The following is a 71,098-nucleotide window of genomic DNA, read 5'->3' on the forward strand; positions in this document are numbered from 1 at the left end:
AGCTTATTATTTTGCTAACAAACTGAAGCTAATGGTTGTAAATTTGCTTAACTAAAATACTTAGTAATACGGAGTATCATCTTTTTATATTAAAAAAAATATACTTTCTATATTTTTTTTGAGGCAAATTATAATCTTATTTATTAAAAATAATTTTAGTATTATTGAAATAAATATCTAAAAGACCAATTATCTGTGACAAACTGGTCTTTTTGATTGAAAAAACATTATCTACCATGAAAAAGTTAAAAGTAGCACTTAACACCAACCTAAAACTCTCTAGTAACTCCGCAAAAATTTCCCACTTCCACCTTTCATTATGATCTCACAACTCCTCAACCATAGCTCCATTTATACTTTCGAGTATCTTTGCAGTAGCTTGTTCACGCAAAGGGGTAGAGGTAACCCAATTATGGTCCCAAAAAAGGGTGGATGTCCCATTGTTTAAAGCAACTCGTGCACCTTGAGTGATAAATTTCGCATTTTCATAAATTACTTTCCAAACATTCAACATATTTGATTTTCCCTTAAACATGTTCAAGTCACAGCGACTCTTACAATATTTTGCAGGTAAGACTCTTGACTATAGGGCATTGGGTTTAACAACACCCTAATTTAGTCAAGAAAACAACATTCGTTTGCCTTGAATTTCGGATGCCAAGGCCTCCTTGCTCTTTTGGTAGTTGAAGGAAGTCCCAAGATAAGAGGTGAATTCTTCTCTGTTCTTCATTGCCACCCCATATGAACCTTCGAGTTCTTTTGTCAATGTCATTGTAAATTCTTGGAAGTCTTGCAGTCTGCATAGCATACAACTCATTGTAGTGAGTGTTGATTTCGCTAGAGTTATTCGACCAACAAGTGATAAGTGCTTAGTTTTCCACCTTGCCAGCCTTCTATCTATTTTATCACAAAGTTATGCGAAAGTATTTCTCGTTACTCTGCTCGTCAAGGTTGGCATCTCTAGGTAGGTACCTGGGTCGTCTGTAGCAGCAATATTCAGAGCTTGGCTAATGCTATGCGTGGCATTATCCCTCATGATGTTTGAGAAATACACACGTGATTTAGGGTAGCTAACTTTCTGCCCTGATGCGCCACAAAATTTATCTAGGCAACTTTTAATAATGATGACTTGCTCAACACTTGCTTCCGCAAATAAGATGATATCATCAGCTAAACATAGATTGGAGAGCTTTGGCCCATTCATGCTTGCATAAATTGGTTTCCATTGGTTACAATTGGGCATAAATAGCGAATTACTACCCTAATGTGCCACAAAAATTTTAATTAGCTGTAATGGGCCAAGGCCTATAAACTAATAGATGCCTTTAAATATATATGTACCTTAATGGTAAATTCAATAATATACATTTAAGGGGCGTTTGATTCACATAATTAAGGTTAAGGTACGAGTTTAGAATGATTTAAACCCATATCTTATGTTTGTTTTATGATTTTAAGAGTTTCAAACCTTCTCAAACCCCCAGGGTATGGGATTTAGAAACCTTGAAAGAGAGATGGATTTGAGTCATTCTCATACTTTTAGGTATTAAATAAAAGAAAAAAAAAATTACATTTCATAAGCATACCAAACATATGGTATTAAAAATTAACTTCCAAACCCATACCACTATTATTTCATTTCTGATTCCAATCACATACTAGTTTTGCGAACCGAACGCCCCATTAAAGGTATTTATAGCCTTTATAGGCCTAGGCTCATTACAGCTAATTGAAATTTTTTTAGATAAGGAAAATCAAAGTCGGTTAAGAAAAATAAAAACAGAAACCCGCCGCGTCATTGATCGGAAACCATAACCACAACCGTAACCTCAACCTCAACGTCGCTTTCTCTCTCCTCAATCCTCTACTTTAACCGGAAAATTTAACGATTCATTGTTTCATCCAATTAGCCGACAATGGCGACTGCTTCAGGTATGATTTTGACAAAATTATCGAATTCAATTTTATTCTAGGGTTTGATTTCTTATGCTTTAGGTTAGATTCGATGAATTAATTGTTTTTTTTTCTAATTAAATTTATTTTAAACGGTTATAATGATTGTTGAGGTTATATGATTTGTTAATTTTGATTTATTGACGATATTATGAAGTTGAGTGATTCTTTGAATTAATTGATTAAACTCGAGTTGTTTGTGAATTGAATTTGGGGAAATTTTTAATTGATTAAACTGGAGTTGTTTGTGAATTGAATTTGGGGAAATTTTTGCAGTGGCGTTTAAGTCTAGGGAAGATCATAGGAAGCAGCTAGAATTAGAGGAAGCTCGTAAAGCTGGGCTTGCACCAGCAGAGGTTGATGAAGATGGAAAAGAAATTAATCCTCATATTCCGCAGTATATGTCTTCTGCTCCTTGGTATCTCAATTCGAATAAGCCGGTACGTTTCGATATTTTTGTTAATTAGGGTTTCTTTTTGTTGATTGCATTTGATGGTGTTGTATAGAAGATTCAGGGACTAATATTTTATAATTTTGGTGGGTTTGCAGAGTTTGAAGCATCAAAGGAAGTGGAAATCGGATCCGAATTACACGAAATCGTGGTATAACAGAGGTGAAAAGGGTTTCCAAGCTAATAAGTTTCGCAAGGGTTCCTGTGCCAAGTAAGTTGAGCCTGAATACTTAATTTTTTAGATGCATGTGTGTACGCACGTTTACTTTTCTGTTTTATATTTGTAGCTAATCATATGTACTTGAACCTGAGGATTTCTACTATTCTAGTGTGTTTTGAAACTTGTTATTGATGACAAATCAAGTGAAAGTTTTAAAATAAGAAGTTAGTTTGGAACTTGGAATTAATGAGGACAATTTAGTGGAAGTGTGGAATTGAATGGATTTTTCAATGTTCTATACAATCTTAATTTTTGGTAACCATCTTAAATAATCCAGAGTTGGCAGAGTGTTTTTTAGAATTTCTCGAGAAAACTATGCACATTCTATGCGGAATTTCTTTATTTCTAACTCATCTAGAGCTCTATCCAACATGCTTTCCAAAACCTGGGATTGGTTCATATTATGCTGAGTACACATACAATTTCTTGGAAGGGACTTTTCCGTATAAATTCTTTCATGCTGAGTATTTAGTATCTATTGTATTTCTTACAAAAGTTTTTCTTGGTGTACTTTCCTCTATTGGTCTCTTAATTGTTAAAAAAAAATTAATGTTTTTCCATGCGATTAAAGTTTACCGTGTTCTCTGCAGTTGTGGCGCCATGACCCATGATGCAAAGTCTTGCATGGACAGACCTCGAAGAGTTGGTGCAAAGTGGACAGGGAAACACATTGCACCTGATGAAATAATAGAGGAGTTTGAGCTGGATTTCGATGGGAAACGTGACAGATGGAATGGTTTTGATCCTGCAAGTTATGCCTATGTTGTTCATAGATATGAGGCAAAGGAGGAAGCAAGAAAAAAATACCTGAAGGAACAACAGTTGAAAAAGCTCGAGGAGAAAAATAAAACTGGTGAAGAGGGTGAGGCTGATGAAGATGAAGATGATGAAGATGATGATGAAGATGCTTTGAAGGTTGATGAGGCCAAGGTTGATGAGAGTAAACAAATGGATTTTGCAAAGGTTGAAAAACGTGTACGTACCACTGGTGGAGGAAGTACTGGAACTGTAAGGTAAGATTTGTGATCACCTTATTCAGTTGAAATAACTCTGGTTAAGTTATATTGGATAGATATTGATGTAACTTTTCCCAAACATATCAAAATTGGATATGTAGCTAATATTTCCAGATGGAGATTAATAAAAATGGCAATCATATGAAATTGACTAATTAAATGTTCAAGCTTATAAATTTTAACCACCAAGACATGTAAGTGTGTAGTACCTGCTTGCCATTTCGCCCTTGGCATGTGCTCATATAGCTCTGTTAGGGGCTTCTCTACTGTTCAAAATTAGGTGGTCTCACTTATAATCATCCACTAGCATGAAATCTTGCTAGTCTGCATAGCCACTGACCTGAAGATAAATTAGAAGCCCTACCTCAGTAGTCTGTAATTACTTTTGCTGTCAGAAGTCGTTGCTTAGAACTTGTTGCTAACTTGGGATGTTTTTTGTATGATTAAGAAACTTGCGTATCCGAGAAGATACAGCAAAATATTTATTGAATCTTGATGTCGATTCGGCCTACTATGATCCTAAAACCCGGTCCATGCGTGAGGATCCTCTTCCTGATGCTGATCCAAATGAGAAGTTTTATGCTGTAAGTGCTTTGAAGAATTTTGTTTAAACTTGTAAAATCCTCTCAAGTTTAGCCGTGTCTAATCATATCCTTTGCCCTGGTTTAATTTTTATTATTGTAATCTTTGTGTAGGGTGATAATCAAAATCGCCTCAGTGGTCAAGCTTTGGAGTTCAAGCAGCTCAATTTACATGCTTTTGAGGCATTTGACAAGGGACAGGATGTGCATATGCAAGCAGCTCCTTCCCAAGCTGAGTTACTTTACAAGAACTTTAAGGTCAATAAAGAGAAGTTGAAAACCCAGGTGAAGGATACCATAATGGAGAAGTATGGCAATGCTGCAACAGAAGAGGAGATTCCACGGGAACTTCTACTTGGTCAGAGTGATAGACAAGTTGAATACGATCGTGCTGGTCGTATAATCAAGGGGCAGGTATTATATTCTACATTGCTGATGGGTGAAGCTAATTTAAATCATACTTGGTTTGTTGTCTGTTAGCTTATTACATGTCTTATCTTTGTTGTGCCATTGATAGGAGATGGCAGTTCCGAAGAGTAAATATGAAGAAGACGTGTATGCTAATAATCACACAACTGTTTGGGGGTCATGGTGGAGTGATTTCCAATGGGGCTACAAATGCTGCAAGCAGACAATTCGAAACAGCTATTGTACAGGTGCTGCAGGGATTGAGGCTGCAGAAGCATCAGGAGAGCTGATGAAAGCTAACATTGCCCGCAAAGAAACTTCTGAAGGTTTGCTATATGTGGCCATATTTCATCTTTTTTAATCTTTTTGTCAGGAAGTGTCTAGGACTCTGGATCTCCCCTTTCCCTCTATCTGTTTGCTGATTTGTTCCTTGTAAAGTATCTGGTCATGAAAATAGTAATGTCTTTTCACATAATGATTGATGATACTATATTGTTGCACTATTTGACTTATTCTTCTCTATTACATGCTGATTTGTGTATTTGGCCATGATAACAGAAAAACCGGAGTCTACTGAAGAGAAAAGGCTGGCTACTTGGGGTACAGAGGTGCCTGAAGATTTGGTTCTGGATGAGAAGAAACTTGCAGAAGCTATTAAAAAGGTACTTCATAATTTCTGAAATTTTATGATTTTCTCAATTGGATTTGGGAATGATAGAGAATTACACTTAAATCACATGCAGCTGTCTCTTGGCAGAACTTTTGTGCCTTTTGATTACATTGGATTTATGAGTCCCGTCTCAACCTCTGATCTACCCAACATGCTTTGGTTTTTCTTTTTGAAAAGACCTAAAGCTTCCTACATATACAGGGAGTGAACTGAAAATCCACTCCCATAGTTAGGGAGGGATTCTAAAGCAATAATTGTTCCTGTCTAATAGGGCAATAACGAATTCATGTTGGTTCTACTTTTAAATCTCATGTTGGTACAATATTTTTCAAACAGGAAGTTTATAAGGTACCAACAAGGATTTGTTATAGTCGTATAAGATGAGAACAGTTGACTGGCAAAGACTTTCCCAGTCTTGCTTAGCACTCTCAAAAGTCTAGATTTTGTGATGTAATGTGTATATGTTTTCACTTGTCCTTTAATGTCTTGCACAGGAAAATGCCAAGAAGAAAGAAGAGAAAGATGAGCGGAAACGAAAGTACAACATTAAATATGACAATGATGTGACACCAGAAGAGATGGAAGCTTTCAGAATGAAGAGGATCCACCACGATGATCCTATGAAGGATTTCCTGTGAGGCTGTGCTCTTGTAGTCCTATAGAATATAGATGACATTTGTATCAGTAGAATTAAGAGCTTCCTTTCTAGTACTCACACTGTTTGTATATACTAAACAAAGTATTTGACGTTGCTTTTCAATGTCATTTGGGAGGTTTTTGTTGTTGCAATAAAATTTGCAGAATTATGTGTATTATTGTTCCCTCTGTTGTTTGTACACTATCTCATGGCATCATGCAGTATGATTTATATTATCTGACCTACAAATTTCGCTTTCACTGCTGTGTTGGTTGCTATGTGCTTATGTTCCCTTTTCTTTTGTGTGATTAGCAGCGTCATTCACTGCTGTGTTGGTTGCTATGTGCTTATGTTCCCTTTTCTTTTGTGTGATTAGCAGCGTCATTCACTGCTGTGTTGGTTGCTATGTGCTTATGTTCCCTTTTCTTTTGTGTGATGAGCAGCGTCATTCATTTATCGATGATTTCATCGGTTAATATACCATAGAATTCTACAAATAATTTTGTTCATTTTCTTCTTATGGCGTAACTGTCATAAGGCCTGTAACTCCATAATCTGCTCTAATTAAAAAAACAAAAAGACAAAACAACATTGTAAATGCTCTCGTTGAGAGTCGAACTCAAGACCTCCCGCTTACTAAACGGGTGCTCTAACCAACTGAGCTACGAGAGCTTGTTGAGATTTACTTGGGACATTCAATTCTAGTTATCATAATAAATAATAATCTACTTAAATTAGTAGTAGTACCAATTGAATGACTTACACCACCATGAAGCTAAGTTACATGTTCCTAAAACTCTTATTTAACTCAGCTCGAAAACTAGCAATGAATTCTTCAGCTCTCGCATCGATCCCCAACACTGATGTCGTCGATCCATGAGATGTACCACCAACATAATTGTTCTCATGAACGTTGTCAATCTTGTCACGAACTTGCATGGTTAATTTCGATGATGAAGAGGAAGGATAAGAAGTTTTGAAGAGATTATCTATGTATATAGGAGACTCTACGGGAGAAAACTTGTATTTTTTGTACAACTTCCTTCTTTTGAGGGCGGAACGCCTAGGAGATAAATATAGAGGACTTTTGATATTAGTCTTCCTAGGCTTATTTATCACTATAAGCTTCTTTGATCCATTTGTGATTAACTTGTGTAATAGTTTGGTGCTCTTTGTAAGCTTTTTCCACACCACCTTGCTCATTGCTTGGAGCTGAATCCGCCCTTTTATAAGTCTTGAACAAGACATGATCGAGATAGATCAATTATGTAACAATGACAATTTAGTATGGAATGTACTCTGTAATATTTAAGGTCGAGATTTGAAGAGGTTCAGATATATGTAATCTTGCTATCGACAAGGAGAGATATAGATGTTATATCTGCTTGGGGTTTGGCTAGTTTGTAGATATAGAGATAAAGAGTGAGACATTCCTAGGAGTATAAATGGATAAGTAAGTAGGCTAATGGGAGACTATTGCCTAATTCTAACGCTAAATGTGAGGTTGATGTCCACGTAACTAGGAATATATTTTTCAAAAGGGAGTTTTTTTTAATAGTTATACATTACTAGAATGTTCCAAGTGGACACAAATTGTGTATCAAAATGTTCTTCAATAGCTTGAAAATGAAGCAGCAAGTTGCATAAGATCACTTACCAATTTTATCATATTTTTTATGGTTGAAAAAACAATGTGAGACTCAAAAGTGCCATAGTGGGCAACTAACTACTTACAATATTGATATAGTTTAAGACGAATGTAATACGAGCTTGTGACATCATATGCAATAATTGAGCCAATAATATTGGTTAAGGTAGCAAACACATGATGGCGAGGGTTGCAAATTCATGGGTCAAGGAATGAATGAGATGGTTCCAGAGCCAATAATAAGTCTTCCAGGATCTCTTGGAAAGCACCTCAATCACCGGAAACTAGATTGATTATGCAACGCGCAACGCAAGGCTTAGGAGCTAGTTAGGAAGGCAAGGCAAGCAAAGCCAATCCATGGCATCACAACGCACCTAAAGGCAACATAAGACATGATTTTATAGGGTCAAGGCATGAATGAGATGGTTCTGACCACATAGTAGGCCTCCTTAAATCCTTTTAGTACCTTAGGGTTAACCTTAATGCATAATGTTATTGGATTTAAAAATGTTTGCAGGAAGATAAATTTGAAGGCTATTTAATAATGCACGAAATCAAACAAATTTCTATGATAGGTTTTGAGACCCCATGTTGAATTTTTTTGGGGATGTAAGGATGCATATCGGGGTCAAATATTCTTATTTGGAATCACATACGGCCATTATCTGGTCATATAAAGGCTCATGGTAGCCTTGAGTCAATGAGAGGAGTCATATAAACAAATGATTAAATTGATAGATAGTTTAAAGACAAAGTGGATGGTTCTAAGTATCCAAATGGCCTCCTAAGGTGTCACGTGTCTATGTGCAGCAACGTGATCTATTTCCCTTATGGATCTGAAGAAGTAAGAAATTGTTCAAAATCGAAGGCAATACAAGAAATCAGATCAATATATATAAAAGGAATTGGGACCCAATGTTGAATACTGACCCTAGGCGGCATGATTGTGTAAGGGATTCATCCCAAGATTTTACAATACTGCTTGGATGTCAAATACTAATTGGTCATATAAAGTCCCTTGTGGCCAACTAGCCATGATTTAATGAAAAGGGTGTAAGTTATAAACGGGTAAACTAACTAGTTTTAAGAAAAAAAGAACAATTCCAACCACTCAAATGCACTCTCAAGGTGTTTTGGAGTCCATGGAAAACACCTCGCGCGATCTATCTGTTTATTTTTTAAATCTTAAAAAACTCTAAAATGTCAAAAATTGAAGGTTATAATCCATGTTTTTGGACAAATTTAAGAGGTTTAGGGGGTCGGTGTTGAAAATTCTCGGTATAGTAATGGATGCATCTCGATGTCATATAATATTTTTAAGAATAATATTACCATTAATTGATCACATAAAGGCTAGTGATGGAATTGAATAATCAATGAAAGAAGGTGTGTACATAAACGGGTGAATTGAGAGTTTAAAGACAAAGTGGAGGGTTCTAAGTTCTAACCACCTTAATGGACTCATGGGGTGTTTTGCGGTCCATAAAAGCATCTCAACTTGTTTCTTTTCTAGGTCCAAAATTGTCAAAAAAATGAAGGTTATAATACACAAAATCGAACCAATTTAGATGGTTTTGTGTTTCGATGTCTAAAACTCTCGGTATTGTAGCAGATATATCTCAAAATTAAAAATATTGTTTAGAAGCACATACCACCACACTATTTGAAAAAAAGGACTCGTGGTGACCTTGAGTTAATGAAGGGAGGCATATGTTATAGATGAGTAAATTGACCGTTTAAAAACAAAGTGGACAATTCCAACCGCCCAAATGGTCTCTCGAAGGTTATGGGTCCATAGAAAGCACCCCAATCTATTTCTTTCTCCGGTCTGAAAAAGTCAAAAATTATTCAAATGTTATAATCCACAAAAACAGAAATCAAATAATTTTCGGAGATCATAAACAATTATTAGGAAATGTATATTTCCATCAGTCAAAAACAAAAAGGCGCATGGTGGCCTGAGTGAATAATAGAATACGGTTCTATAATCACCTAAATTTATAATATGAAACCAAGAAAATAGTTCAATTCCAATCGTATTTGACCAGGCCACGTAAATCGAGTGACCATCTAATTTGCCTGCAACCCTACCAACCCACCAGCTTCATCGGTGATAGCTAGTAAGATAGCAAATTTTGTAAACTCTAAATCATCCTAATTTAATTAATAACATAGTAACATAAGCTACTTCATAAATCATTATATACGGTCGAACTATTATGTCAAATAACAAAATCCATGTTACAATAATAAAACAACGAAGTACCATTACCCTAATACGTGTGACACTTCATTCATTACCATTTACCAAACCTAGGACAAAAACATAATAATAAACACATTTCAAAACAACTCTACATTAAACTTAAGGCACCTTGCATGTTTCATTTGGAATGTTGTGTTAAACTTATGCTAGCTTCAATCAAACCTCAAGCCAAATGTACGATAACAAACATAACCATGCATTTTGACACCTCTTTGGCTCCATATTTTCATGCAACACCCACGTTGATGCACCACCTTACTAACACAACTACATAATTTCTGCACACCTAAATACTATGTGGCAAAAATGAACCGTTTTTCATGGTTATAAAAGCAACTTTTACACTCACTCTTTTATAACATGACATATAATTTCCTCTCTACTCTTCAAATTATTTCTAAGTAGTGTTTTTAACTATGGGTGGTACTAAGATACTTGTAGCACTTTCGCTTTGCCTCATGGTGTCTTCCGCCTTGGGGCAAGGCTCGCACAAGAAGCTGAGCTACCAAGCTCAGCAATGCCGGATTAACCGGTTGACGTCGAGTGAGCCTAACCAAAGGATTGAGTGTGAAGGAGGGTTGATTGAGTTGTGGGATGAGACTGAGGAGCAATTCCAATGTAGTGGTATTCATGCTATGAGGGTCACTGTCGAACAAAATTCCCTCTCCCTCCCTAACTTCCACCCTTTCCCCCGCCTCGTCTACATCGAACGAGGTATTTAATTGTTCACCTTAACCTTCTATATACTGTTTCATACGTCCATCTCAAATTAATTGCTCCATTTTTTGTAACAAAAAAGCGCAACGTTTGAACCTAATACAATTTATATTTTAATAAATATAACATATATATGTAGTATATACTTTGAAAGCACACATTATTATATATGTAAAAATAACACACTCGTTATAACAAATTTAATTATACTATATGGTATGGATTATTAATACAAGTATGTTATATGTATCTTATATCATAGCGATAAAATGTAATTAGAGCTTATTAATAATCCATTATTCATTAATTTGAGACAAAGAGAGTATTTATAACACATGCACGTGTGTTTATCATGAATGCAGGTGAAGGAATCTTGGGAGTGACCTTCCCTGGATGCCCAGACATACGACTCATCAGGAAGACAAGAAGAAGGGATCCGAGGCGATGAACAAAGAGAATTTGGCCAGCAGAAAGACCTCCACCAGAAGGTTCATCGCTTCACACGTGGTGACATCATTGCGATCCCTCCCGGTGCCGTTCACTGGTGTTACAATGACGGAAACGAAGAGGTCGTTACCGTCATTGTCAATGATCTCAACAACCCATCCAACCAACTTGACCAAACCTTCAGGGTACACTTCTATAACTATTACCTTTTATTAAAAATACTGCTTTCGTCACTTTACTCTCACAATTACTATAATTATTAGTCTGGTTCCACCTATTTTTTTTAAGGGTGGAGGGCGGGACAAAAACGTATTATTTTTAATTAAAGTATATTAGTTTTTATTTATTATTATTAATAAAAAATGTTGTTGTGTATATAGTCATTCTACTTGGCTGGCGGACTAGAAAAGTCATCCGAGCAAAGAGGCAGGATCAACAACATCTTTAGGCCCTTCGCCCCCGAGCTATTGTCCGAGGCATTTGACGTGCCAGAGGACTTGATAAGGAAGATGCAGCAAACCGAGAACCGAGGTCTCATCATAAGGGTGGACAAAGGTGAGATGAGAATCCTCAGCCCTGGAAGCGAGCAGGGTTACGACGATGAGAGGCGAAGGAAGTACGTAGGACTTGATGTTAATGGTTTGGAAGAGACTATTTGCACCATGAGGTTGCGCCACAATCTTGACAACCGTAGAGAGGCCGACGTTTACTCCCGCCACGGTGGAAGACTCAACATCGTCAACGAGCACAAACTCCCCATCCTCCGACACTTGGACATGAGTGTAGAGAAAGGAAACATGTTCCCGGTAAAATTGCTTAACTAATTGCTAATATACATTCAAACTTAATTACACGCGACTAGTCGATAAACAAAAAAGTTATCAAGTGGCAATTTTGTAAATAAATCAACAAAAAAATTCCAATAATGTAACATGCACTTTTTGTAAATAAATCAACAAATTAAACCTGGGGCTCCCTCCACTTGAGGTCGTGTAATTTTGGGTAGAGTTCGGGTTTTGTTGTAGCCATTGTATAGTCTTCTTATATACTTATTATTTGATATGTGACGCAGAACACAATCTACTCCCCACACTGGGCAGTGAACAGCCACAGCGTCGTATACGTGACACGAGGCGAGGCACACATCCAGGTAGTCGGAAACAACGGGGAGAGCGTGATGGACGACAGAGTAAACGAAGGGGAGATGTTTGTGATCCCACAATACTTCACAGTATCAGTTAAGGCAGGAAGCAACGGGTTCGAGTACGTGTCCTTTAAGACAACAAGCAGCCCAATGAAGAGTCCTATGGTAGGATATACCTCAGTTTTAAGGGCAATGCCAGTCCAAGTTCTAACAAACGCGTACCAAATCTCGCCCTCGGAAGCACATCAACTTAAGTACAACCGCGAACATCAGACTTTCTTTCTCCCTTCAAGAGGAGGAAAGAGCAGGAGGTTTTAAGCCAAGAAATAATGGATATATGCTACTTTCGAGCTCGATGATGTATGGTAGCATTTTCATGTTAGTTCTTAGTGCAGTACTACTACCTTTGGTTCAATGTACTTAGAGGAAAGGGTAATGGAAGAGTAGAGAGACAAAGAGAGCTTCTTTTTGTTGTGTGAAAAGAGGCTTCTTGTACAATGGCAATGACATGCTTTAGAATAATAATGGTTTGTAATAAAAATGAGGTTTCTCACTTTTTTAATGCAAAGTTAATAAACTTTGGTTTTTGGTTTCCTCTTTACATTATTTATCAAAAAATCTCTTTTCAGTATAATAATTCTTCCTCTAGACCCAAATTTATAAAATTGACCATAAATTGTATACTATTCTTAGTACTTTCTCCGTTATTTTATTATTGCACCACTTGTCTTTTTAAGAAGTTTCACAAATATTACACCATTTCCTCTTTAAGAAAAAAATTATTTGTGTTCACACTATAAATACCCAACATACCCTTCCTTTTTCACACTTACTTTTTAGTTTATCAATATGTCACATGGGCAGTTTTGCATTTTTACCTTTCTCTCTCTTACTTTTTTCCACTATCAAAATATTTGTACCCAGCCCGTATGGTGCAATAATAAAAAAAAAACAGAGGAAGTTTAAAATAATAGTCAACCTTCATCCTTAGTGACTAAAAAAGTCAAGTTTTGGAAAGTGCTCCTTAGCATGTGAATAATAAAATTGGTGAACTTAGGCCATTGGGTTACACAAAAGACGTGTTAGTGAAACATAAAACCAACACAATGAACCTGTAATAACCAGTTACACATACACAAAAGGATCTTATCATTTTAGTATTTGCATCATACTTTTAGGCTCCCACATTACCTCATTGCCTAGCCTGACCTTATAACATGAAATTCACTTCATTCATTTTGTACTAGCTATAGTTTACAAACTAGAAAGTGTCATTCAACAAGTTCACCAACCCTTGTACTCGAGGCAAAGCGTACAAGACATACAGTTTTCACTTTGAGACGAAAGGAGTACTATCGACTACTACTAGTCTACCTGAAGTAGTAAAATTAGCCTTAATTAGCCTAATTACAAGCTTCATTAGCCTTCTTAAGTATTTGGGCCTGTTGGGCTGCATCATTCTCAGAGAAAAGGCCCTGTAAAAGAAGAGTTTTAACCTCCCAAGCCTTGTAAGGGTAGCCCAATCTAGCATAGGAGTTCAACAAGGCTGCACTTGACTGCTTCAATAGTCTTGCATAGGCATTCTCAACGTCGTCGTTTCGTGTTGCCGCTTCCAACATTGTCATATCAGATCTGAACCGTTCGATTGCCCTTGATCCAAACACCTTTGACACCGTTGATCTTTGTGGGACCATCTTTGGCCATTCTTCCCTCCTTGTGCTCCAGTACCTACACCCCCCACATAAACGAGTTACCGAGTTGACTCAGGATGATTTGTCTTAGTTAACCGAGTCGACTCGAGTTACTCCCTTTGTCTCATTTTAATCTTTACGCTTTGATCAATTTTTTCCTCTCGTACAAAGACTAAAATATTAAGACATATCAAAACCTGACCCGATTGACCTAACCCGAAAAATAACCGATTGGATTTCAACTCAAGTTTAAAATAGACCGGACCCAACTTGACTTTACCAAACCCGACCGAACACTCGAATTGACGATTCTGATTCAGGGTATTTATTAAAATCAGTATAAAATTAATCTAGGGAGATTTAATCAAAAAGCATTGTTCAAACCAACATACAAACTCGGACGATTCATCCGACTTGACTCAGTATTGAAATGTAGAAAGAGAGAGAAAGAGAGAAGAAGACTTACTGAGGAGTGCATCTTCCTCTGTGTCTAGTGAAGAGGAAGCCAGGCCTAGCAGCAGCCACTGAAGAAGATGATAAGCAGCAGCACAGCAGCAGTAGCATCAAGAACAGAGCGAGTTGACTCAGTGAATGAGAAGAGTTCACCATTTTATTATTAGTCTTTTCTTTTTAAAGGTCTAAGCTTTTCATCAGTAATTTGCAGAAAATAGTGAGATATTATCCTCAAGTATTGTATTTGAAGAGAATTTTGAAAAGGAGGTTTCTTTTTTTTGTACAGTACAAGTGAGTGACTGTTTTGTTTGTCTCAATGTCTCCTCACATTTTTAAATGCGGAGTAACTCAACGGTAAGCGTCCCGTGATTTTTAAATTTTTCATAGGTAATAAAATCAGAATGAAACCTAAACTACAAATAAACCAATTTTACAATCGGTTGTAGTTAATGATATTCCTATATACAACCGGTTATATGGTACATGAATTGGAAAAAAATTGTATGAATAGTAAACGTAACAAACTAACAAAAGGATGAATGCTGCAATTTTTAATTTTGACAAAATTTCATTTACGACTAATACGAGTAATAGTATGAATAACACCCTAACAATAAATCTAGCAAAAAGTAAAGATCAGAAAGGGATAAAGAGTACTTCGGACATAATAAGCCAAATTTTATCCCTTATGAAAAAATAAAATAAAGGCAGAAAAGGGTTATTAGCTAAATATTGGGGATCACTGAGATATAAAACGGCTCCCAGTTCCATCAAGAAAACGATCTGTATGCCATCCTTGACTCTGCAGTTCAGATAGAAATTGGGGGAAAACGCTCTCCATTTTCTCGTAAGCCTCAAGCAATACACTGGGGCTAAGACCATCGTAATAAGATTGCTCGATATTTGAAGCATATGCAGCAACTAACCACCCTCTTATAGCATCTTCTCCAGTCGCATTTTGCTCTAGCACCATGTCGGTCCATTTGTTTCCTTGGCTTAAAACAAACTTTTCTTCCGGAAATATTTCTTTCCATTTTAGGAATGCTGATGGTTTGGTAGCCTTGTGCAGAGCTCTTCCAACTAAAACATTTCCGGCATCTTCTATGAGACGCCCTGGAAATAGTAGGTCTTCCTTGTATCTGAGGTTAGCAGGAGTTGATATCTTACCCATCTGAAAACAAAAATGAAATGATTCAAATAACGTGCCACTTAAATGTCACTTGGAAGTTTATGAATGATGATAAATCATGAGCATAAAACCAACCTTTAGGAAATCAGCCACTAGCAAAGCGGTTCTTTGAGGATTTAATGTGTTGACAGGAACAGCTTTCATTTCTTCTACAACACTATATACATGCAAAACTGAAAGAAGGGGTGCAGCAATAACCTGAACAACAATCTTATATGATTAGACCACTGAACATCACAGATGAATGTAACGAAAGAAGGCTTCTATAATAATTAATAATTACAGACTTCTCACTTGTACAAAAGTAAGCTTATCTTTGACTTTAAGTAATCAAACCACACTTGTAAATGAACAATCATATGCTATAGGTTCACACATTAGAAATCAATCATTTACCTAGAGATTCAGATTATCATTTCATGATGAAGAACTAACTCAATCACAGAGTTCCAACTAAATTTTGGTTAGACTATACAGTTTATAATATGAGCATATAATTTCTACAAAAACCATTTTTGGCACAAGGGACTCACTCCCACAATTCCACGTCATTAATCTGTGGGAAGGGCTGGGTTGAAGTCAAATGTGACCAAGAGATATACTTCTCACATATTTTAGATATTTTTTCCCATTTACTGATACTTGGATAGCAAATTTGGAATTGGGAATGACACCTTTTTTTTTCTCACTCCCCACATTTTCCCTCATACCCTCACAAAATGATTTTCACATATCAGGTCATAAATGTATCATATTTTGATGGAGTTACAAAAGTTTTTTAGAATCTAACAAGCAATAAATATGGTGAATTTTACCTTTCCTTGAATGGATGAGCACACAGTGGATGCTAGTGTGATTCCTGCCCCCATTCCAATTACATTGAAGAGCGTCGATAAGGCCTCCCCTTTAGCAACAAGATCACTGAGGTTTCCTTCTTTTGCAAATGAAGAATATAGTGGCAATCTCGTGGCTCTAGCAGCAACAGTAGCCATTCCCTATCATGCAAAATGAGATAAAATTCCACCGTTAGTATGTAATGTGAGAAGAAGATTCAAATGGCTCAAAACAAACTTTTGACATTATATAAAATATCCCCCAGCAGCAAACAAATAAGAAAAAGAAAACCTCAACAACTCGAATGGCTTGGATGCTTTTACATAGAAGATATAAGCACTCTTACAAGTTACAACTGAAAAAAGAAATAATACCCAGAGATGCTAACAGCTTGTTAAACAAATTCTGTTTCACTTACCAAATTAGCTTTACTATTCCGGATACTTGAAGTTCATTCATACGTGGAAATAGAATAAATAAATAAAATACCTTTGCAAAATTTCCAAGGCCGGCCATTTCAAGAAAAAGATGTGGGCATATTGGAGACAAAACTTCCAAGCCAGTGCCAAAGTCATACAGAACATCAGCTGAAAGATGTGGAGCCAAAAAAATATGCATCAAACAGAAAGCATAGAATAAGCTTAAAAATTAAATTACCAGATATGCTTTAAACTAAGGTGCAAAACTATATCAATTCATTAAAAGATGTAGCGACTTGTTGTGAGGATGTGAGCTAACCAAAAATTCTCCACCGCTTTGGTTCTGAATCCATCCTAGCACCAAGATTGCTGCAAATAAGCTTCCCAACGTGCTCCATACCATCTTTCAGTACCTATAGGCAATTTACATTATAAAAGTTATAAGAAATAGAACTTAAATTGCTTCTACAATAAAAACAGGGATTCTAAAAGATAGTAGCTCACCCAGCTAACTACAGTTGCTTGTGCAGGTGTTGGCCGTAAGCCTGCAGCAAATAGCAGGGACTGCAGAAGAGTAAGAATTTGATCATAGAAACATGCATCAGGGTGCTCATCTAATATTAAGAACATTACAGTACACTGAAACACAATTGCCTTGACACCCAACCAAAAATAAGGTTTTTCAAATCAACTGTACATAGATGTGGCAAAAGTCAACCCCACCCACCCCCCAAAATAAATACAACAATTGATCTTTTTTGTTGTTATTGTGTGTGTGTGTTGGGGGAAGGGGGGGGGGGGGGGCAGGGGGGATCAAGATTGGAGCGTTATGGATTCCCCTAGAATTACCCATATCACATAGTTATTCCTCGAACAGCATCTTGAAAAATAAATAGTTAAACACTACAATTATAGGCTTCAAGGCAAAAAAAACATGCAAGGGTGAGTCTGGTTCAGAATATTCCAGTTTACATATAAAATTAAAACAAGATTATAAATTTTAAGAGAAGTGGAATGGATTTTAAGCCATTCTATAATTTATTTTTCCACTATGATATAATTTATAAATTGTTTGGTTCACTTTTTCGTCCACTATGATATATGTGCTCTTGCTTACTTTTTCAAACATTCTTTTTTCTCTCTCGTTGTGTCTCACTCACACACACATAGTTCATCTTTCTCTCCTAATCTCCTGTTGTTTCATTTTCTATCAAACATTAAATTTCTGCAGAAGAAGAAACCTCATTTTCTATCTTATCTTTAATATTTGACAGTTGCTTTGATTTCTACCAAAATTCCGTCTCTCTCAAGAAGGGGATCTAAAAGCTAAGGGGAGTGGCAGGGTTTACTTCAATGGGCAGTCAGGCTTATAGAAAAAGAAATATTTACTTTTAACCAAAAATCAGAGGGATATAAACTTTTTCCAAATCACAAAATAAGGTATGAAAATTCCTTGACAAACTAATGGAAATCGGAGAGCCTCACACCTGATGAAAAACATGCCCCACTTAGTTCAGTTAACATATCATGGTCTATCTATCAGTTTCAAGCCATAATCATAGTTATACAATAACAGGTTTTCCTTCTACACATCGGAATTCCACTGAAAACAAACCTATTTTGACATTTACGGAGACGATAGGCTTAACAGAGAAAACAGTGAGATGTTTGTCAAGGATTAAAAAGAGATGACCTGAGTCGAGAGAACAGACAATGCTGCACTGGTAAAATGTTGTAGAGCTCGAAATTGCGTATATCTACCATAACCCTCATTCACACTGCACCATAAAAAACATCAACCATACTTTCAAGTCAATAATTCTTGCCTTTTTAGTGAAACAAATAAAAAAACCAAATCAATTTCATCCCACCTATATGGATATCCAGAGGGAAAGAATGTATTGAGGAAGGATTCAGTCACCCTTTTAACCACAGGTCTTGAATCCTCAAGCATTTTTACCTTCAAAAACCCCAATATAATTGCAACTTAGCATTAGCATTATAGAAACAAAGCAATGAAGAACCCTAATTCAGAAAATCAAGAGACTGAAATCAAATTACACATTTTACAAGCCCACCTTTGAATCAAAATTTCCCAATTTTCAGCTCAAATTAACACAATCCATAATTCTAAATTACCCATATCTTCAAAATTCCAAAACCCAAAAAACTAAATTCTTCAAATTTCCAACACACCCACTATTCTTCATGAATATATCAAAAAAATAGAATCAAAATTAGCAGAAATATGACTCTCAAATACCTTTATTTTTTTACAGCAATTTAGAAAGAGCAAATTTTGAATGTGAAAACCAAGAATAGAAAGAGACTAACAGAGAAACGACCATCTGGATCGAATTGAAAATGGCGGGAGATATTCTCGGAGGTTTCAACCCACCAAATAGGACCCACTTCTTCAACCTTCTGCAACTTCTGGGGTTCTTTCCTCTGCATTGTTGGTAATTTTTCCTAAACCCAAAATCAAAAAGTTAAGAATTAAACTAAATAATCAAAGCTTAATTGAAAAGGGGTTGAATTGAAAACTTCCATTGATGAGCACATAACTACATACCAGCAAGTTCATTTTCAACAGCTAAAAGTTCCCAAGAGAAGAAGTGAGAGAGAAAACAGATAAATGTGGACTTTGACCACTTTGTATTGTTATGGGCAACTCTTTAATTTGGATTTGGCCCGATTTGATAATTTGGTCAAATAACTAACGGGAGAAACCAAAACACAAATCGTTGTGTTTTGTCACTAATTTGCCCTTTTTTTGTGAAAATTAATTTGCCCTTTTTAGGTTAACAAAATTTTCCAACACCCCTATATATATTCATAACATCTAAAATATTCATTAGGATAAAGTAAATTATGCTAGGAGATACATTTATAAAAGTTCCGTGTTAAATTTGATACTCTGAGTATAAATATCTTTGATTGAGACAAATTAATTTAGACCCAATATGTATTTTATATATTAATAGTATTTTAAAAGATTTTTTCAAATAGTGTAATGATTTCAAATGGAAAAATTATTATGAAATGAAGAGGGAAATCGAAATCAACATATATTATGTGCTTATTAATTAGCAAGCTTTGTTAGTTAAACTTGATAAAAAAAATAATCACTATTAGCCAAATACAATAAAATCTTTAATCAATTATTTACCACAAGTCATCTACCAACCCATACTTAAAAGGCTAATGTATTTTAGAATTTCAAAAGGTTAGTGTTAAAGTTGGACTTTATAAGAACTTCACAGGTTTTAAGTTTTTTCCTCTCAATTTTTTCCACTTAATTAATAGCATAATTAGACTCCCATATAATACAACAAACAATACTCTCGGACAGTCGGACCTTCTCTTTGTTCTTTAAACACCCTTAGCCTTAAGTCAATAACTTTCAAGGGAGTTTGTTAAATTCGTCTATAAATCCAAGTTCAGCTGATATTAGGCACATTTAGGAAACTATGATCCATTGTAATTGAGCAACAAAACAGGGAATCAAGTTTAGTTTGTTTGGCCTCACTGCTCTCTACACAGCTTTACCCCATGCTTAAGTTAGATTAGAAACCGTTCGCTTGTACTCCGACTAAACCAGACCAAAAACTAAGATCTCAAACTTTCTTTACCACGAAAATTACTTCAATTCCTCTGATTTACATGTACATCAGAGACTGTACTCCCCCATCCCCACCAAAAAAAAAACTTGCAGTATACATTGGCTGCTGTATTCAGATGGATCAGTGATACATAGGTCCTTGTATACGCTTCTCTATCATATCATCTGCTTTAGCATTACGCTAGAAAGTGTATGAAAACATCAGCTAGTAGATCTTTCTTGTAGTAGAGTAGTAGTAAACCGCTACATTTCAGCATCATCATCATAATCGAAATCCTGATCATTATGTTTGATTCTTTTTCCTTCTCTAGCTCCTCTGCCTTTCTTCGGTTTGCCCCTGTAATTTGAACAGATAAACCTCTGCATTATTTTAATAAGATGTAGCATATATTGACTGTATAAATGTAAGTTGCAGTATTGTAAAGATCATGAAGTTGCAATGAATGTAAATCATCTAATTCTAACTTCTATAAAAGACACATGACACGAACATTGCAAACAAAACATAATATGTAGATGTGATTTGTGAATAGCAATACAACCCAAGAATATACCACATAAATTTATACCAGCTATTCCTATTCATGATAAAAGTAGCACTTACTGTCCATTTCCGACCACACCCATTCCCCTGTATCGACCTGGACCAGATTCCAATCTTCCATCTACCAATATACGCAGCAAGCATCAGAATATGATTTAAGAAATTCTGATGGGAAGAAAATTTCTCATATGACAGATGAAAAGCACACCTTCTCTTCCATATGCTTGTTCTTCTGCCTACAGTGGAACCAGCAAATAAACACAACAAGATGATTAGTGCGACCATCAAAATAGAACATATATAAAAAAAAATCCTATATATGGGTCTGAGAGACGAATATAATTCCTGAACAAAGGCTGCATGAAGGAGAAATTGTCATTCTATCTGACATTATGATAAATAAATGAAACACACAATCTGGAATCATTTTTATTCTTCTGCATGACTTCAAAAGATCACATACAGAAGTTCTTGAATTAATTCTTATTGCTGATGATAAACTTGATAAATTTGGGCTGAATAACATAACTAATGATCATGACGATGTAACACAGCTAATTATCACCACAATGCTAAAATAATTGACTAGATCATCAGAGTTACATGGTAAAACCTACTCTGTATCATTTCTAGCTCATGCTAACATCTGAAAAAACAATAATCTGTATTACTCAAACAAAAAACTTATATACTTTGTAGAATTTTTATATTTTTCTTAAATGCTAACAATACATCCATCATAGTTCCCACTAGTGATTGGCTAATGCAATAGTTCTAGTAACTGAATTCCATTCAGTATTTCATCAGATTACTTTGGAGGAAAATATTTCACACGCGAGATATCTTGTATCAAGGTCCAGCCAAACAGATGGGAAATAGCTAGGTCTCTCTAGTCATATCTCAGCACTTCATCAACAAGAGACATTCAAAACAAACAAAAAAGCATGCTACCATATGTAAGATGCAAAATACATACTGCTGGTGAGGTAATTGAAGATAAAGAAAATAGCCTGTCTTCCGGCTGAAACTTCCTGGACCTCTTCAGCCTAAACATAGAACCAGGAAACATTATATACACTGATACACATCTACTATTAGTGAAAAGATCTCCATCAATGACCAAATTAATGAAGTTTCCTATACATTGATTTCAACATGAATAATTACAAAAAGCAAAAGGAACTATAACAAACCACATACTGCCACAAAAAACTTCATATTTAAACCTATGCTGATATTTCAGAAAATTGTTAAAGCTTCACTCTTTAAGAGTCAAGAAATTCGACTTAAAGCAACCATTCAATGATAACAAATCAGATTTCGAACTCTTGTGTTATATGCAACAAAAAATAAAGTGTCATTTGCATAAGCATATTGTAATAACATCAGTCATTATTTATATAAAGGTAAAGAAGGAGCTGAAGATGAAAGATAATGGGAAAGAGTTCGGGGATATACAGTGTGGTGCTCTTTGATGTAGATAAGAACCCATCATAACCTTTCAATACATTTCCACATTGGCTAGGGTCCTGTAAATAAGTCGTCTCCATGTCAAAGACCTGCACTTGCAACAATACAATTGTCACAGTCAGAACCCCAATGGATGATGAGAACAAAGAAAGAGGTATGATTTTATAATTATATACCAATTAAAGTAGCTTAACAATCTAAAATTTCTTTGTTTCGTAAAACATCCTTTCCACAGTGTTGCCATATCATTAGAAACTAACTCGGGTATGATTATATTATCATATACCAAATACCAATCAAAGCAGCTTGGCTTAAGCATTCCAATCTATGATCACATGGTACAAAACTTTCTTGAAGTCTAATCTATTGAAAGTGTTGGCAAGGCCACACTTTGATGGGTGGGTGAGGATTTAAAGCCTTTTCTTTCTTATAAAATCCAATGCCAACAACTAAAAATTCAAAGTTGGCAAATGCATAAACAAGCAGTTACAATATTTCACAATGTAAGAGCTCTAACAAAAGCACTTCCTACACCGCGATTACATAGCCAATAAACCCAATACAGAAAGATAAGATTCAAATTCCAAGGATACACTATTGAGTCTTGACAGTGGACACAACAATCCCACAAATTTGAAGGCACAAAGCACCTTCAATGACAATGAAGTACCTCATTGATCATAAAAAAATAAATAAATAAATAAATAAATAAATAAATAAAAACTAAGTCATTTGACAACCCAAATAGCCAAAATTAGTTACAGAAGAATTTAGTGGCAACGTTTTTCCAATACAGAATCTTAAAACAACAAAGAAAAAAAAGCACAAAATATATAATAGATACAAATTCTTAATCAAATGAATCCAACCACTGGCTGATCAATATAATGTAAATCAAACCTATTGGATTGGTTCATGTCAGACAATTGATCCTGGCAATTTAACTAAAATCAATCAAAAAAAAATCCCCAGAAACACCCATAATTTCACTGATTCAATCAACTTGAACAAACAACAAAACAATCAACACAAACCCCAGAAATCATACAATGTGGGATTTGGGGAAATCACCTGTTTCTCAATGTTTCTGAGTTCTTCATGAATCTTAGCTCTTTTAGTTAAAAGAGAAGCCAAAACTGCAGATGGATTTGTAGGATTTCGGTGCCCTAACAAGACAATAACACCTATTTAAATCTAGAATTACAGAAAAATTAAGAAAATAAAAGAGTAGAGAAATAGGGTTCATCGAGTTTGATCTTACCCTCTGACTCCATAAAGGGTACTTTTTAGCGGGGAAAATTTGAAAAACAGGTAGAAGATCAGAGCTTTCCCAAAGGTTGTTTTTTGTTTCGTAGTACCATGTAAATTTATGATCGATATCAACTTGCTAGGGCACTCTAAACCGGTTTCGAAACGCCTTTCAAAAGTAGAATTACTCCTAATTTCTTGGGTTACAGACTATAGCCCAACTCAACTTGATGGTCGTAATGTGTGGCCGTGTGGGTGTGTTACGCTGGCCGTTTTAGAGATGGTATATAAAACGTGTTTGTTTGGTATCATTTAATAAACAATGAGATTTGACATGATGTTTATAAAGTAATTTATATTGTATATATGAAAAAATTAGTGAAATTTATTGTAAGAGAGATAATGTATATGGAGAGAAGGTAAATTTATTGCATGAGATACATGGTGTTTACTTGTGTTATAGCTTAATTGAGTTTAGAATTTTTCTTGAAAGTGTAAAAAATGTTGGGGGATTTTAAGTCATGGAACTTTTCTTTCTCATTCCTCAAAAAAAAAAAAAAAGTTTTCCTTTCTCACATTGATGATAGAAATATAGTTAAGGAGTTATTTTGTAACCTTTAGAGAATTAAAGAGGATGTAAGTTGCTAAATGCCTTCCTTGCGTCAGTATTATGCGATTAAGCTTCTAATCTATTGAGATTTACACCATGAAATCGGAATAGTTATACATACATGAGGCTTTACCTTCATTTAATTAGTGACACCTTCAAATTGACTCATTATTAGCTAAAATACAATTGTATGGACTATGGTGTAGTATAGAACCACTACTACCTCACTTTATAACAATTGATATCATAAAAAAATAAGTCATTTTTTTTTCTATGAAAAAAAAAGTTCGATTTAATTGTCCTAAATCACACAATAGTTACTCTTTATAAAAATCTAAATATTTGATGAACATCGAGAAAGACAAAGTACATAAAATTACAAATATTTCGTGAAATAGAATTACAAAACCCAACAAAAAAAATAAAAAAATAAAAAAAAAAAAAAAAAAAAACCTTATAACAAAAAAGATGTTGCTAATGAACGCCCCCGGAACGATGGATAAGCATTTACAATATTACCTAAAGTAGTATTAATTTGGAAAAGTATGACAAGATCACGCGTCGATCGGTGTAGTTAATGTTAATTTTTAATTTAATCTTTTTATTTTTTAGCTAGCTTATCCAACGCTTCTGGTGCATTCGTTAGCTTTTGCCTAACAAAAAATAATTAAAAATTTAGATTTTATTTTTTTAAAGGGTAAAGGACGGTGGGGGGACTTCACCAATAATAATTTGTTGGGTAGCAAGCATCCATTTGCAAATTGCAAAACTAGATCATTATTTTCTGGTCCTATGGCCATGTTACCTACTCGTATACCTCATACTATAGCGTTATTCCAACGCACCGCCCTCTTTTTTTTCAAGTCAATTCTAAATTTCATAATAACATTTTAATAATATCAATCACCCACTAAGGTCAAATGTAGCTTGGCAGCATCTTTTAAGAATTACATCAGCAATTACGAATTACTATTATTGTACCCTCGATTGATTAATTAAATCTTCATCTAATCTACTCTCCCTTGTTAACACTTACCAATAAAGTCAAATTGTATCATATATACTAGTAACATAATCCTCTCAAAATGTATATAATTTGAGATTAGTCCTAAGAAAGGAGGACCACAAATTAAGAGTTTAACTTTTTAAATTCCTCGACTACATCACTCGATAGTAATCTTTGAGTAGTAGGACGGAGTGTCTATGAGATTGTATAGCTTTAATTTCTTATAGGTTAAACAAAACATAATTGGAGAAAGATTAGATTATATAGAATTATTATTAGAGTACGCATATGTGATATATTGTGTTATTTCACGTCAATGAAGGTTGAAAATTAGACTTATTGTTTGATGTGATTTCTCAGTTATCTATTTAATAAAAATTTATATACGTGGTAGTACTTCTTTCATCTTATTACATTAACTACTCAAATGGCGTGCCTTAACATAAGAGTAAAATTATTTGCAAAATTCTTTAGGAAAAAAAAATAATGAATAAAGATACTTCTTTTTTTTTGGAAAGAATGAATAACAATACTTCTTACCAACTTTCATTGTGAATAAATTGGTCAAGACATCCTATTATCCTAGACTAGTTCAACAAAAACAAGTCATATAATTGTTCTTTTCCTCTCAACTTTGCCAACTCTAATCTATGAGTCTACGATCATATTCTCTTCACATAATATTTACTACACTTAAGTTATTTCATTCGGCTAAACTAGTTTTATTTGTAATAAAATTAAAAATAATTTTTCTGATCAAAATTTATTTTATTGATTTAATATTACATTTATTCATTAAATAACCAATTATATTAATTTTTTTTTTTATAAGGTAAACTAAACAAGACCTAATCAATTATAAATACCGTTAATGGGGTAAGTTGATAACCCTAAAATAAGACATCCCATTTTCTCAAAAAAATAAAAAAATACTCCGGGTAAAAAATAAAAATAAGACATCCCATTTTCTCAAAAAAATAAAAAAATAAAAAATAAAAAAAAGACATCCCATTGATAATAATTCTTCACTAGAAAGAAAGAAGAGAACAAAAAGAAAGAACCTTTTTCAGTCAGTTTTTGGACACTCCACGACACCATAAAATTCTCAATTTATTTTGTTTTCTTTCAACAACCAATTTCCCTCCAGTTTATCACCAATCCTTTAAACCCCATTTCTCTCTCTAAAAATTCTAACTTTCGTGCGATTTTGGTGTTTCCCTTCAATCTAAGCAACTTCATCAACCATGTCTTTCAAAAGGGTATTTACTTTTTTATATGCTGAATCTTTAATTCTTTGCTTTTACTTTCATGGGTAATCTTTGTTTTTGCCTCCGATTAAGTATAATTTCCATGATTTTGAGTTGATTATTCTCAATTTTATTTGGTTTTTGGTCTGATTAATCATGATTTTGATAATTTTATGTGAAAAAATTTAGGCTTTGATTTATTATTAATTTTTTTATTTATTTAATGTCAAAATTTAATTGATATACTTCAATTTCAACCATTGACCATTTTGCAAGTATTCCAATTTCTTGTGATGTTCATTCTTGCAGAAAGATGATTTTTTTTGGGGGGGCCATCGATGTTTGTTATGCGAGTAATTTGCGTAAAAATAAATTTTACAAAAAGCGAAATTTTGGTTTGACTTTTTTACCATTCAGTTGAAAATTTTGCCCAGATTACCAATTAATTTGTTTTTGATTGAATTTGAGATCTCTGTGAACTTTGGCTGTGATTTACTGTGAATTTTGAGCGATTTAATTGACAAGTTTTTCTTTGGTAGTTAATTACACAATTTAATTTTGATTATGCTTAGAATATCAAAGTGTTCAGTGTTCTCCATTTTCGCCTCAAAAAAAATAAAAATAAAAATAAAAATAAAAGGTGTCATATTCTTTTACATCGTATTACAGAACAATGACATTCGAGTTGATTTCGAAAGCTGAAATTGGGACTTTTCAAGTTTTAATAAGAATTCTTACAATTTGTATTGTGAAGTTTGTATTTTGATGGGGTATGTGCTTTGTGTATGTTCATCATGAGGTTTTAACTCTGCTGCCATATGAAAAATTGATTACTACGGGTGATGATTGACATTGCTATCCTGTGATTTCGAGGGCAGCCTTGCTGAGTTAATCAATTTTAGACAGTGTTTACGCGATTATTGTCACCCGAGGCTGAATTTAATTTAGCATACTCTTGAGTGATTATGTCTAGCCCATTTTATGTTTCAATGTTGTTAGATTTTGATAGCAATTGGTCTATTGTTCGCCCATTTTATGTTTCAATGTTGTTGGAATTTGATAGCAATTGGTCTATTGTTCTTATGGAATCATCTAAGGTTCAGAAAGTCTGATCATAGTTTTGTTTTTTAACAGTCTAACTCTCTGTCTGGATTGTCTATCGCGGACCATAGCAAAGATGCATTCCTAGAACTAAAGAGGAAGAAAGATCATCGCTATGTTGTATTCAAGATTGATGAGAAGAAGAAAGAAGTTGTAGTTGAGAAGACTGGCAATCCAGCCGAAAGCTATGATGATTTTTTGGCTGCCTTACCGGAAAATGACTGTCGATATGCAGTCTTTGATTATGATTTTGTGACATCTGACAATTGCCAAAAGAGCAAGATTTTCTTCTTTGCATGGTTAGCTCTTTGCCTGATTTCTTTTCTTCAGTTGCATGTTCATTCCCTCCAATTATTTGATTATTGAATCTGCATCTTTGAATCAATTTTGTGAAATATATATTGACTTTTGATTGGTCAAATTATGATGATACTATGATAAATGCCCTGGTGATGCTGATTCTGTTTCATACTTCGGATGTTAAGTATATATGTTGCTGCTATTATATGTATATAGTCTATATACATGAACTCTGGAACTGGATTGATTTATGAATGTCTGATTTATTACTGCTAGCAATTTCCTGGAGTGTGGTTTTAAGCCTTAAACAAGAAATGAGTAGAGATTAGTGGTTGAACCCCCTGGCTTCCATCAGTTCACAATTTAGGTCGTCCTGGGTTCAAGGCTCCTTTCCCCCTTCCCCTGAACATAATTCCCCACTAGCCACCTTCTACAGGCCACCTTTAGATAGGGATTCGGTGAGGGTGTAATTGTGCACCTGACCTGGAAAAATAGTGTTAGTCTATCTCTGTCAGATAGTCAGATACTGCATAGTTTGTTTAAGTGTGCTGATCTTGCATATGATTGATTTGGCCCAGAAAAACTATGTTTGTACCCAGCAGCTTCATTAGAATCATGACCTCTAATCTACTGTTTTTGAAGTTCTATGCTCAAGCTTTGTTATGACATAAATTGCCATTTCTTCTAGAAATTCTCTATTTGCCAAACTAGTTAGGCAACTAATAAGGATAAACTACGTAAATATTTGTTGCCTGACTATTAAACAATTAGATCAGCTTATTTTTTTTATTGATTGTCGAGCAGCAGAAGTGCAGATCTTCTGATTCTGACTTTCAGAAGAAATTTTGTAGCATGATCGTTTACATGTTTTATCTACTTGTAGGGCTCCTTCAACCTCTCGTATACGTGCCAAGATGCTGTACGCCACATCAAAGGAGAACTTTAAGCATGAGCTTGATGGTGTACATTATGAAATTCAGGCTACTGACCCCTCGGAAATGGATCTTGAAGTGCTCAAAGATCGTGCACATTAATCAATTAGAATTTATAAAGCTATAATTCTTTCTGACGAAGGAAAAACTCGAAAACAGGTCTGACGCTTGAAGCTTATAGGCTGTTGCTGTTGTGACATATATACTGTTGTTAGCCTGTATTGCTTGTAAGACAAGGGCAAGTTTACTGACTTGTAAACTATTGATGATCTAACTCTTGGAAGTTATAAATGTTGTTATTCCGGTAATCCAGTTTTTTATGCATAGATCCGGGCATCAACTAGGGTGGCAAAATATTAAGAAGTTTATAGCCCTTTACCTAGGGAAGAGCTGATTATCATCAGCTCAACCCAACTCGAGTCAGATCAGACTAACTTTAAGGTGGTGTTGGGCTCGAGTAGACTTTCTATTTTTCTGTCTCATCTGTAAGACTGTTTTGGTCAGGTATGGTTTTCCCGGTATTCGACTGACAGCTTTCAGCCTTATCCCTCGTATGAAACTGGCCAACTTTTTCTGTCTCGAATCATAGGTGATTGACGAGATATTAGGTTCTATATCAATGCCATCCCCTTGGCTAACTTAGAGCTTCAAATACTTCTTTCTTGGCAAACTTAGAGGAAACCTAGTAGAAACATGTCTCTGAAGTATCACTATGAGGTTCTTAAGATTGTTTTCTTGGTTTACAATTGACAATTTATATGAAGTAATTCTTATTTTATTAAGGGCTCGGAATGTTTCTACACATTAGAAATTAATTGCTGACGGAATAAACATGATTTTTAGCAAGAACATAGCCTGATATCAGATACTCCTGCCTTCGTCACCAATAATTGAAAGCAGGTAACAAATGTTTTACCACTTGATTTTGTATTTCATTCTTCTTGCTATTTTTAAGTCATTAAGAGATTTCCTTGACTTTTCTTTACAAATAAACATCTAAACCTTGAAGTTCTGAACTGAAAAAAACAGCAGACCTGATAGCGAAACTCGTCTTTTTTAAAAAAAAAAAAAAAGTATCAGCGCATTGAACCTGTATCTGTAAGTTGCAATGGCTGATGTTATAAAATAAACAATGCAATGATTTTCAGCCCCTGTTCCAACAAACCAAACACGATAGATTCCTTCACAACCTACTTATACACTCATCACAATTTATGCAACAATGTAGCACACCCAACACAACTAATATCATAGAGAACTAGTACCTGAGAAATAAGAAAGAAACATTGATCACACTACAGTAGACATTGGAAAACTGATCTTAAACTACACTAGAAATCCCGAACAAACTCAAACTATGGATGGTTCTTCTTCCTGATCATCTTCATTTTCCCGTGAGATTTCTTCTAAAGATTTCCCCTTCGCCTCAGGCACCAAGAAGGTAAAGAACAGCCCTAGTAAGTTGATCACACCTAGAACAATGAGAGAGTTTTTCACTCCAATGCCTGGAGGGTAACCTTGGTCTGTCTTTGTTGGGTCAGTATTCTGAGCCAAGTATAAGAACCCAAACGCGCCAACTATGGCACCTGCCTTCCCAGCGGCAGCTGATATCCCATGACAAGTAGATCTTAGCCGCGCAGGGAAGATCTCTGCAGGGACCACAAATGTGGTAGCATTGGGACCAAAGTTGGCAAAGAAGAAGGTTAAGGCATACATCATGACAAACCCAATCCTGTTCTCCGGGTGAGTCCAATGGTTGTAAGGAATTGCAAGGGCAAACATGAACACTGTCATCATGGCAAACCCCAAAATTTGGATAACAAACCGCCCAATCCTATCAATGAGGAAGACAGTGAACCAGTATCCAGGAACAGTACTACATAATGCGATCAAAGTCTGAGCTCGAGCAATCTTATACACCTCTTGGATCGCATTCATTGATTTAGCAGCAGGGATCCACCCCACAGCACTAAAGATATCCTTCTGAAACAGATTCTGACTGTAAAACGCAATGTCAAGTAAGAACCAGGTACTAGCAGTTCCTAGTAAGTGCAAACCATGACGTCGAGCAAACTCCTTGGAGAACAAACCCCAAACGGTCTTTGTCCCCAACTTCTCCACCCCTTGAGGCTGCTCCTCTTCGATCTCCTGATTCAATACCTTCCCCATATCAGCAGCCGCCTGCTTAGTATTCTTTGCTACCAGCGCGGTATACCTTGCTGTCTCAGGCATCTTCATTCGCCAGTAGTATGTCATAAGTGCTGGTAATGCTCCAACCATAAGTATGATCCTCCAGACAAAGTCTGCTTGTGGAATTGTGGACTTAATTGGATCTTCTTCATACGATGGAGCTGGAAACCTATGACATATATAACAACCATTTTCAAGTCAGATTGATTAGATACTTCGTTATCTAACATACTTTCTTACAAGTTTATCAGCAATTTTTTTTCATGAACATTATTGTTTATCAGCAGACTGATGTTAATGTGTACAAGAATACGTACCTAGCATCGAATGCAGCAGAGATCAAAATAGCGAATATACCACCAGAAAGGATCCCGAACCCCTGCATAGCAAACACGGCTGCTATGAACGCACCACGAGTCTTCTTATTAGCATACTCGGACATGATGGTGGCAGATAAGGGGTAATCCCCACCAATTCCAAACCCAAGCCAAAACCGAAAGAAGCAAAGGGTGACCATCACAGTATTCGGGTTACTCCCAAAGGAGAGACCCGAGGCCACGGAACAAAGACACATGAGCATTAGTGTTAGTCCATAGACCTTTTTTCGGCCCAGCTTGTCACCGAGCCAGCCAAAGAAGAGTTGCCCGGCTAGAGTCCCTACTAAGGCTACTCCATTGATAGCCGAGGAGTATCTAGGGGGTAACGTGCCCGGCTTAGAGGAGCCGGGCACGTGAAAATAAACCCGTCCTAGGAGTTTTGTCACTAAGGATATACAGAACAAATCGTAGGCGTCTGTAAAGAAGCCCATCCCTGCTATGACAATCGCCGTAAAATGGTACCATTGTGTCTTGGCTACATCTAACGCATTTAGGACATGTAATTGATCCTTAGCCATGACACTTTAATCTTCCTCTGTTGTTTTCCCCTGAAAAAAAATCCAACGAGTAATTTTAGTTACAGAATACAGGCATGTGTATATATAATGAATACTTGTTACATACATTGTACACAGACGAATAGTTAAATTCATTTCACACGACATAATATGAAGCAAACAACTCCTAGTCTCCTATACACTTATACGAGTACACACTATACACTCCAATGTAACATAAAACCGTTAATTAACAACTTTGAAAAGTAGAGTATATATTATTGTTTTTAGTGTTCTAGAAAAGGTTGGGTATTTACTTTTCATATATCATAAGCATAAAATTCATAAAGTGTAAGCAAGTACTCGTGAAAATATCAAAACCTGGCCTACTACACTTTACTTATTCGTGTGCTCCCACATGGAACAAAATAGCCAAATACGAACAAATTCTATGAGGCATAAATTTGATAATTTGTTACGTATAGAATATAAATCTAACCTGTACAAGCACGACACTAAAATCCATAGTTATTAGCGCGATTCCATGATCAATAGGTGAGATTATGGATGAACAAGTATAAATCTTTAATTTTATCGTCATTCCATGATCAATAGGTGAGATTATGCATGCATATTTAATACTTCAGTCAAAAGACTCCAAACTCGAAACACCCTCATATAACCAAAGCTATGAATAACTAATTAAGATAGATCGTACAGATCTAGTTTGTGAATCAAATCATAATGTTAAAAGAAATTATCAATAAGTATTATTCAATCCTGAACGATGAAATATCTTAATCTTCATTCTCCCAAATATTTGGAAACTTCAAATATTTGTATTTAACACATCATTCATTTGTCACATCACAAATATACATGTAACGACAAATCAAAGATCTCATTTTTTAACAATATATATTAACACATCATCATATTAAACAATTCAATATAATACAATATAAATATAATAAATCAAGAAGTAACTCTACAAATTATTAAGAATTTTAAATATTAAAAATTTAAAATAATACAAACCTGAAATGAATTTGTTAGTCTAAGGTTGCTGACGTACAGTTCCAAATAGGCTGACAAAAATAAGTGAAGAAAAACAACAAAAGAAAGGGTTAGATCTTAAAATAATGTGTTTTTTTTTTTTAAAAAAAGGTTTAGTTTAAAACAATTTTGCTTGATTTATGTGATGGGGAAAAGAGATGGGAGAAGAGGACAACGCAGAGATGTATATTTATATGATAGTTGCCAAATTTCAGGGCTTAATTAACAACTTCAAATGGTATCTTCCACTTAGAGTTTAAAGGATATTCCCTTCTTTCTCGTTCTAATTAGTCAACCTAATTAAGTTACCACCTAATGCTACGCAATCTCTCTTTCCTTTTCACTCATGTACTTATTTTTCCACTTTTTGGTTATATGTTATGATCGACTGATCAAGTGACAGATTGTTTATATCGTACGGATAAGTTCTATTTAGTTTTTAAAAAAAAAACAATTTTAGAGTATATCATTTGGTACACGTTCTTATGTTGTTTATGTTATAATGTTAGTATGCGCACCTATATTGACATCATACTTATTAGTATTATTATGTGAAATTTATGTGAATCACATATTTTATCAGAATTATAACAGACGTACATATATACAAGACTTAATAGATGGAGTACATGTAGGTCCATAAATATGGTCAAGTTCCTAAGTGAAATTAATGCTTTTATTATCATGGTGATTTTGTACCGTCTTTAGTGGCAGGAAAGAGATTATTTTGCTAGATAATGTGAAGTTTGTTGCAAAGTTAGGAAATAGGGATAAAATAATGAATGCTGGAGCATCTGAAAGGAATAAACTCCTCCAGTTTGCTTATTGCTGTAATTTCTTTAATTGCATTAGTAATGTGAGGGGGAGATTGAGAGGGTAAAAGAGAGGCTATCAATGTGACATGTCACACCATTTTTTTTTTTTTTTTTTTTTTTAAGGGATCGGAAGAAAAGAAAAATAGTTACCATGTCACGTTAAGGAGCAAAAACATCACTTAATTTTCTAACTTTCACCAAATTTTTATATTAATAATAGAAAATTTTGCAAAATAACACCACAAAAAAGCCACGATTTTGATTTTGTGGTGTTATTTTGCAAAATTTCCTTAATAGTAAGAATACTCAAAGTTATTTCTCCTTTTACAAAAATCTATTCAAAAATTATATTTTTTTTAAAAAAAAATTAATAAAGATTGATTTATAATTAGAATGTCATATATACGACACTAACAAAGAAATTTAAATCTAATTAATATATGACGATGGAATCAAATAAAACATCCTTTCAGCAAAGCTACGATCGTTGTGGCAAATCGTACATTCTTCATACCCTCTTTTATATATCGATATAATTTACAGTCTTTTTCGACGAGGGGATCTATCAATTTGTTGTAGTCATGAAGAAAATTTTTGTCTGATCCATTTAATTGTAATCGAAGGACTGACCTCTGTTTCGATCTCGCACAATTAAATTCAAAAAACAAAATCGAAACAAAACCCACCATAGTCCATAGGGGCACTTACTAGTTACTGCACTCAAATCCAATATAGGAGTGGTGATGTGTTTTATACATCTTTTTTTTTTTTTTTTAAATAAATCAATTCATTTATAAAAAGTCATTTGGCATCTACAAATGAAATCTACATTAACAAATACATAAAATTGAATCAAATTACGGTTTCCTTCATCAAAGCTACGATCATTGAAAAAATCTTGCACTGTAGGTACATCTCTCGCACATATCGCTGGAATATACAACTTTTTCGGAGAGATGGTCTAACGATTTTTTGTTGTAGCCGTAAGGATGATTTTCATTTGATTCGCTTAGACGCATTTGAAAACTTGACAACCGTTGCGATCCCGAATAAATCTTTACCAAAGAACTGACAATAGGGCAAAAGATGATTACCTTTTTGATAAACCCTAACACACAAACAAACCCTAAACATAAACAAACAACTAAACTAACAAAAACTAACAACTCAGCCATAGGGAGACGGACGTATCTACACTTACTCGTGTAGATTTATTGAGACCTAAATTGCAAAACTAAAGAAAATTTTGGGAAAAGGGTCGGAAATAGACTAATTTCCGAAGAAGTTAGACTATTTCCGACCTAAACTACCAAGATTTTGGAGAAAACCTAGAAGAGAGGAGGAGAGAAGAGGAGAGGAGAGGCGAGAGATTGCTTTTGGGTTATGTGTTTTATACATCTGGTTTTACTTCGATGAACTTATTTTATCTTATTCGAATTTATCTGAACTTATTAGACCTTATTAATACTTATTTTAGTTTTACTTAATTTATACATAATTGAATAACCCTTATCAGAACTTATTTTTCTTGAATTAAAATTATCTGAACTTATTATACCTGAAATAAGTGAAAATGAGGTGAACTGAACAGACCTAGAACTACCTTCAAAGAGTAGTTTTATTGAATTCAATAACAAAATTATAAAGAAACTAAAGTCATTGGCCATACTTATTACATACTCCTTCTGTCCCTATTTTTTTGCCCCATTGTAAAAAATGGGGTCAAACTTCAAAAACCTTGATTATAAATTCTCATTAATCGATAAGAGGTAATATAGTCATAATGTAGGATCTTATTGGATGGATTTGTCTCATTGTATATTTTATTAATATCAAGTTTTTTTTAATTTTTACGCGTATAGAAATTAAATAAAGTTATTTACGTTACAAGATGCGTTTTAGAGACCGTGCAAAGTTTAATGGGGCAAAAAAACAGGGAAAAAAGATCAAAGGGAATACTTTACCTCACAAGATCCTTCTATTACATACTTCGTATTATGAGTAAAGAACGTACTACCTTCAAAGAGTGCACATAAAGAATGGACTAAAGAAACTAAGGCCATTGGCCATACTTTACCCTCTTTGTTGGTAGGCCTGGGCCATACTTTACCTCATAAAATCCTGGATCTGCCACTAAGTATAGCTTAAGTGGTTAGAGTGTCCCTCTCAATTCCACTAGATCCTGGAATCGATTCTCAATTTCCCACCACTTGCCCTTGTGACTCTCTAAACCCAAACAAATACATATAGATAGTATGTACAAGACTTAACATTATTGCATACTTCCCTTTCATCATATTACTAAGTATCTGTATCTCTCTCCATGTAGAAAAGTTCAATTTGAATCCATGTGCCTGCCATAAGTTTTGTTGTTGACTACTCCAATGTATCATTAGGCATTAGCCCCAAACTCAAGGGCCAAAACCAAATAGTTAAAAGTTGAGGTTCCTAGATTAATCTACATGTAATGTAAAATAAAAGAGAAAACAATTTGCTCTTATGTTTTAGTATTATTTTAACCTATTAAGAGCCTGTTCACATTTACTTAATTTCAGTTCAGTTTAGTTTAGCTTCAATCAGTTCAGTTCAGTTCAGTTCAGTTCCAATCAGTTCAGTTCAGTTCAGTTCGGTTCAGTTCAGCTCTTAATTTCCCTCTCACATAAAATATTCATTTCAGCTCAATTCAGTTCAGTTAAGTTCCAATCAGTTCAGTTCAGTTCAGTTCAGCTCCAATCAGTTCAGTTCAGCTCAGTTCAGTAAATATGAACAGGCCCTAAGTACTCCCTTTGTTTCAATTTGTTAGTCTCATATACTATTTTGGGTGTTTTAAAAATATCTACTCATATTAAATGTATTCCACTTTTAACTTAGTTTTTATTTCCTATTTTTATACATATTAAATTCTGATTGGTTAGATTAATTTATTGTGAATTGATGATATGACTCTAAATAAAGAAATTACTACCTTAATTTATGCAATTATGGCTAATATTTTCCTAAAAAAATCAAAAAATTTAAATTAGGCAAAACTATTTATGAATTGTTTATTACTTTAATGTTAGATTCCAAATATTTCTTCTTTTCTTATTTTATGTGATTGATTTCATATGGGACTATCATATTGAAACGGATGGAGTATATAATTATGATTTCTTTGAACTTTCAAAACACTAATATATTGAGTATTTGACCATTGATAATACTAGTGCGTACAATAATCTTTTGTTAAAAGTTTTTTTTTTTATTTTTTTATTTTTTGAGAATTTTACACTTTTCAACAACAATTATTAGATATGAGAGTTCGAGGAAGCTCCTTCAAAAGGCCAACAAAAAAAGATTTTTCTTCACCTTTTTTCAGGTTTGTAGTTGGACCAACATATATTTTAATGATTTAGCTAAGGATAGTGCTTTCTTTTTGGTGCGGTCCATATTGATGGCCCAATTAATATATTCCGTATTATTCAGAGATTTTGCCATACATTTAGAAATTCAATTTCTAAATCAAGTTCTTTTTCTTTCAAAAAAGAAATTCAATTTTTAAAAAAAATTACATTATTTCAGTTTACAGCTAAAATAAATTCAATTAAAGTATGATAATCATGTAAAAAAAAAATTAAAATAATAATAATAATAATAATAATAAATTAAAAAATAAAACTTTATGTATCATAAAATTGAATATTGATTATTTTGAGTTATTTGTTGTCTACTATGCACAATGCATTATGACATTTTTGTAGAGTTTTCTTGTCATATTGGACTAAATTTTGCCTTCAATTTTTAAAGTTTGACACTTTTAAGCATGCAGTATTAATTTTGATTATAATGGGCATTATTTGTAAAATCTTGAATCGTCCTTGACATTTTCATTATTTTGGTTACAATTTTCAGTGTTTGAATGTTTAACCATTGTTATATTAGAACTATTAATTGATGAATATATATAAATATATAATTGATAAAAGAAAGATGATATATAATTTTAAGCGTTGAATGTCAAGATGGTTTACAAGTTTGCAGCCCTTGTAGGCAATTATTCTTCCCATTGTTTGGTTTCAAATCTCACGATAGTTTGAGCTCGATGATTTTGATAAGTCTAGGACTAATCCTCACACTAGGATCTTACCTAAGTGCACTAAAAAAAACTTACGGGATATTTTATAAAAATAAGTTACAATTTACAAATAATGTAACTACCATCCAAAATCACAACTAACTAAACTAGTTGGCATATAATCATCGGCAAAACGTTACCGTCTTTCAAGATCTATGTAATTGCATCAGCAGTTTATAGTCGCTCTCTAATCTCTTGTCTCTTCCATACATAACTACATAAGTCTTTTTTTTTGGTCAAATTGAGAAATTGTAAGTAATTTTACGGACTAACAACTAAAAAGTTTTTCTTTGATAAGTGAGATCACTTCTTATGCAAGTAAAATTGAGTGGACAAGGATAACTGACTGGGCCATAACAACTGTAAGATTGGGCCCTACATATGAACCAACTCGGAAGGTCTTGTGAATATTGGCCCAAAGATTTGACATATTTACTTTGAGGTTCTTTTTTTTTTTTTTTTTTTTTTTTTTTTTGAATTTTTTGAAAATGAAAAATACACATTACACAATACATCAGATTACTCTTCAAGATTTTAGAACCTAAATTTGATGCTTGTAATACTTTTGTGATAGAATTTTATCTTAAATTTTATTTCTATTTTTCAACACCGTTAATGAAAAATTAGCTGAGAATTTTAGATGCATTATCAGGGGTGAGCGTAACAAGGTATTCTGTAAAAATCTCTTACAACTTTAATATAGTACTACAAATATAACAAATCAATACTGATTGTCTAGAATATTTTATACAATATTACAGTTACTTGTATTAATACCATTAATTAAACATTTAAGAATAAGATGAAAAATGAATAAGAGGAGGGAGAGAGGTAGGTGACGGCTTTTATACAATTTTGATATAGGGCTTTATATTTGGGCTTAAATGATAGATTCCGGTTTAGTGTACACTACAGGAAACCTGTACTAACAGGGTACCCTATAGGTTCCAGGTTCAAAATATTATAACCCGAAACCACAACCTGATCTATAGGTTCCGGGGTTCCAAACAGGTTCCGATTTCAAATCAGGGTACCCTGAATTTTTTTGGGTTAACACCTAGCGCATAGCTCCTATTGGTTTAGCAAACATATAGGATGAAAAATGTACTATTACATGTATAATAGGTGACAGGTGGTAATAATTTTGGGAAAAAAATATTCAATCTATAGGACGTAAAAAGTACCACTACATGTATAATAGTACACAAAAAGTACTATTTAGACAATTTATACTTGAATAGTACATTATACATGCTTAATGGTACATTATAATGTACCACTATAGAGTCGACTTTTTCCAAAAGCTTGCCAAATTTACATTTTTAACCTCCTATATGTTTTGCAAATATATAAGAGCTATGCGATGAGATGCACTCGAATTTCTCCTCACCCCTATGCATTATATTCATCGTAAATAATACTCGTCTTACTAGTTTGTGAATAACGTGTAGAAGTAAGAAAAATTGGATCACATGAATCTCTCTTGGGATAAATTAGATCATTTATGTACATCAATACACCATGACACAATTGTCGTTTCCCAAAAAAAAAAAATGACATTTCAATAGTCCCTCCATTTCATATTTCCTTTTCATTTAATTAACCTCTCTTATTTTATAATTGTATTACAACTTCTTTTACCAAGTAACTAGTGAGCCCGACTCTGCAGATTATTAATTATCTGCTCTATTGACACATGTTCTGCTGAAAAGAACAGGGTCTTAGTGTTATTTTTATTTTTTCTTTTTTTAACCAAGTAATTAACTAGTGTTAGTGGTGGTTCTATTAGCACATTGGTAAACTTTGTTAGTGAAAAGTAAGTATCATGGTAGCAAAAGAATACAAATATAAATCAAAAGAGGGAAAAATAATGAAGGGGTAGTTAAACGTCATATGAGTATAATACTGTTTGTGTGCCAATTGAAAACATTTGTATAAATGGACTAATTTGTAACATGTAACCATAATTGTAGTGCACTAAACACAATACACGATCTATTATTTAGAGACAGTCAGACAACTAACAATATCTTAAACACGTGATTATTGTAATAAAGTTGAATATTATGAGTAACACATTGGTCTTACTTTTAGGCACATGTATTCACGAAATCACGAGACATAAGGAGCATGCATGCTTCAACCAATTTAAGCAATTACCATGTGTTTTAGAAATTAGAACTCTTACATGCCATTTGGACAGATTTATCTACATAATCCAAAATACATGATCACAGTTATTAATTTTTTTTTTTTAATTTATTAATATTATACAAAATTAATCTTACAAAAAATCCAATAGTATCGAAGGAATCATACGTAAATAGTTAATTATACCTTCCAAAAAAAAAAAGAATTCTAACTATGAGTAATATAGAATTTAGATTCTTTAAAAACAATTACAAATAGTTCTATGGATAAAACAACTACTACTACATGAGATAACATGAACCTTCATTCTCCATATTTACAAAAGAAACCAAGGGGATAAACTAATAAAAAAAAACATTTTTTTTTTCTCAAAAAACCTCATGAATATTTAAGAAAATAAGTGGGATAAGTTGATAATAATTTATACTTTTACAACTCCCCTGTTTTTTCCCCCTGTTTTTAGGGAACAAGAAACAGAGCTCCCAAAATTGTATCACTGTACTTGTTCTTTTATCACTTCAGAACAACTCAATAATTGTTCCAAATAATCAGCTCCTAAATCTTCAAAAATCACCATATTTGTAGAACCATGATTAGAAGAAGTAGTATTAGTTTGATTCTTCACTTTTCTTTCTCTTTTTCTACTATTATTTCCCATTGATTTTCTGTTCATCAAGTGTTTTCTTTTCAATGCAATTACAGGGGAAGTAGAGTAATCTTGGTTATCCTCATCAAATTCTCCATTCTCTCTTTTCATCTCCTTCAATGATTCCCTAACTATCTCTACCGGAAAGTTGAGCACCGCCATCGGCCCCCTCATCGCGAATGCCGCTTGATCATAAGCCAAGGCGGCCGCCTCCGCATTGTCAAACGTGCCTAGCCAAACTCGAACACCGTTTCGTGTCGAGTCCCTAATCTCCGCCGCATACTTCCCCCACGGCCGCCTCCTCACCCCTCTATAGGACTTCTTTTCCACCTCCGTGGGCCCCACGTCACCTTGAGAGAATGATGACGTGGCGGAGTTGGTTGAAGCAGGGGAAGCGGGATTTGTTTCAGCCCGATTCCCCTGCTGCGTGCCTTGCTCTGATAACATGTTAAATAAGGCGATTTCATCTGAGTCGTTTATATTAAATGGGAGTTGAGGTAGTGTAACAGAATTGTAACTAGACCAAAACTCGTCCCAAGGGAACGATTCTGATGATCCAACGGAGCCGGATGATTCCGACTCCGATGGAGTTGATTGAGGGTGGTGGTGGTGGTGGTGGTGGTAATTGGTGTGAGTTTGATGTGAAGAGAAAGATGAATAATAAAAAGAATTATCCATCTTTAAGTTGAAAGTTTAAGGCTTAAAAGAGTTAAGAAGACTCACCAATTGGAAAAATTTGATTCACATTCCCACCTTATTTATACCCCTTAAAATAGTGGACCAAAATAAAATGACGTATCCATAGTAGTATAGAAAAAGTAAGGTAATGCTAGTATAATAATGTCAAAACAAGGGTTTACTAGATTTTATTGATGTAAAATAATATGAAAGTGACATATTCTGAATTATGGGCAAAGGAGGATGTCCTAGAATTATTAACAATATTTTGGATAGATTTGATAGGAATATAAAGCAATTTTTTAATGTTTGATGCTTTTTTTTTTTTTAATTTAGCTTTTGGTATATGTAGTTGATGTTTTGTGAGACTTGATAAGAGACCAAAATTTGAATGGATTTTAAGGTGAATTATTTTAAGCACGTGGGTCAATGGTTACCCCGGCGGCGTGGTCAAGGTAGGATAGCATTCAAGGTGATGTCATTTATCTTTTTAATTAATGGTTTTTAATTGATTTTAATATTAAATTATAATACTCCGTATAAAGTTTGGATTTATTTGTGTCTTTTTCTAATGGGACCATCGAGCTTGTAGCATGGTCGTGTTTAGTTATTGAATGAAATAATGGACAAACTATTCATAGTCAATGAAATTGGAATATTATTTATGTGTTAACTTGTTGCTAAAGGGTTACATAAGCAAGTTCCATGTGGAAAGAGCTTAACTATGAATCCATTGGAAATAGTAAATATATTGTTTAAAGATAGTTAGTAAAAATTAATTTTAATTATAATTATGATATGAATTTGTAATTTTACAGAATATAACAATAGTAAATCAATAAAAGTCAACTTTAATTAGTAATAATCCGGTGAAAAAGAAGTGTGTAATAGATATTTTATGCCTTTAAAATAAACTACAGAGTAAATAAAATTAAGAATTTCCATAAGCACCTTCTAACCTTTGTTGGGTTTTCTCATAATTGTTTGTTAAAATAAATTATTGGGTTAATAAAAAAAAAATGAAACATATACTTTGTATTAATACTTCAATTTTTTAATTTTTTAAAACCCTACAATTATCTAAATACTTCGTATAGCCTAAATCAAATATTATTTGTACTTCCCGAGGGAGCGGGCCTTAATTTGATTAATGTTTTTATAGCTAGTCATAATTAAAGAGTTGAGTTACAGATAATAAATATTAGATGTGTTCTCTGATAACTATATAGTTTATTGGGATCGTTACTGCTGTTACTATAGTACTTATATATGTATAGCTTATTAGTGCCATTACTGGGGTCTAGAAAGGAAGCCGCATACGAGGTTTCATGTGAAAGAAACATTCCAAAATTCCTTATATGGCAGGCATACGTAAGGTTATTGCTTAGCCTAAGCATCATCAACTATATACAAATACAGAAAATGACACCTATCGATTAAGATTTCACCTCAACACCAAGCCAAATTTCTTTGACAAAAAACACCAAAGCCAATTTTGAAATGATGACATTAGGGACACAAACTAACTACAAACATTGTACATCACAATTAAAGCATTTAGATAATGTTACATCTAATAAATATTATTGTTCCCCTTTTTATAGGATATGTATGCATACATTATTCACCAATAATAATCATTACTTAGGGAAGCTTGTTTAAGCTTTTATACTACTGTTATGATCGATTATGAAATCAATCTAAGAAATATTAAGAATAGTGCGTGCGAAGTGAGTAAGAAGTATATATTGATTAATTAGTGTTTTTTTTTTTTTTTTTTTTTTTTTTGGTACGAATAAGATCTGCAGTAAATCACTTTTAAGGTTATGTTAATATTTTATAATACCGGTTAAACCTGACAAGAAGAAGGGAGATATAAGATAGGATACTACATAGCCCTCAACTACGACACTAAAATCGTTTAGAGAGAATTCTATTTATATTAGTAACAAAGAATTCAGTTTAAGTCAAGTGTAACAATGATCATATAGCTAATCTAGGATGTGAGATTATTGTTACTCTATACATTGCATGCATGAGATACTTTTTTTTATAAATGTAACGTAATAAGAAAAAGAAAAAAAAAGTGACGAATTTTTGCTCAAAATCAGTACGATTTTGTCATCACATTTCATTATTTGTAATAATTAATACGAAGAACTTTGTATTTACATGATAATAGCAAGACTAATATTAAAATATCCCCTAAATATACAGCTGTCCCATACAGCATATCATAAGTTCATAACACATACACTATATTACTCGTATGTAATAAACGAACATGCATAGTCACCTAAATACACGTACAGTAATGTGTCAATTTTAACAATTTAACCTACTATTATTGTGTTCTAGGTCATCTTAGACCAGAGATAGGTCAATGACTCAATTCCTTTTTATTATAATTTTTTTTTTCTATTTTCAATTCAATCCTTTTCTTTATTAATTAGAATCAGTTTATATAGTTATGTAGCAATAAATCTAAAAGTTACGTACGAGTGTAAATGTACTTCTCTATTTCTTTTATTGCTACATATTTTTAATTATTACTACGTTATATCCATATTAATTAGATAAGTTTCGAACAGTAAAGAATGAATTGATAACTATGTGATTTACTCGTTCTTATATATAGTAAGGTGCGGGTCTCACCAGTATCCTATCTCGCGGGTGGGTGTGGGGGTGGGGGGGGGGGGTTTATGTCAGTTATGTGTGGCTGCTCTACAAGCTCTTCCTCAAAGATGTCCCCAACATGAACTATAAGAGAAGACCGATATAGACCATATAGTCGTGCATATAAAAAAAATCCCAAAGACCTTTCACATGTAAATTGCTATATAGTACAATTCTACTACAGTACTACTCATCAAATCAATACGTACACCTCCCAACTAAAGTTATCAATGCATCTCACACCCAAAAATTCACTTAGGCCATATTCACTTTACCTTATATTAGCCGATCTTAAATTAAATTTACTGTACTGAAATTAATTTTGTTAAACTTAAATTATTTTTACTAATTTGAAATTAATATTGCTGAACTGAAATTATTTTTAACAAATATTATTATTTTTACGTTGAATTGAACAGGGCCTTAGTAGTAATTTTTATTTTTCTCCTTTTCCACTATTTTGATTTCAGTACATACAATTATCTTTTTTATTATAATTTTTTTATTATTAATTTAGTATTATTATTATTATTATTATTATTATTAATTGTTTAGGAAAAAGAAATAAAATAGAAGAAGAAAACTTCTAGAAGGAAGAGAATGAAAATGATATGCCAAAACTTAACGCTCAACCACCTATGGATGCTAGCAATTAGTTGCATTTGTTTATTACTAAATCATTTCATTGAAGGGTCCATATATAGAATGGCCCTCCGTTTAATTCCCCAACTTAATTTGATTATTGATATTAAATTAATTACTATATTTTGAAATTAGTTCTACTAATAAATCATTGCTCTTAACTTAGATGGTAGAACAAACCAAATTGCTAGGTATAACGAAGAATGATTTAACGTTGAAAGGTAAAGGTTCATGCATTCACCCCCGATATAATTTTTTTATATTTTATTTTTGAAAAAAGAGAAAAGGAAAGTGCGATGCTACTTGGAATAATAATAACAATGGATATGGCCCCATGAATATAATACTTCATATGAGTCGTCTATGTCATGACAATAGCTATTCATGCTTTAGCTATGCTATTCATCTTGTTGAAAATTAAAAAATCCATATAGTTGGAATTTATATAGACTTTTCCTTCATTTTGAATAGTTTTTTTGTTTATATAGTTTGATTTTCTTTATTAATAACGGCCATTGAAATACTATATAACTTGTTGTGTTTTTGTTATTAATTATTGTCAATCATCTGAATTTGGCCAACTTCGTTCTTAATCTCTTATTAATATGGATACATGATTGAGCATGTGTAATGTAACATGTTGACGACTTGACGTATGTAATCCTAAATATAACACACTAGATAGTCAGGTTTGACGTTAATTGATTTCAGTTACTCATCAAATGACACTCAACTCGTATGACAGCTTTTCGAGCATCTTCTCTTTTCCATTTCTCCTTTCTTATTTGTAGGATTGTGATACATGGTTTAGCATCTATCGATTCCTTTTGAAGTACGAATGACCTATATAGGCATATTCATATACTAAATTACATTTACTTAAAAGGTCATATCTAAAAACACAAAATAGGTTGAATGGAATGGGCGATAGATATTAACAAGAAAATTAAGAGAATAGGTCATTAGGATAAGTTAATAATAATATTAACAAGGAGATTAAGAGAATTAGGATAAGAAAGTACTAGTAACATCTAAGCTTGAAGGGGCATAATCAACCAAAAAAATATTATAAAGAATGCGAAATACAATGGGCAAATGCAATGAATCAAGAGTGGAGTGTGGACCAAGGTAAGACAAACTACAAATGCAATTGCATGTATAGTAGGATAAATATAATTCAATGTGTCTTCTAAATTTAAATTAGTCACTCGTGCCACGAGCATGACCCACACTAACGATGGGTCACGTGACTGCTTAAATTGTTTTACGTATGATAGTTCCATTGCCAAACTTTGGTAGTCAAATATTGACCATGACTACACACGTGTGCCATGAATGCCATCATAGGTGATTGTGTGGATTCAAGTGTGAAGAGTCTACCATACATGGCATATACCGCTCTTAATTAATTTATTTTTTTAAAATTTTGTTTATCCTCGCTTTTTCTTTTTTTAATGACTCAAATGTAACTAGCCCATACTTTTGATGTTTCTTAAAACAAAAACTTTTGTATGCATTTGATGTTAATTTAGGGTAACTTTTACTCCGTAGACTTTTTAGGACAATTTTTATCAATAAAACATAAATATCTTTATACTACCTCCGATTTTTATTATTTGCAACTAAATTTAAGGTAACTTTATAGCAAATGTACAATATTTTATTTTACATCCGATTTGTTTAAAATATTTATCTTCTTAGGGTCCGTTCACATTTACTGAGGGAAATAGAGTTTAGAGATAGAGTTTGAGGTAAATAGTACTCCGTAATTGGTAAAGATTTTAACTGTTTTACGTTAAGTTTAACCGTGTCAAAACTCAAAAGGCGTCGTCAGTCGTCAGTCGTCAGACTTGTCGCTACTGATAAGTCTCGCGCACTCGCTCCAACAGCTCTTCCTTCAATTTGATCAGGTTCGTTGTTTAATTTTTCCTCAATTTTCTTAACAATGTCAAAGTTTGTGCATTTAATTTCTTGATTTAATTGATGAACCTGCCTGTTTTTCCCTATTTTTACTACACTTTTGCCCTTGTGATGGATGGAGATAAACTTGGATTTTCTCTTTGATTTGATGATTTTTAACCTATAATTATCGAATTTATATTCAAGTATGGGAAATACAGTAGTATAACATTGGTTTAAAATTTATAACTCCTCATAATTTTAGGAGCACAGAGGATGGAGGTTGATGGAATGAATGTGGCGGAAACGGAGACAGAGAAGAGGATTAAGAGGAGAAGGTTAACACCCACTTCTAAATTGGAAAGTGCTGAGGATGCTCGTATCTGGGTTCGTTTGGTGGTGACAGAACTGCATTCGAAGACATCACCTTATACCAGATCAAAAATGATGCCGCAGGTCGTAATTTCATCCCTACAACCATCACTGAGCCTGTTTCTGGTGGCAAACCCTCTTATACCCGCCCTCCTAAAAACAATAACATCTATAATTCATCTCACCGCTTTCACTCTTTTGATTTCACCCAGCCTCACCTTCAGTGTGAGATCAGTGGAACTCCCCTTAACACTCCTCGCTACCTCCCCAAACTGGTTACCATGGATGGTAAGCTTTATGTTTTTGGCAGTTATGATCTTTCTGATGAGGAAGCTTGTTTTGGTGAGGTGTATGATCCTAGCATCGGATATTGGGTGCCACTTCCAAAGCCTCCCTTTGGTAGGTTGTTCGACGATGAACTCATAGTTTTACCCATGCCCTAGTATGGGAGGCTTTTAGTGTTGGGATACTATTCCAAAATAGTGTACACCTTTGACACACTCACATGGTATTGGCATCCTTTCAACAATTGTCCTGATCTTGCTAAAAAACTCTCCAGCTTTGGCGTTAGGCGTAGGACTGATGTTCTAATCTCTGAGTCCAATGCTGTTCTCTACTGGATCAGCCGGAGTGGGCGCTTATGTGCCTACAATTTGTTAAATGGCAAGCATTGTACTACAGTCCTCTCTGGCTTTGAGAGTGAATATGTAAACCATGTTTTGAGGGACTACATTGCCCATCCTTTAGTGTTTCTATCCTTATCCAAAAATCTCTTTGCCATCATATGGTGCCAAAAATGCATGGATGATTGTGGTCGTCTGTCATCTTGCTTGAGTATCAAGATGTTGCATTTCAATACGAATATTGATACTGATTCTGATTCTGATAACAAGATTGAGCCCTTCTTGGCTGTTACTATGGGGAAATGCCTGACTTATACGTTTCAGGACTTAAGTGTCAATTTAATTGATGCTTACTTGATGTGAGTTTCTCTACATCCATCACTACACTCCCCCCTCCTAGCTTTTGTTAATACGATACGAGTGCTATATTTTCTGTTACCTTCTATGAAGTACTTTCATATATTGTGTTGGGATTAATGATATCAACCTTGCTCTGAATTGGTAGATTAAGTAGATTTATATTGGCTGTCTTTAGTTCTGTTAGGCTCCAAGACTGCTGGTAGAAAATTGTTTCAGGACATAGTGTTTGTAGGGAAATTGTTGTCCAAAACAAATAGATAATGAATATAAGAGAAAATTGGCAGAAAATGTACTACAAATTTTCTTTTAAAGTGGGATTAGCAGTTTCAGTACTTGGCCTAAAATAATCTGGGGATTGGCTGCAATGCTTGTTCTGTCCATTATGTGACTTGGGGTCTTAGGCTGGTATGATTCATGTAAAAAAAAAAGTCATTGCTAAAGTTGGTTTTAGAAATTTTATAACTACTAGTCAATTTCTATGTCCTCATCTACTGCAATTAGAAGGCATAGTTGTTGCATCACATATGAAGCCTGTGTATGATCCATCCCCCTGTTAAATTGACTGAAGAACATGTGAGAAATCGGGTTGTAGGGATAGAAATCTTTACATCATGCTTGAAGTGTCGGCTCTGCATGTTTTGTGGAATTGTTTGGCAAGGTAAGTTTGCTCGGGGATGAGCAAAAGCTATATCAGAGTATTAATATCCTTTTGGGTTCTCTTTAATTGGGCATTTAGAGTACTAGATATAATTAAAAAAAAAAAAAAAAAAAAAAAAAAAAAAAACACTTTGTTTGAAGCATGATATGCCTTGAAATGGACTTTTGCACTCTTATACAGAAAATATCTGCATGCAATCGTGCATTTCATTCTCAGCTAGTATTGCATATTTTGTTTGTCCCTGAACTTGATTTTTTCTACCTGTCAGGGACTCGGGGATAAAGATGAAGGGAGGTTATCAGCTCCGTGGCCGCTGCCTCCGGGTAGCATAGAAAGCTGGCTGTTGAAGGATGTGAAACCTTGGGAGTTGCTGCTAAGAGTTACATGTTAAGCCAGTGTCTTTATTTAATGTGTATGCATTATTTTATTTTGAGTATGTACGGTAAAACTTACTTGGAAGTTGAAACTCATTTCTAGGGAGTTATCATCCATTTTAAGAGCAAGTTATTTCACGTTATGTTTATTAGTTTGGATTAACTTAATTTGTGAAGTTAATGGTGAAGTATTGTGAATTATGGCCTTAAATTGTAATTTTGGTTGTTGTGTTTATTTTTTAAGTAGCCCGAAGATGTGAATAGGGATGTCAATGGGGTGGGGCGGATGTTGCCCATCCCCATCCCTACCTAACATTTTCATCTCTATCCCTATCCCCATCCCCGCGGTTAAGGGTGTGCATTTTTGGACCTAGACTGGAAAACTGACCTGGACCGGACCGGACTGTAGGATTTCGGGTCGGTCCTTAGAAATGAGAAATTTCGGGTTTCCGGTCCGGTTCGGGTAAAAAACGGAGTATTACAGTCTGGACCGGAAACCCGGGAATTTTTTTTTTTTTTTTTTAATTTCCTAAAAACCCTAAGATTCAATCAGACAATCAGTATCATTCTCACGCCTCTTCAGCTCTTCTTTCCTTTTCTCACTCTCTTTCCTCCTCTGCTCCGCGCCTCCGCCCCCGATCTCAACCACGGCACCGCCGCAACCTGCCGCAGCTCACTTACTTCCAATCTCCCTCTCACAGTCTCACTTACTTCCAAAGTCTTATTAATCCCCCACCCACCAATCCACCACACCGGAGAAACAGACCAGCGAGGCTACAACCACCACATGGGACACGAGCAGTCGGACTCCACCTGGTCGGCGGCCTGCTACCTTCTGGCGAAGCTTAGAACGACCCACTTGCTATGAATCTCTATTTTCAACCCACCAGCCACCAAACTCCCAACTGTAGATCTGATTTTTTTTATTTTTTTATTTTCAAATTGTATTATTTTATTTGATATACTATGTAATTAGTTTAATTTAGTATGTAATCTTACTACATTTCTTAATTATCATATTAATTTTTAATTTTTCATTTTAATTTTTGAATACTACGTAGATCTAACAAATTTTCTATAAAATGCTGGAAAATTCTATAATTCCGGTCTTTTCCGGTCTAAAACCGGAACGGACCATTTAAAACAGGTCCAGACCGGAACCGGACCGGTTGATTACGGTCCGGTCCCCGGTCCTTAAAAACATGTGATTCTGGGTTCCGGTTTTGGACCGGTGCACAGTCCTACCCACGGCGGGTCTAGAATTCATCCCATCCCCGCCCCGATGGGTACAACTCCGAAACCATCCTTCTCACCCCTCACTTGGATATCCACCCCACCTAAACCCCACCAAAGACCCGCCTAATTTCCACCCAAGACCCGTCTATTATCCGCTTTTCAAATACACAATCCAACATAATTAATATTGATTACAATAAAAAAAAAAATTATTCTTAAAATTATACATGTTTTTGTTTATGATATAAGTGTAGTACAAAGTATTATAATTAATATTTTATTTCTCGTAATTATTTTATAAAACAGCATAAAAGTGAAGTATAATTTTGTTTTTAAAGATATATAAATGTAGGTATGAGATGGAGATGGGACGGGTACAAAGTGAAGCAGAGATGTGGCGGGTACAACTTAAAATCAACCCCCACCCCATTACCCATAGCAGGTATAATTATTATCCTCATCCCCGCCCCACCACCAGCCAACCGAGACCCATCCCACTGAGGCACTGACATCCCTAGATGTGAAGACTACTACAATTTTTTCGGGTTTATACTACTATGATTTTTCTTAGCGTAATTGCTCAAGAGATTTTGGCAATGGAGTGGGGTACCTTGTTAAAGTTTCTCCTAGCAAATTAAATCTAAAGGTACTAAAAGCAAAATTACATCTAGATTATCATCTAATCATATTATAATATCTTGTTTGTTTTTGTTTTTCTGCTTTTTGTTTCTCATTTAATAGTACGAGTATTATCTAATCATCTAAACGCCCACCTTTTGAGCATTGACACTTACAAGTTATTTGCACATGACACATGTGGCCACCGAGCCATGTGCCATCCTCTTCATTGCACACGGTCACTACACCAGTTCATAATCTTCATAAACTTAATTAATCAATTCTGGATTAACATGATCAATTATTATTGGCTAATTTAGGACTTGTTCTGATTGACTGAACTGAACTGAAACTTAACTTATTGGAACTAAACTGAAAATAATTTGAAGAGAACATGCCCTTAAATAGCATGTTATATTAATTACGGAGTACTGTAATTATTTAATTCAATTCATAAGTTGTAAAAAAAAAAAAAATATGGCCAATTTGAAAGTTAATGACAAAATGAACAATTATTAACTTCACTTTAGAGCATCAACACTCGTGGTATAATTTTGTGCCACGGTGTAAAAACTCATCAAAAACTTGCAATTTTTCACTACATTAGTGGTATAAAAGTATACCATTTGATGGTATATACCATCTCATGATAAACATTTGCTTCGATCCCCGTGAAACATGAACCAACCAGGTCACGCCATGTGGCCTGGTTATCATGTATTTTTTTTTCAATTGCATTTTAAGAAAAAATTATAAAGTTAAAAATTATGAAAAAATTACCATTGTTCATAATTTTTCAAGATCTACACATAGACACCCATATTGATATAGTTTTATATATTTTTTCGAATTCGCTTTTACTATTTAAATTGCTTATTTTATTTAATTAACTTTACAAACATTAATTAGTTATTTCCAATAATAAAATGAAATATAATTATAATTAAGTTAAGTGTATTATTGATACAAATAGGAGAGAGAAAGTGTGGTGGTAAACTTTTTTTATACCATGGGTGGAATGATTTTTTGAGAAGTATTGTGGTATAGATGATGACATGATGTGGAGGAGTGAGAAAGTGGTAGAGAGAGAGGGATGGTATAAATTTTTATACCATCAGTGATGATGGTCTTAAGAGTACTTTCATAATTTCATGTGTTCCCTTACAAGACATGGCCAATTTCAAATCCATTTATCAATTTAGTCTTTACTTGCAAAAATAAACAATAGGACAGTAGTACCATTTCGTATTTATTTAGAGGTTGAGGGACACATTTCACTGTTTTTCTTATATTATTGTTGTTGTTGTTATTCAACTTTTATTTATTGCACTCTTATATTATTTTATAAATTTCACGTACCTTAACTCAATAACTTGCATCTATTATTGAAATCATGCTAGATAATAATACTCCGTATTTTATTCTCCTAGTACAAAAATTATTATTGGAAATAATGAACTAGGCTGCATGTTGTAGTAATTTCTGTAATTTTTTTTTTTTGGGAAAACAAAAAAAAAAAAAAGAAATACTGAACACCCTAATCCAGGAGAGAGAAAGATTCTACTGAACACCCTAATTCAATCAATAAATACTTGTTCTTTCAAAGCAAAAAAAAAAAAAAAAAAAAAAAAAAAAATCAATAAATACTTGGTACGGAGTACGAGTATTAAAAAGAGATTAAAATGCTTGGAAAACAAGCAGAACACCCTAATCCAGGAGAGAGAAAGATTCTACAAAAGCATTGCGTCACTCTTTGCTCCCTTGTTTACAGACATGCCTAAACAATGGGAACCACTCTTAATTTCTCTATTTAATAGTTCTCTCAGCAGAACTTTTGTGTAAATTAATCAATAATTATGCAATTGGTGATTATTTGAAATGCATGATTAAGGGTCTGTTCACTTCACCTTAATTTCAGTTCAGTTCAGCTTCAATCGGTTCAGTCCAGTTTAGTTTAATTCAGCTCCTAATTTCTTTCTCTCATAAAATATTCATTTCAACTCACTTCAATTCAGTTCATTTTAGTTCAGTTCATCTCCAATCAGTTCAGTTTAGCTCCAATCAGTTCAGTTCAGTTCAGCTCAGCTCAATTCAGTAAATGTGAACATACCCTAAGTGATTATATTACCACGTACAAGTATATGTTCTTGTTAGTAAACAATTGTTGATTATGTATTTTAACTTTAGAAAATACTTCTTTCATTTCAAATACTTGCAATGTCATTCGATTGACACACAATTTAAGAGAAATGATTATATAGGTGCGAAAAGAAACGAATTGTTTGTTTAATCAATAATTAGACGGATTTAGTATTCCCCTGGTGCATACTAAATACATGTTTCTAACTGGTATTAGTAAGTTGTTAATATATTATCTATAGCGAAGTCATAACCCCTCGATTTATCTCTAAAAGTTCTTTTATTTTCAACGAAGATGATTGTTGTCTTATAAAAACACTAGAAATAAAATTGAAAAAACATTTAGACTGATGGGGAGTATGTCCTTAAAATATTTTAACAAGGTCTATCGTTGTACAAAAATTACATTTATTTTCTTTCATAACCTATTTACTAATTATGGAGTAGCACAATAAGGGTAAAAAGGAAGTAAAAGAAAAACAGGAAAGCAATTCATATGATACTATTTCATTTGATTAGTAAAGTTGTTAGTATTTATTAATAGCGACCGTTGCAAATGAGCCCTCGGTTGGTGCACCTTCAATAAAGGCTTTTAATGCTCCTGTTATATGTTTGTAAATATATTTATTTGTTCATCCTACCTTTTTTTTTTTTTTTTTTTTTTGAGGGGAATATTTGTTCATCCTACTTTATCTGTTTTTAGTACTCAATTTTACTCTTCTTATCAATATGGATAGATAATAGGTTAATATAATCTCTTGAATACTCTGTAAAGATATATCTTGCGTATTTAAAGTTCTCATAATTAGGTTTGTAAATACCTTTATATATTGATTAATGAGAATACTCCAATCGAGGAGAATTACACTATTTTACATGGTATTAGATTCCAGTTAGGGTTTCCTCTCTTCTTTCTTTGCAAGCCCTAAACGATCCTTCCTCCTAGCCGTGATCATTCACAGCCGTCCACCTCAGTTCACCGTCCACCCCTTCCTCATCTAAGGCTGGTGACGATACTTCCTCCTCTTCCTCCCTCCAAAAACACCTTCCACCCGGCTCAAACATCAAAAATCTCATGAGTGTCACCTTAAATCAAGAAGAGGCTCAATATGCTTCGTGGGTTGAACTATTTCAAATCCAGACATGTGTGTTTAACATACAAGACCATATTGATACTACCGTTTCTTGTCCGACGGAGATTGATGATGCTACTTGGAAGCGGTTGGATGCTATAGTTTTTTTTTTTGAAACCAAAGGTTGGATGCTATAGTGAAGCAGTGGATCTATGAAACCATCTCCCAAGACCTTGTTCACACCATCATGAAACCGGATGCCACGGCTCGTGAATTATGGACCCGACTTGATGAATTATTTCATGATAATAAGCATACTAGGGCAGTTTATTTGGAGGAGCAGTTCTCAAACACAAAACTCGAACACTTTGCGAACATGTCTGATTATTATAAGCAAATTAAGCTTCTCGCGAACCAACTAGCTAATGTTGATTGTCCGATCTCCGATCGCAAGATGGTTATGCAATTGATTGCGGGTCTCACCAACGGTGAATATGACACCGTGGCTGCAATTGTTTCCCAATCTGAGCCGACCCCGAGCTTCACCAAGGCATGATCAACGATTTTGTTCGAGGAGACTAAGCTAGACTCAAGAAGCAAGAAATCAAGGGCAACACGCCCTTGTGGTCCAAACTCAGTACGCATTGTCTCAACAATCACCACAGCCGCCAGCAGACCAACATCGCGGTGGTGGTGGAAGTGCTGGCCGAGGACGGGGCCGTAGCCGTGGATCCAATACCAAACCCAAGGGACGAGGGAAAGGTCGCAACAATAACAATGATGAACTATTTTATATTTTTGATTTTGAAAATTAATTAATATTATGAAAATAAATTTTCATAATTTATAATTGGAAAAATTGAAAAGAATAATCCCACTTTTGCTCAATCTGCTCAAAACGAGCTGACCTTTGCAAAATCTGGAAACAATCCCACCTTTCACCCCTATTTTCTCAAAATTGGCCTTTTGACCTATAACCTGTTAAACAGGTTAATTTTTACCCTTCAATCTCTTTCCTTTGACCTCACCACCATTACCCTTCAAATCCTTCATAAAAGCCACCTCATCACCACCACTACCCTCCATAATAGCCACTCCCACCTCCCATCCCAGCCTACTTCTGATCGCCACCACCCTAGCCCCACCACTAACCCCTACCACGAAACTTCCCTAAATCGAACTACCCCTTTCATGAGACCACCACGTAAACGAAACCTTACCCAACCCCAAACACGCCGCATCAGACCAAATCCCCACCACCACGGCCTAACCACTGATCCCCATCCCCATGGCCCCTTTAATCTAGTAAACTATACTAAAAGCAAATCCTTCTATGACACTTGTCATTACCTTGAAAAAAAAAATTCCCGCCTTTTTCGCTTTTTTTTTTTTTTTTTTTTTTTTTTTTTTTTTTTTTTGCAAAATCTTTAAGTAAACTATTTATACCTTATGTATTTTCTATATTCCATATATCCTCAAATGAAATAAATCTGAATATCTTAGTTATACTTTATATTTCTTAATATTAATGTCAAAAATATTCAACAATCGTGCATTGCACGAGATTTAAACCTAGTCGAACCTTAATTGAAATCTTACCCTCTCTCACCTGACCACCACTCCATCAAAACCCCACCTTCCGAATCAGACCAATACCCCACCCCACCTAAGTTAATTGGACCGAAAACCCACTCCACATTACTTGCTAAAAGTCCCAATGAAACCCACGTTGAATTATGAGAGAGAACTCGGGGAATGGGGTGGTGGCTGATTTTCGACGAGGAAGAGAGTGGTGGCTGTCATTCGGTGGGGGATCGGAAGGGGGTGGTAAGGGCTTGTTCCCAGAAAAGAATAGGGTTGCTCCGGCAGGGGAGGCTCTTGTTACAGTGGTCGGGGAAGAGGGAAGGGGATCTGATTTTTTTTTTTAAAAAAAAAAATCAAATAAATAGGACCAATTTGAAGGTGACACGTGACAAGTTACTTTCTAAAACCGGTTACAAAATTAAAAATCTATAAAAGGCTTGTATTGAGAAAATAAGGGGCCAAGGTTAGCTTGTTCCCAGAATACGCAAAGGTTGGGTCGTTTTGAGCAGATTGAGCAAAAGTGGGATTATTCTTTTTAATTTTTCCTTTATAATTATGTATTTATCAAAAAATACATGTATTAAAAAAACCATGATATAAATATAATTTTAATACATATGAACATTAAAAATAAATTAAAATCAAAATACTTAATACGGGCCAATTAGATTTCGCATGTCAGCATATTATGGTGCATTTTTCGACGAATGACATTGTAGAATTTTTACCCAAGCACCTTTCAATTGTAAGTTGCTATTACCGGCACGACACGAGCCCGCCAGCGGCATGGCACGACACGGTGATCGAGGAGTGGACCGTGGGCTGTGCCGTGAACACAATTTCGAAAATCTGGCACGAGCACGGCACTAACCCGCAAGTGGCACGGTAGTTTGGCCCGCTAGTACGGCACGACAAGCTAGGCACGGCCCGACACGGACATAAAGTTAATAAATAATAATAAGAGTTATGATAATAAAAATAAGAATAATTAAAAGAACAATAATAATAATAATAAAAAAAAACATAGACGTAAATTAATAAAATTATTCAAATAGTATATCCATTTTAAAAGGTGTTCAAAAAAACATATATTGATTTTTTTTAAAAAAAATATAAATATTATGGGCGGCTCGATGCCCGACGCGTAGGGATGACAATATTAAGTGGATATCCACTAACTCGCTCCACCCGGTATATATGGACGAAAACCCGAATTAAATGGATGAGAAACGGGTGACGGATGAAACGGGTGATGGATCCAATCGTTGGTTTGTACACCCAGGTGTACCATGAGCATGGTACACCCGGATCAAAGCGAAAAGAACATAGCTTACAGTTGTAAAGAACATCACTAAAGTATAAAAGAACACAGCATTGATATATAAAGAACACAGTAAATTCAGAGAAATATTTTCAAAAAAAAGTAAAAGATAATTATTAATTGATTTTTATCACGTAGTAATCTTCTCCAAAAAATAATTCGAGGTTTTGTTTTCAAAAATTCAAAATTTAAAACTTTTATTTTCAAAATTTTAGTTTTCAAATGAACATAAAAGAACAAACTATTCAAGTAAAAAGAACATATCTTGTATTATTAAAAATCAAAAGACATTTTAAATTTATATACCTTAAAGAATATAAATAAATTGAATTGTAATGAACATATAATTCAGACCCAAAAAATATATTAATTAAACTCAATGAACATTCCAATTAAAAAAAAAATAAATATGGATCCAAGAAATGGTAAAAGAACATTCATCATAAGTTAAAGAACATCTTCTTCAACCTTTGAAAATACACAAAATTAAGAGAGAAAAAAAAAGTAAAATTAATAAATAAATTGAAAAGTACCTTTTTCCTAAACACCGAATTCGTGATTACATCTTTCTATTACAAGATTCATTAAACTACTCCATAATAATATTAAATCACTTTGAAATTCATAATTTTCCATTGTTTCTCTCTATGTAAAACCACTTTCCATCTCCATACAAAGAAATGAAAGTTTTTTAACCAATAATATTTTATAAGATCTGTAAATAAAAAATCAAATTATGAAATATAAGTAATAAATCAATACATTAGATCAAAGGAGGAAATGTTTTGAACTTTTTTTTTTCTCATGTACTTTATGTTAATATACAATAATGTTCTTTATATAAACATACAATGTTCTTTCCTCGTTGTTTACAAGTCTTATATTTTGACCGGGTGTACCATGCTCATGGTACACCCGGGTGTATGATAAAATTTTCATGATGGATCGGATCGGATGTGGATGATAATTTTTTTTACCCGCTAACCATCCACCCACCCGTTTAACATATATTAGATTTTTCAATCTAAGAATTTTAATACTAAAATATGAAATGTGCAAGTAAATTACTCATTTGCTTGTTGCAAATTAATTTTAATATATAATTATAGTTTCATTTTTTGTTAATGAAATAAAAAAAGTTATTGTACAAATAACCGAAATTTAGAGTTTACGTGAATTTTTTTCCACTTTAATATTCATCCATTAGTATCCGCTCCACCCGTTTCATTCGCATATAATTATATTATTATAACGCTGCCCACCTCTAGTTGCTATAATATTCTCCTTAGTACGAGTACAATTCTACTACAGTACTACTCATCAAAGCAATACACCTTCCAACTAAAATTTTCAATGCATCTCATCACATATTCACATCCAATAATTCACTCATCACTATTGTAAAAAAAAATAATAATAAAAAAAAAAATCACTCCCAATTTGGAGTAATAAACTAAACAGGCAATACAGAGTGAAAGTGTATTTACTATTCACCGGTGGAAATAATAAATTGCATCTGATAATTATAAATTATTTGTACTTATACTTGTACATTTTTGTTTTATATGACTTTTTTCATGTATCTTGTACAGTTCATTTATGTTTTTGACTGTAGGGTATTAGGGTATATTGTATGATATCTGCGCTATTTGCACGACCATACCCTGTGTCCACTCAATACACTACTAATAAATTACTTTTGCATAAAACGACGGATTATATGACTATTGACTGATGGATAAATATGAAAATTGAAAAACAAAACTCACATCAAATTTCTGCATGTGGCCAGTTGCGTTACAATAAACTCCTACCGAGTTATCTCTAATGAAAAACAAAAATCACATGAACTTTCTGTATCTGGTCGGCTGACAAACAATACACTCCTACCAAGTTACCCCTAACCATTGAGTATTCTCTGACCGGCCGAATAACCTCTAACCAAGCAATTTTGGTCACACGGTGTGACCTGTCACATATGAAAATTTGTACTAAAATATAGTCCTATTAATATTTAAATGCATTTTAAAAAATAATTGTTTGAAAGCATTAATTCACAACAAAATTAAGTGTTACTCTTGCAAATTCGGATTTTCTTAATCAAATTTTTTAACTTCTTTTTTTTCACCGAACTTTAAAATAAACTAATAAAGATATACTTTGTATAAAAGTTTATCACTACGTGTGCTTATTTCTTGGATATATTAGAGCTCATATTAAAAGATGTAATATACTTCACATCTTTTGATATCTTGAATATTATGATATCATATATTACTACACAACTTTTTTATTAAATTAGTATATATTATTACACAATTTTTTTTTTTAATCAAATCTTTTGATGTCTTGTATATTATGATATCATACATTTATTACACAAGCATTAATTTTTTTTTGACGGCACACAAGCATTATTTATTCTTGTATGTTCGATCAATATTTTTATGTATTGAATAGTCTTCTTATAATAAGAGAAACATAAAGCATAAAGTGAATACATACGAGTATGATAGTTAGATAAAATAGCAATTAAATATTTATATTGCTTAAATTAAAATATTGATAATACTTATAAACTGATTAACTAAATATGAGTATTAGTATACTTATTAAATTAATATATTCATAGTAAGTACTACTTCGTATTATTGTTAGGTTAAAAAGTGCTCATCATTAAATGATTGAATTGAATTGAATGGTAGAAAAACTACTCGAGTCCAAAATTCAGACATTTGCTAAACAATTTGTAGAAAATATATCACTCATATATTACCTATTGTTTTCTTGAGACAAAAAAGAAAATGACTAGACACTAAGGACTATGTACTAAATTATCTCTCTGATGAAAATTTTTGAATTTCAATTATTTTTGTTTGCATGTGTTATTTTTATTTATTTATTGTTTATTTTTGAAGAATTTTGCATGCCTTCCTATATAACAATACGTTCTACACTTCCAATCAATGCACCTCCCATTTTCCTTCTTTCCATGATTTTAGACTTATTAATTTGCTCAATAAGCTAAGTTAAACTAAATCTACTCTTTACCTATCATCCAAATATCAAATGGAAAACAAGCCATTTTCTTGCTCAAGATCCAAAAAACCCCGTCATCGCGATATATATTGTGTGGATTGCCCTTTTGTTATGGATGAAAATTCCACCTAAGAAGAATCAAACCATGAGATGAACATGATGATTTTAGGAAGTAGATTTCAAGCTTCAAATATCAATGATAGTGTTTCCGAAAATCTCCTCCCATTTCAATGCATGGGATCATCATCTAGCCTTGAAGGAAATATTAGTGGCGAAGATTACGTCATAGGGTTTGGAAGATCTATACAAACTCTTCCAGAGTGGTTGCGAGCTCAACCATCTAATACATTTTGGCTGTTTTTTCCCCCTATAAATAACTTAGAGTCATTAAGGGGGGTGAATGAGCAAGTTAGAGAGGTGGGAAGACGAGTTGCTACGGAGATGTATAAAAAACATGTCCAACAACAATACTTGGAAAACTTTCTCGAAGTAGCCTTTTTGAAAGAAGGTAGTCATCTTCCGGCAATGTGTCCGCGTTCTTATGAAGGTATTTCTTACATTTCTAGTACAAGAGTTGAGATATAAACGAATCATACTAGTATATTTAGCTTATTATAATGTTGTGCAATTTCTGAATTCAGGCCTTTATTATAATGTTGTACAAGAGCAATAGAACTCACGCTCCAATCAATTACTTAAGAACTCTACACCAATGATAACTATACTTTTTTGTAAATTAATGAAACAAATATATATCTAAATTTTGGGCCTAGAATTTGGGGCACGTGCATTTATTTTTATTCTTATAGAGAATTCTATTTATTCTTTTGATTTAGAGCTAACTGACGTGATTAAGGGAGATATCAAAGGATTCATGGAATTTCTCCGTTCTTTTGAAAGACATGCTCCTTTCAAACAGTCACAGGACAATGAACATAGAGCCGTACTAGATCTGAGCATCGTCTTTTACTCAGCAGCTGAAAATCTCACCTCAATCGAGCAGCTCCAGTAAGTAACTTTTTTGTTAGTATTATTTTGTAACATTTGTTAAATGTTAGAATATGAAATTTATTTTAATAAAGTAGTAATAATTGTCAAATAAATTATTAACTTAGAAAAGTTTAGCATCATCAATACAATAATAATAATAATAATGTGCACCAAAATAATTAATAATAATAATAATAATAATAATAATAATAATAATAATAAATCATAGATAGGTTTGTATTCTATATGCTCAGAACATTCATTAATCAAAAAAAAAAAAAAAAAAAAAAAAGAACATTCATTAATCAGAGCACAATGATATACTTCGTTTTTGTACTCCGTATATAGCCATGTTGCAAATAATTATTTTATATATTCAAAAATTGGTATTAGTTTAGAAATGTATAATAAGGTAATCATAAGTTGAGTTGATTCATCTTAATTAATACAAGATGTTCCCTCAAAAAAAATAAAAAAATAAAAATAATACAAGATGTTTCCTTTTACTATGTATTATTCTTACTTTTACATCCTTATATCTTACTTTTATACAATAATTTCCTTTTAGTATTAATATCAGTTGATGTCTCTCGTTGAAATTTAGCACTCCACTCCACATAGAAAATCATATTACCTCCGTTAACATTTACTTACAACTTTGAAATATTTTATGTCTCTCAAATAATACCCCAAAGTTGCAAGTAAATGTTAACGGAGGTAGTATAAATAATGCGAATGTAGACCTAAAATTTGTGGGGTAAATTTGATGAATAAGGTGATTTAAGTCGTTACAAATACTCATTTGGGTTGATTACGCGGGTATTAAGAAAGTTAAATAAAAAGAAGTAAAAGCATATTGAAAAGATAAATTTACATGGGGTTTGTAAAAAAATAGAGAGAGAAAGTAATAAATTACATGGAAAATCAAATTTTTATATGGGAAGCTAATTTTGCACAAATATTATTGCAAATTGTTTGGTGTTTTAATGCAAATGGGTCATTCTTTTTGGGACTAAAATTAGGCTAAATGGGTCGTTCTTTCAGGGACGGAGGTAGTATAATATATGAATTATTAGTATATTTTTGTTCCTTTCAATTTTATCGTAACTCATAATTCGTAGAATAAATCAATTTTTATTTTGGTAGGTTTCTCTCATATTTTGTGAGTCATACTCCCTTATTTTGGGAGAGGGATCAAAGGCGAGACTTTACCAATGCTTTTTACCGAATCTATAAGGGGTATTTTGAAGGAGAACCTGATTTTTTTAATAATACTACCTCCGTTAACATTTACTTGCAACTTTGGAATATTTTATGTCTCTCAAATAATACTCCAAAGTTGCAAGTAAATGTTAACGGAGATAGTACAAGCCCTTTAGGTTCTCAAGGGGTATGTGGTTTGAGATCCTTGAAGTCCGTAGAATCGCTATTTCAACGGATAAATGCATTCAGGCGGGTTGCACACAAAGCCAATATCATCGGGGAACCTTTAGGGGTCGATGTAGTTTTGTATCACCGAGCATGTTTTGTCCACTTTGAAGATTATGTAAGTGTATCCAAGTTTTTTTCTTTTTAAATTCCACCACACATCTAGTTTTTATCAGAGTTTTTTTTATAAAACTTTATTTTGATTTACAATCTAAATGTACTCCGTATATGATTTGTTCTTTAATTGGTATACTGTAGGATCCGGCTGCAAAATTTAAGAGGGTTCATGATAAACTTCATGACTACTTTCCTGATGCCATACCTAAGGCATGGTATGATCTCTATTGGGTCTTATGTTCGAGCATTATTACGAACCAAAGTGAGATATTGGCTGAGCTAAAAGGTCAGCCGGGAAGTCTTGACTATAACATGGTTGATTTTTGGGTGATAGAAGAAGAAATAGAAAATTTGGGTGAAAAGGTGATTTTTGGGGGAAATTAGTGAGGATTAATGGGAAAAAAAAATAAAAATTTACCCTACTTAACGAGTCACGTGATTAGCACGTGTTGGTCAACGCCGGACTCCGGCGTTGACTTGCCTAAAAATGTGACATGGTCCCCCTCAGCAACCCAAAGTGTGTTTTGTGGTCCTTTCTTGGTTCTTTTGAACAAATTTTCCTTTTAAATTTGTTAATCATGTACCAAAGAAAGTACACAACAATGTCTATATAGGACATGGTTGATTCGATTGAAATTGTCTAAACTCATACGAAGTACTATCTAAACTTATTTTTTTTAAGAAAATTAATGAAGTTGCAAGTAATTAAGTACTCTTGCATATTAGAACATGTTTTATCAAATGTTTTATACTTCTTAGTACTTTGTACCTGATCCAATTTAGTAAGTCCTTAGATATACCGATTCAATTCAAAGTTTGTAGATATGTATATGTAAATTCTATTTTTGACAGAATTCAACCAATTATAAATCTCTTATTAATAAAATCCTTTTCGAACTAGAAAATTACTTGGCAAATCATTAATTGACATACAACTATTAATTTGCATGCTCTGGCTAACTATAGGAACAAAAATGTGTGCATACGTACATGCATGGCAATATGGCATGAGACAAAAGGTACAAGCTAGTTGATTACTTGCCTTTCATGTATATACAGGGTACATCAGTACACCACAATACTTTGTTATTTTCAAGGCCCCAGTTGTCGTTGATCATTCATGCATCTACGTTATATTCTACATCTTTGGTATGAAACCTAGCTAGTAAGCAAGAAATTTGATGTAAGGTAACTTAGTTTCTAGCTAATGCCATTGATATAATCTATTGCAATGTACAACTCCCAACATTAACCAGTAATAATTAATAATAATGTTTTGATGTGTAAGTTAATTATTGCTTTTTTTTTTTTTTTTTTTTTAAAAATTCGGCCAGCTAGGGTAACTATAAATATACAACTAACAGATTGGAGTATTTACCCTGAGAGTACATTATAACTTATAAGGGAGCGTTTGGTTGGGGGGTTTCAAGAAACGAAATAGGAATCAATTGCTATAATTCCCTTTAGTGTTGTTTGTTTATCTAATTTAATCATTCGCTTTTCCCTTTGATTACCCAATTTTCTTCCATCATGATTCCCTAGCCCCCCCCCCCCCCCCCCAACCCAACTCCCCAAGGGAATCATCCATTATCCCAAAATCCTCTACACCCAACAACCATAACCAACTTTGACCACCAAACATACACCACCACCTGACTTGTTCTACCAGCAACCTCCCACTGCCACAACCGTCCTCATTGGCGACCCCACCATAGTCGTCACCACCACCGAGACCCCACTGCAGCCATCACCATCACCGACGACCCCACCTTCAAACGCCCCTAAAACTCCAACGCTCCACGAAACCACTTTGAAACTATCATGATACAACCATAACCATTAATCAAAAGTTCAAAACCACCACAACCACCCCGAAGCCTCACCACCACCAGAAAAAACCACATACAACTTCCCAATTACTACTAATTTTAAAATTTAAAAAATTATAAGTGAAAAAATTACCTTGTTATATCATCAAATATGGCTTTAGATGGTCAAATACACCCATAAAAACTCCAGATCTAGAGTTTTTAAGGGTGAATTTGACCTTTAAAACCTTCAATATACGAGTATATTTCATGGTGGAGGTACTAGAATAAGATGAGAGAGAAAATGTCGGTTATAGGGCCTTAGAGGGGCAGCGATGTGAAGGTGGTGGTGTGATGAACAAGTGACGGTGACAACAGGGAAGGGATCCAAAAGCGGTGTTGGTGTGGATGGTGTTCCATTAATATGAGGGAGAAGACGAGAAGTTTTTTTCAGAATTTGGAGGAAGATATGTAACTTATTACTTATGTAACCCAAACAACCTACTACAAAGGGTATCATTTCCTTTCCCTTTCAATCCCTTTCTTGATTCCATTCCGTTTACCCCATTTGAACCAAATAACCCCTAAATGTTTGATAATAATGCACATATTATAACTTATATAATTTGACACCGTATTTAATTAAAGAAAATAAGCCAATATTACAATAACCAACACCATATTTCCTACTTGTTGTCCAAAAATTTATGTCGGCTATACCATTGCATATAAGAAGTTAATTAATACTCGTATCTCAATTGAGTAGTATATATCATATTGATGTACGTAATTACTTCAATAACAATCTAAGCTGAAAACCCTAATATATACTTCGTATACGACATCAATTCAAATTTCACCTAATATTATATGACCGTAAAATTAAGTAATGATATTTCATTTCGCTTCTACTCGTTTCACATATAATGACACAATCTAAATAATGGTCGTCAATTCGTCATCCATAGGCCATAGCACAACTAACTGAACCTGAGCAGCAGCACATGTAACACTTGAAAATTCCAAGTTAACGACAAAATGAACAATTATTAACTTCACTTTAAGAGTACTTTCATAATTTCATGTGTTCCCTTACAAGATATGGCCAATTTCAAATCCATCTATCAATTTAGTCTTTACTTGCAAAAATAAACAATAGGACAGTAGTACCATTTCGAATTTATTTAGAGGTTGAGGGACACATTTCACTGTTTTTCTTATACTCCCTCCGTTACGAATTACTCGCAACAAAGAGGGAGTTTGCGGACTCCTAGGCAAAATATTAAAAGTATAATTAGTGTAAAATAAGGGCATACACTTAAGTGTTAATCTAACCCTAATAAATAAATAAATAAATCAAAGTTTTAATTTACAACCCAGCAGTTGAAATCACGAACCACCGCCACCACCACCTAGCACCACGAAACCACTCAACACCACCACCTAGCAGAGAGAAACCACCCAACAACACCACCCACCAGCACGAATCACCGACCACCACCACAAAACAACCACAACCCACCACCACCCACCACCACATTACCCACCACCCACGAACCCAGAACCACAAAAATTGAAACCGATGAACCCAGAACCACAAAAATTGAAACTGATGAACCCAAAACCACAATCCACCACCACCCACAACCCCAAACCCACAACCCCCGAACCTAGAATTCGCGAACCCGCAACCCACGAACCCAGAATCCAAAACCCACAACTCAGAACGCGAACCCAGAACCCCACAACCCACGAACCGACAATCCATGAACTGACGATCCAAGAATCCCGCCCCTGAGAAAAAACACAACCCACAATCATCAATTAAGGCTTAAATTGGTCAAATTTAACCATCAAAACCCTAGATCTAGAGTTTTCATGGTTAAATTTGACCATAAAACCTTCAAATTTGAGCTTCACCACCAAGGACGAAACAAAAACAGAAATGGAAGAGAGAAAAAACAGAGGCGGCTAGAAGCAAGGGGACATCGGCCATTGACTGCCGGCGACGGTGGCGGTCTCCATGGAAGGTTGCGGTCGAATTGAGGGGAGATGAACAAAGAGAGAGAGAATTCTCGGATGATGAATATAGAGTGGAGATCAGTGGTAGGTGGTGGTGGTGGATGAAGATGATGATGAATTTGGATGGAATGAGAATTATTTTGGTGGAAATAGTTAAGTTAATTAATGTTAAGGTTTAAGTTAATTAGATAAAATTAATAGTTTAATTAAGATGTTTAAATAAAAAAGTAAGGGTAATTTTGTAAAATCACACTAAAAAACTTACTATAAAAGGAAAAAAAAAGTTTGTTGCGAGTAATGTGTAACGGCCATTATAGTAAATGTTGCGAGTAATTCGTAACGGAGGGAGTATTATTGTTGTTATTGTTATTCAACTTTTATTTATTGCACTCTAATACGGAGTATTATATTATAAATTTCACGTACCTTAGCTCAATAACTTGCATCTATTATTGAAATCATGCTAGATAATAATACTCCGTATTTTATTTTCCTAGTACAAAAATTATTATTGGAAATAATGAACTAGGCTGCATGTTGTAGTAATTACTGTAATTATTTATTTAATTCAATCCATAAGCTGTTTTTTTTTAAAAAAAAAAAAAAAAAAAAAAAACAAACTGAACACCCTAATCCAGGAGAGAGAAAGATTCTACTGAACACCCTAATTCAATCAATAAGAGTATTTGTTGAGATAATATTTCTTAAGATGATTAAATTCAGTTCCATTATCACTTCGAACCACTTTTATATCTCTATTAAATTGACGTTTTGTTAAGGCAATAAAATTGAGAAAATGAAATTCAACTTCAGTTTTATTGCTAATCAAATAAATCCAAACGCCCCTAGAATAATCATCTACTATTGTCAAAAAATACTTAGCACCACACGACGAGGGAACTTTGTAAGACCCCCACAAGTCTATATGAACTAAATCAAACAAATCACTAGCTTTATTTTCACTAATAGGAAAACTATCTCTAGATTGTTTTGCCCGAGGGCATACATCACACACATTATTATTCTTTCTAATTGAGTTACTCACAGGCGGAAGTAACCTCAAAAATTTCTCCGACGGATGACCCATGCGTTGATGCCAAAGATCTACCACACAATCCACTGCTAGCACCTTCACTTGCGGCACGCCTCGGAAAAAATAAAGTCCGTTTTCTCGTTCACCCACGCCAATCACCATCCTCGTCGACTGGTCCTGAATAACACAAATTTTGTTAGTAAATTGTATTGTACATCTTGACTCATCACTTAATTGAGTAACAGAAATTAAGTTACAATTCAAATTTGGTACAAATAAAACATTATCAATAACAAGACCACCCTCTAGTGTAACCGAACCCAATTGATTCGCGTTCACCGTTTGACCATCCGGTAATCCTACCGGACAATTTTGAATTGTTTTAATGTTCCTCATAATTGACAAATCATTCGTTACATGATTAGAGGCTCCGGTATCAACGATCCACGGGACTTTTGTCTTACCTTCTAAGCGAGACTTAGAGATTTATTACTCAACAATTCAATGATTTGTTGAGCTTGGTCAGATGTCACACCCGCAAGACCTTGCATAGAGGAAGATTGATTGCTGCTCGCTGCACTATTCACTCCCCCTTGTACAGCATTCGCCCTATGTGTAGTACTCTGAGAAGCAGAATTTCGGCCCCCACTAGCACCACGACTTCCTTTGCTTCCCCCACGACCACCTCGACCGCGGCCTCTACCTCCTCTGCGATTTTCATCCCACCATTCGGGAAAACCAATCAATTGATAACAACTCTCTTTATCATGACCTTCCCGATTGCAGTGGGTACAAAAGGGTCTTTCACCTTCACCCGAGCTCGACTTAGCTCGTGAGTCTACTTTAAATGCCATAACATTGTCCTCCGGCTTTCCATCCTTAGAGCGAAGTCTCTCGGTATTTATCACTGCTTGGTACGCACTATCCACATGAGGCAAGGGAGTTTGCGCCAACAATTGAGCCCGGATTGCCTCATACGGATCATCTAGGCCAATCAAGAAATAATGTAAGTAATCTTCTTCTCGAATATTACCTACTTGCTTGGCAATATTACACGTACACTGCCCACAAGAACACTTCGGAACTCTAGAATATTGTAGCAGCTCTGTCCATATTTTGGATAATCGACCAAAATATTCCGTCACCGACTCCGTGGATACTTGCTTGCACTCACCCAAAGAATTCTTCAATTGACATACTCTAGTACCACTTACAACGCAGTATCGCTGCTGTAAGTGTACCCATAATTCACGCACGTAGTCATAATCTCCGACGGTGGAACGCAATGATTCATCCAACGTGTTACTAACCCAAGAGACAAGCATGGAGTTGACTGCTATCCAGTGCTTCCTCTGCGGAGAATCGGCAGCAGGCTCCTTCAACGAGCCATCCACAAACCCATACTTCCACTTCGCAATCAAAGCACGACGCATAGCCTTCGCCCACTCGTCATAATTTTCTCCACGTAGCTTAATTGGGGTAATAATAATTCTGGGATGATCACTCGATCCCAGATGATATTCTAGATCAACAGGGGGTGGTGGTGGCGGAACATCACTGTCTTCCTTCGCCATCACCAATTGCAGTTAATTGAAAAAAAAAATGCTTCGAGATTTAGGGGTTGAACACAAGCAAGGGATGAAAGTTTTCTGTGATAGTCAGTCAGCTCTACATATTGCTAATAATCCAGTTTTTCATGAGCGGACCAAGCATATTGAAGTTGATTGTCATTTTATTAGAGATGCGATTCAAGAGGGTCTCATATGTCCATCATATGTGTCTACGAAGTTACAGTTAGCAGATATCTTCACGAAGGCGTTGGGAAAGGCACAATTTGAGTTTATTCTTCGCAAGATGGGCATTCGGGATCTACATGCTCCATCTTGAGGGGGGATGTTGAGATAATATTTGGAAGATAATATTTTAGGAAATATTGTTAGCTATCTTTATGTAAATATTTGATTTGATATTATTCCTAAGGCTAAGATAATTAGGAATATTTTATTGTAACCTATATATGTACTTGTGGTGGCATAATGAAATCTTGAGGAATTGAGTTAATTTGACAGTATTTCTTGTTCTTTCAAAAATATATATATATATATATATATATATATATATAAATAAAAATAAATACTTGGTACGGAGTATGAGTATTAAAAAGAGATTAAAATGCTTGGAAAGCAAGCAGAACACCCTAATCGAGGTGAGAGAAAGATTCTACAAAAGCATTGCGTCACTCTTTGCTCCCTTATTTACAGACATGCCTAAACAATGGGAACCACTCTTAATTTCTCTATTTAATAGTTCTCTCAACAGAATTTTAGTGTAAATTAAACAATAATTATGCAATTAGTGATTATTTGAAATGCATGATTAAAGGCCTGTTCACTTCAGCTTAATTTCAGTTCAGTTCAGCTCCAATCAATTCAGTCCAGTTTAGTTCAGTTCATCTCCTAATTTCCTTCTCTCATAAAATATTCATTTCACTTCACTTCAATTCAATTCATTAGTTCAGTTCATCTCCAATCAGTTCAATTTAGTTCCAATTAGTTCAGTTTAGCTACAATCATTTCAGTTCAGTTAAGTTCAGCTCAGCTCAATTCAGTAAATGTGAACATACCCTAAGTGATTATATTACCACGTACAAGTATATGTTCTTGTTAGCTACTCCCTCCGTTTTTAAATATTTGCTCCATTTTTCCATGCGCAGAGTTTTAGGAGAAATTGGAAAAAGTAATAAAATATAGAGGTAGTGGAGTTGGTGGAAGAATAAAAAATTGTAGAAAGCAAAAGTAGTGGAGAGAATTGGATGAAAGAGAATATATGTTGGGTCCACTAGGTGAGAGACATTAATTAAACATTGTAAAAGCTTTCCAAATAAGGAAATGGAGCAAGTATTTAAAAACGGCCGTAAATGAAAAGTGGAGCAAGTATTTAAAAACGGAGGGAGTAGTAAACAATTGTTGATTATGTATTTTAGCCTTAGACAATACTTCTTTCATTTCAAATACTTGCAGTGTCATTCGATTGACACACAATTTAAGAGAAATGATTATATAGGTGGGAAAATAAACGAATTGTTTGTTTAATCAATAATTAGACGGATTTAGTATTTCCCTGGTGCATACTAAATACATATTTCTAACTGGTATTACTCAGTTGATAATATATTATCTATATCGAAGTCATAATCCCTCGATTTATCACTAAAAGTTCTTTTATTTTCAACGAAGATGATTGTTGTCTTATAAAAAAAATCGAAATAAAATTAAATAAACATTTAGAATGATGGGGAGTATGTCCTTAAAATATTTTAACAAGGTCTATCGTTGCACAAAAATTACATTTGTTTTCTTTCATAACCTATTTACTAGTTATGGAGTAGCACAATAAGGGTAAAAAGGAAGTAAAAGAAAAACAGGAAAGCAATTCATAGGATACTACTACGAATTTCATTTGATTAGTAAAGTTGTTAGTATTTATTAATAGCGTCCGTTGCAAATGAGCCCTCGGTTGGTGCACCTTCAATAAAGGCTTTTAATGCTCGTGTTATATGTATGTGAATATATTTATTTGTTCATCCTACTTTATCTGTTTTTAGTAATTAATAAGTCAATTTTACTCTTTTTATCAATATTGATAGATAATAGCTTGAATACTCTGTAAAGATATATCTTGCGTAATTAGGGTTCTCATAATTAGGTTTGTAAATAACTATATATATTGATTAATGAG

The 71,098-nt window shown here is 34.1% G+C and overlaps 8 protein-coding genes, 1 non-coding gene and 2 pseudogenes across 12 annotated transcripts; 4 read left to right on the forward strand and 7 right to left on the reverse strand.

Moving 5' to 3' along the window:
* Positions 1-325: 325 nt before the first annotated feature.
* LOC145568045 (uncharacterized) lies at positions 326-1,204 on the reverse strand. The gene is made up of 3 exons (XM_081627487.1): positions 938-1,204; positions 633-797; positions 326-526 (listed from the first exon to the last, which is right to left on the reverse strand). Exons 1-3 carry the CDS (start codon positions 1,202-1,204, stop codon positions 326-328), a joined length of 633 nt encoding a protein of 210 aa, XP_081483613.1.
* A 531-nt stretch (positions 1,205-1,735) lies between these two features.
* Positions 1,736-6,111, forward strand: LOC145567120 (pre-mRNA-splicing factor SLU7-A-like). The gene is made up of 9 exons (XM_081626359.1): positions 1,736-1,932; positions 2,230-2,393; positions 2,503-2,615; positions 3,215-3,637; positions 4,089-4,224; positions 4,336-4,635; positions 4,739-4,955; positions 5,188-5,291; positions 5,794-6,111. Exons 1-9 carry the CDS (start codon positions 1,917-1,919, stop codon positions 5,935-5,937), a joined length of 1,617 nt encoding a protein of 538 aa, XP_081482485.1. The 5' UTR covers positions 1,736-1,916; the 3' UTR covers positions 5,938-6,111.
* Positions 6,112-6,534: 423 nt separating this feature from the next.
* On the reverse strand, positions 6,535-6,608 carry TRNAT-AGU (transfer RNA threonine (anticodon AGU)). Its single transcript has one exon. It is a non-coding gene; the product is annotated as a tRNA-Thr (tRNA).
* A 3,658-nt stretch (positions 6,609-10,266) lies between these two features.
* LOC145568162 (11S globulin seed storage protein 2-like) lies at positions 10,267-12,485 on the forward strand (annotated as a pseudogene).
* Positions 12,486-13,302: 817 nt separating this feature from the next.
* Positions 13,303-14,576, reverse strand: LOC145568163 (uncharacterized). The gene is made up of 2 exons (XM_081627604.1): positions 14,316-14,576; positions 13,303-13,886 (listed from the first exon to the last, which is right to left on the reverse strand). Exons 1-2 carry the CDS (start codon positions 14,456-14,458, stop codon positions 13,562-13,564), a joined length of 468 nt encoding a protein of 155 aa, XP_081483730.1. The 5' UTR covers positions 14,459-14,576; the 3' UTR covers positions 13,303-13,561.
* A 262-nt stretch (positions 14,577-14,838) lies between these two features.
* Positions 14,839-19,441, reverse strand: LOC145568164 (protein root UVB sensitive 2, chloroplastic-like). 2 transcript variants are annotated; one of them, XM_081627605.1, is made up of 10 exons: positions 19,317-19,441; positions 19,079-19,213; positions 18,616-18,704; positions 18,438-18,522; positions 17,249-17,308; positions 17,064-17,157; positions 16,815-16,912; positions 16,307-16,486; positions 15,567-15,689; positions 14,839-15,473 (listed from the first exon to the last, which is right to left on the reverse strand). In XM_081627605.1, the coding sequence occupies exons 1-10, from the start codon at positions 19,326-19,328 to the stop codon at positions 15,042-15,044; spliced, it is 1,308 nt and encodes a 435-aa protein (XP_081483731.1). In that variant the 5' UTR covers positions 19,329-19,441; the 3' UTR covers positions 14,839-15,041. The 2 variants fall into 2 exon arrangements, with proteins under 2 accessions (XP_081483731.1, XP_081483732.1); XM_081627606.1 differs by having other exon boundaries at positions 19,310-19,370.
* A 901-nt stretch (positions 19,442-20,342) lies between these two features.
* On the reverse strand, positions 20,343-23,793 carry LOC145568165 (uncharacterized). The gene is made up of 7 exons (XM_081627607.1): positions 23,642-23,793; positions 23,452-23,546; positions 22,369-22,469; positions 21,887-21,956; positions 21,119-21,146; positions 20,971-21,031; positions 20,343-20,703 (listed from the first exon to the last, which is right to left on the reverse strand). Exons 1-7 carry the CDS (start codon positions 23,652-23,654, stop codon positions 20,610-20,612), a joined length of 462 nt encoding a protein of 153 aa, XP_081483733.1. The 5' UTR covers positions 23,655-23,793; the 3' UTR covers positions 20,343-20,609.
* A 2,495-nt stretch (positions 23,794-26,288) lies between these two features.
* Positions 26,289-29,132, forward strand: LOC145568166 (actin-depolymerizing factor-like). The gene is made up of 3 exons (XM_081627608.1): positions 26,289-26,503; positions 27,626-27,891; positions 28,776-29,132. The coding sequence occupies exons 1-3, from the start codon at positions 26,489-26,491 to the stop codon at positions 28,924-28,926; spliced, it is 432 nt and encodes a 143-aa protein (XP_081483734.1). The 5' UTR covers positions 26,289-26,488; the 3' UTR covers positions 28,927-29,132.
* Positions 29,133-29,980: 848 nt separating this feature from the next.
* On the reverse strand, positions 29,981-33,120 carry LOC145568167 (putative inorganic phosphate transporter 1-7). The gene is made up of 3 exons (XM_081627609.1): positions 32,927-33,120; positions 31,332-31,939; positions 29,981-31,183 (listed from the first exon to the last, which is right to left on the reverse strand). The coding sequence occupies exons 2-3, from the start codon at positions 31,907-31,909 to the stop codon at positions 30,175-30,177; spliced, it is 1,587 nt and encodes a 528-aa protein (XP_081483735.1). The 5' UTR covers positions 31,910-31,939; positions 32,927-33,120; the 3' UTR covers positions 29,981-30,174.
* A 7,109-nt stretch (positions 33,121-40,229) lies between these two features.
* Positions 40,230-41,395, reverse strand: LOC145568168 (ethylene-response factor C3 pseudogene; annotated as a pseudogene).
* Positions 41,396-46,293: 4,898 nt separating this feature from the next.
* On the forward strand, positions 46,294-49,427 carry LOC145568169 (uncharacterized). Of its 3 annotated transcripts, none has more exons than XR_014095781.1 (3): positions 46,294-46,576; positions 46,839-47,919; positions 48,847-49,427. XR_014095781.1 is itself a non-coding variant. In XM_081627610.1 (3 exons), the coding sequence occupies exons 2-3, from the start codon at positions 46,842-46,844 to the stop codon at positions 48,967-48,969; spliced, it is 507 nt and encodes a 168-aa protein (XP_081483736.1). In that variant the 5' UTR covers positions 46,294-46,576; positions 46,831-46,841; the 3' UTR covers positions 48,970-49,427. The 3 variants fall into 3 exon arrangements, 1 of the variants encoding a protein (XP_081483736.1); XR_014095780.1 differs by having other exon boundaries at positions 46,831-47,919; positions 48,847-49,426; XM_081627610.1 differs by having other exon boundaries at positions 46,831-47,225.
* Positions 49,428-71,098: the final 21,671 nt, after the last annotated feature.

This window comes from Chenopodium album, chromosome 11, assembly GCF_948465745.1.
Source record: "Chenopodium album chromosome 11, dcCheAlbu1.1, whole genome shotgun sequence".
NCBI classification, from domain to species: Eukaryota; Viridiplantae; Streptophyta; class Magnoliopsida; order Caryophyllales; family Amaranthaceae; genus Chenopodium; species Chenopodium album.

What these genes read in the sequence shown, in the direction of transcription:
- LOC145568045 (XM_081627487.1), bottom strand. Translation starts at nt 1,204, where the DNA reads ATGAATGGGCCAAAGCTCTCCAATCTATGTTTAGCTGATGATATCATC. An exon ending in TGCCAACCTTGACGAGCAGA is followed by an intron (nt 798 to 937) that starts GTAACGAGAAAT and finishes TATGCTATGCAG; the next exon opens with ACTGCAAGACTTCCAAGAAT. An exon ending in GAAATTCAAGGCAAACGAAT is followed by an intron (nt 527 to 632) that starts GTTGTTTTCTTG and finishes AACATGTTTAAG; the next exon opens with GGAAAATCAAATATGTTGAA.
- LOC145567120 (XM_081626359.1), top strand. An exon ending in ATCTCAATTCGAATAAGCCG is followed by an intron (nt 2,394 to 2,502) that starts GTACGTTTCGAT and finishes GTGGGTTTGCAG; the next exon opens with AGTTTGAAGCATCAAAGGAA. An exon ending in CAAATGAGAAGTTTTATGCT is followed by an intron (nt 4,225 to 4,335) that starts GTAAGTGCTTTG and finishes ATCTTTGTGTAG; the next exon opens with GGTGATAATCAAAATCGCCT.
- LOC145568163 (XM_081627604.1), bottom strand. Translation starts at nt 14,458, where the DNA reads ATGGTGAACTCTTCTCATTCACTGAGTCAACTCGCTCTGTTCTTGATG. An exon ending in AGAGGAAGATGCACTCCTCA is followed by an intron (nt 13,887 to 14,315) that starts GTAAGTCTTCTT and finishes TGGGGGGTGTAG; the next exon opens with GTACTGGAGCACAAGGAGGG.
- LOC145568164 (XM_081627605.1), bottom strand. An exon ending in AAGCAACTGTAGTTAGCTGG is followed by an intron (nt 17,158 to 17,248) that starts GTGAGCTACTAT and finishes AATTGCCTATAG; the next exon opens with GTACTGAAAGATGGTATGGA. An exon ending in AAAGCGGTGGAGAATTTTTG is followed by an intron (nt 16,913 to 17,063) that starts GTTAGCTCACAT and finishes CACATCTTTCAG; the next exon opens with CTGATGTTCTGTATGACTTT.
- LOC145568165 (XM_081627607.1), bottom strand. An exon ending in TCAGAAACATTGAGAAACAG is followed by an intron (nt 22,470 to 23,451) that starts GTGATTTCCCCA and finishes TTGCAAGTGCAG; the next exon opens with GTCTTTGACATGGAGACGAC. An exon ending in CTTCAATTACCTCACCAGCA is followed by an intron (nt 21,147 to 21,886) that starts GTATGTATTTTG and finishes GTTCCACTGTAG; the next exon opens with GCAGAAGAACAAGCATATGG.
- LOC145568166 (XM_081627608.1), top strand. An exon ending in AAGATTTTCTTCTTTGCATG is followed by an intron (nt 27,892 to 28,775) that starts GTTAGCTCTTTG and finishes ATCTACTTGTAG; the next exon opens with GGCTCCTTCAACCTCTCGTA.
- LOC145568167 (XM_081627609.1), bottom strand. Translation starts at nt 31,909, where the DNA reads ATGGCTAAGGATCAATTACATGTCCTAAATGCGTTAGATGTAGCCAAG. An exon ending in TCTGCTGCATTCGATGCTAG is followed by an intron (nt 31,184 to 31,331) that starts GTACGTATTCTT and finishes TATATGTCATAG; the next exon opens with GTTTCCAGCTCCATCGTATG.
- LOC145568169 (XM_081627610.1), top strand. Translation starts at nt 46,842, where the DNA reads ATGGAGGTTGATGGAATGAATGTGGCGGAAACGGAGACAGAGAAGAGG. An exon ending in CAAACTGGTTACCATGGATG is followed by an intron (nt 47,226 to 48,846) that starts GTAAGCTTTATG and finishes TCTACCTGTCAG; the next exon opens with GGACTCGGGGATAAAGATGA.